Below are 72,089 nucleotides of genomic sequence, written 5' to 3'. Positions count from 1 at the left end.
GCAGGAAATTGAATTCATGGTAACTGGTAGACAGGAGACATAGGACATCCGGACCCCAAGTGCACACACTTTAATGGATCCCAGTACACAGGTGGAAAATGGACAGCCCAGAAACACACACAACTTAGGTGGAAGGAAGGAAGATGACAGTAGTGGAATGGCACAGATGGACAGAGTACACACATCTTGATACACATTGAATATATTTGCAGAATAAAGGAAAATGGCATAAAAAGAAATAAATAATATGAAGAATATGGAATGGAACTAAAGCAGGAAAGCATGAATGATGTATGACGAAGGACAGGAAGGAAATGCATAAATGGAACACAATGGAAAAGAATATAGTAGGATAGCAGATGGCCAAGGAAATGGATGGAAGAAATAGTGGATGGACATATATACATAATAGAGCCACACAGCCACATAATAGGTGGTTGAAGTGGGATACATAAAAATATAATAGAAAGCCTTACTTACATAAAGAAACATGGATGGTACAATGAATAACGGTGGAGAAATTAGAAAGGAAGATGGAGTAAATTGGAGAGCATTTAATGGACCAAGAGTACTTTAATAGCAGTGATGGTTCTAGACTATGGACACTTCGCGCCATTCTATGATATGGTGGAGGGAAGAAGGAAGGAATCATTTGTAAATATAAAATAATATAATATATGAAATAGCCGCCATTGAACTGGTCAAGGAATGCATACTTAACCGCCGCCCACCGCGGCACAGCAATGCCCTGTAAATTCATGATCTGATGGAATTTGTACATTATTGATCATAGCTGTCAACCACTTGTTTACTCATCTGCTGGTGTAATTCATGGTCATTTTGCAATACCTGACATGGTGGTTAATCTATTAATTTGTACTCACTTGGTTCATTCAGGCTCACATAATGGAACTCAGAGATATGTCCCAGGAATAGTTTCTTGGCTTTATCTTGTCTGTTCACTGCCTTGGATTGTGACCAAAGGTAAAGCCTGATGTTGTTGTGGATTACCTCTAATGTCAGCTTGGAGTGGGAACTCTGCAGCACCTAGTGGGAGAACTAGGGGTGATCACCCCAGGTGCCAGGGGCCTCCATGGTTGAAAGGTAATCTTCCCATGACTGCTGTGGGTGCAGCACAAACTGATACAGTGGTGTTCCATCGATCTGCATGTACAAAAATGTATCATTAATTATTATTTAAAAAGACTCACAAGTTGGTTTAATACTATAGTGTGATTGGGCAGCATAGTGTTTAAAGCATTCATATCTACAAGCCTCAAATCTAGATTCTGTTATTATCATTGGTAAATGGGTGAAGCCCATGTCTAGTGTCCCCAGGTCATATGTCATGATGTTAAACCAGACTTACTCTCAAGGCAAGATAACATGTCATACAAAACCACTGTGTATATAATTAAGTAATAGTCTTATTTGTTTTCTACAAAACAAGTTTCAATGCTGGCTTACTATATTTGGGTGTGTCCTCAGATGCTCAACAATGTTGTCCCTAACCTCCAGAGCATTCATTTCCCAAGTTAAGCACATGATAAATCTGGTCACTCAGGGACAGAAACATGCAGTTTCCTCCACCTGAGTTGTGTTTCACTACACGGCCCCTTTCCCTTGCCAAGTCTTCTAATTTCTGGAGAAGATGGTCATAAGATAGTGCTGTTGGGGTCGCCATTTGTTTTGTAGTGCTCTCGACATCAATGTAGATATCTGAAAATATATGTCAAATTTCAGAACTGGTAATTAGACAGAAGCACATGGGCAAACAAACATTCTTCAGATTTTCTTTTTCTTTTCTTGCTTGCAACTTATAGTGGTAAATGTTGGATTTGTTTCCTTTACCTGCTGCTTCAGACACGATCAAATAAGTTCCTTAAATTTGTAACTCACACATATGTATTTATGTAAGTGATAACATACATGTGGAAACTCAAACAAGGATTGTAGTACCTGCATGCTTCCAATTAACATAACAGATTATCCTATATAGTCCAAAAGCATATTTGGTCAGCATGACTGGAGCATCTATGTACATATTAAAGTAAACAAAACGTTTGTGAAATGCTGAAATGTTAGCAAAATTAATCTCTTTGAGCATTAAGGTTATTTTAAAGTGAGCAACCTATTGTATTTATGTGCTAACTACTTAATAACATAATGTTTTGTGAAAGTTTAAAGCGTATGGTGATAATGTGATACTCAGCAGTCTTTGAACATATGACCCTAACAGACTGCACCTGCATGTCTACTTTGCCTCTCTCTTTCTCCTTCCTTTGCCTTGTTAATGCTGTAATCTGGCAAACAGATCGCCATGAAACTTTTTTCCAATCCGCACCTTGTATTTGTGGAGCTTGTTGTTCACTTGCAAAATCTCACCCTCAACAGCTTTGAGAGGTGATCTTCTGCCCACCCCTGTTACTCCTTTGTCCTTGCCTAGATGATCTTAACAAGGACAATCTCCCCACTTCATACTGAGAAGGGGGATTGGTCTTCAAATGTTTATCCACCATTTTCGATGAAGATTTGTCTGATTTTATCAGGACTTCTCTCCTGATATCTTGCAGTTCTTTTTTCAATCTGTTTAGGGTCCCTTCACTAACCTAATAAAATAATAAAATTATAAGACCATACATGCATCCATACCATACCATACCAGATAACATATACCATATCATACCATATCATATGCCAAACCATACCATACCATCTACCATACTCATATCACACATGTCATACCTTACCATACCATTTGTAATACCATATATCATAGAATATTGTACCATACCATATCAGATGCCATAGCATACCATGCCATTCCATATACCATACCATATGCCATACCATATACCATATCATATGCCATAACCATATCATATCATATGCCGTACCATAACACTCCATATGCAATGTCATGCCCTGCCATACCATACCATATACCATACCATGTACCATATATCATATACCATATATCATATACCATACCATACACCATGTCATAAACCATACCATTATGCCATACCATATAGTATACCATACCATATAGTATACCATATACCATACCATATACAATACCATATACCATACCATATAGTATAGTATACCATATAGTGAGTGAGTGAGTGAGTGAGTTTAGTTTTACGCCGCACTCAGCAATATTCCAGCTATATGGCGGCGGTCTGTAAATAGTCTAGTGTGGGACTAGACAATCCAGTGATCAACAGCATGAGCATCGATCTCATGCTAATTGGGAACCGGGATGGTATGTGTCAACCAAGTCAGCGAAGCCTGACCAACTCATCCCGTATACCATATAGTATACCATATGATATGTCATACCATAACATAACATACCATATATTATACCACACCATATCATACGCCATGCATTATATCATATGTCCTGCCATACCATACCAAATGCCATACCTTATCATACCATACCATATGCTATACCATATCATATGCCATACCATATCATATGCCATATCATATCATACCATACCTCCTACAATGCCCTACTATACCATACCATAGCATACCATATACCATATCATAGCATATGCCATACTATATATCATATGTCATGCCATACCATATGCCATAGCCTATCATATATGCCATACCATACCATACAAAATGCAATGCCCTAGCATACCATACCATATGCCATGCACCATACCATATGCTATACCATATCATATGCCATACCATATCATATGCCATACCATACCATATGCCATACCATACCATATGTAATGCCATACCATACCATATGTAATGCCATACCATATCATATCATACCATGCCATATCATATGCCATGCACCATACCATATCATATGCCATACCATATCATATGCCATACCATACCATATGTAATGCCATACCATACCATACCAAATGCCATACCTTATCATACCATGCCATATCATATGCCATACTATACCATATGCAATGCAATACCATACCATATGCTATACCATATCATATGCCATACCATATCATATGCCATATCATATCATATGTCATACCATACCATACCTCCTACAATGCCCTACTATACCATACCATAGCATACCATATACCATATCATATCATATGCCATACCATATCATATGCCATATCATATCATATGTCATACCATACCATACCTCCTACAATGCCCTACTATACCATACCATAGCATACCATATACCATATCATAGCATATGCCATACCATATCATATGTCATGCCATACCATATGCCATAGCCTATCATATGCCATACCATACCATACAAAATGCAATGCCCTAGCATACCATACCATATGCCATGCACCATACCATATGCCATACCATATCATATGCCATACCATATCATATGCCATACCATATCATATGCCATACCATACCATATGTAATGCCATACCATACCATATGTAATGCCATACCATATCATATCATACCATGCCATATCATATGCCATGCACCATACCATATCATATGCCATACCATATCATATGCCATACCATACCATATGTAATGCCATACCATACCATACCAAATGCCATACCTTATCATACCATGCCATATCATATGCCATACTATACCATATGCAATGCAATACCATACCATATGCTATATTTTTCCTATATTATATGCCATACCATATCATATGCCATATCATATCATATGTCATACCATACCATACCTCCTACAATGCCCTACTATACCATACCATAGCATACCATATACCATATCATAGCATATGCCATACCATATCATATGTCATGCCATATCATATGCCATAGCCTATCATATGCCATACCATACCATACAAAATGCAATGCCTAGCATACCATACCATATGCCATGCACCATACCATATCATATGCCATACCATACCATATCATATGCCATACCATACCATATGTAAAGCCATACCATACCACATGTAATGCCATACCATATCATAGCATAGCATATCGTACCATACCATATCATATACCATACCATATCATATACCATACCATATGCAATACAATTCCAGTCACCTGGGAATGTTCTTCAACAGTTTCATGTTCTGCATTGTCTTCACATGTGTATCCATCCATACTTTTCCCTCCTGCTTTCAACAGCCTGGTGATATGGTGTGGATGGAATCCAAACATGACTCTGTAAGGACTGCAACCTACAATATATAATGCACAGTATCCCAGAAAACACTTAGAACAAACCACAGACAAAAACAGCTTGTATCAGCATGGACTTGTTACAAAATGTTACAGGTAGACCAGTAGTGGGACTGTGCAATGCAACAGTCATCAGGACTTATTTTCAGAGTATTTTGTGGGATGAGATAATGCCATGATCAGAGCCATTTTCTTCTTCTAAATATCTTACCAATTGCTGAGTTGACCGATTCATTGTGAATGCGGCAATAGTCAGGAAGACTGTCTACCCAGGAGATATCATCCAGGTGCTGAAGGTCATACCAAGAAACAGTCCTTCCACACTCTATGTGAACGCTTCATCCTGAAATTATGAAAATTACGCTTATGTTTGAAAATATCCTCTTCATTAAAGGCTTCCTTTAATATGCTAGCAGTGAAAATATTGTGTCAAATGCAAATACCTATTTTGACTTTTGTCATATGTTCCCATGTTGTAACAGGTGAGACTTGCCTTCACAAGTGTTTTGAAGGGTGCCACTGCTCACCTTTTTCACTCCTGGTATCATCACTATTTGATGATGATTCATGAACACATACAATCACATGCTGATGATATAGTAGGAAGCATACATTCGACTCATCATACATCCGATTTCTTATTGATGTGGAAAGGTTTTGTTGCTTTTATCTTGGGAAACATATGCAGGGGTGGTGAGGTAGCTTTTGACAGTTTTCTTATGAATATCAAAGGGGTTTAGTTCCATTATTTGTTTTCATCTGTATTTAGAGATATATCACGACTGTCCTCCGTGGGCAATCATTTTTTTATCCATTACACACACCCCACCCACCCCAGCCATAAGTTATGAACGGTCCCTTACTACAAATATAAGGACCTACATGCAACATGCAGCTTGGCTGGAAACAGGCTCTACCTGTTATTATTGAAGACAATTTCTTACCTTTCCTTGAGACTGTGGGAGGTAGGCTTGAGAATGGATGAGCCTGACTCCAAGTTTTCACAGAGTGAATTCATCATGCCCTTAAACTCGCCACCCTGATCTGTTTGGATAATTTTGGGAGCACCCCATTGCTGATCTAAGTACATCTGCACTAAACTTTTAACAACACTCTGTGATGTTTTGTCACATAGTGGCCTAAGCCATAAAACCTAGAAAAACGTCCAGTATAGACAACACAAAGCGATAGGTGATCCCATCTTTGGTTTCTAATGTGCTGCTGAAATCTACTAAGTCAATTTGGTGTCTTTCAAAAGGTACACATGCTCTCACAGGTTTTAAGGGTGCCTTATTTTGAAGGTTGGATGCAACTTTGTCAAACTGCTGCTGCTCTGGACGTAACGTTCTATTTGGGGCCTGCTTATTCCATGGAAATGCTGAGATATTGTGGAATATAGACGTCGTAGTTCTCACTTCCCCTTTGTCATTTGACAAAAGGCTTCTACAATATTCTCTATTTCATCAGTTTTGGGGACAATTTTACCCAGTGAAAGGATTCTCTTTCTTTTCACCAGAAACTGGGTTGTGAATATCTTTGAGACAAAGTTTATATTTGCTAATTTTCTTATATGCTAATTTTGAATTAAAGATCTCTTTCACTGGAACATTGATGCTTGCAGAAAGTATGGCTTCCACTGAATTGTAGAGCTCTGGTGACAAGCATGGTGGAGGCATTGTGTCCTGAAGGAAGGAAAAGAATATTTAACTATTGTTATATTTGGGATTACACTTCCTTTGTAAAAGAATATTGATCTTGTGACATATTTTTCAATTAACTGTATCAGATATGTTATTGATCATACTTTTTTTATGATAGAGCTCAATAAATTTTAAACATTCAGTATTTATTGTTAAGTTGATTATAATTATACTCTTAGTAAACATAATTTATTCATCTAGATGTGCAGCTTTTTTATAACATTTGTGAAAAGTTACTGCCTGAGAAAGGTAAAATACTGATATGAGCAAATGCTATAGAAAATATATAATATATTATCCCATCGATGACATTATGTACTTGGAGGTTTGGTACAGAGTAAGAATACATGAATTGCATCTCTTTCTCCACTTTCTGATGTCTTATTAGTATTTATTAGTATTTTCCTGGTATTTAGTAGTGATATGTACTGTAATTTTATGTCAAACATAATTCCTAGCACTTACCTTACCAGTCAAGGGGAAAGCAATGAACAGATTTTAATAGAACTACCCACTGATACAATACAGATAATACAAGTCTAGTCAATGTTAACTTATTAATCTTGACATGTTATGAAATAAGTAATAGTTGCAAAGTTGATTTTAAACTTTCTTCTGAGTTATACAGAATTTTGTATATGCCTTCAATAAATTGACCTAATACAAAAAGGATATTTATGAAATAATGGTATTATAATTTCCCTTTAGACTTGAATTTGAATACATGTAATGACATTTCAGTCATTTGGTTGTTATTGTTTATATCCTTGATGTACCTGTAAATCCATATTTCTATGTATCTTTAATATGTTAAACATTTCTCTTCAGTGAAAATCAAGACTCAATCTGTTAATATTATATATTCATTCTGCCATATCAATGGCTAGATTGTAATTTCAGTTGTGTAAGCTATTCTTCATTTTTATATTATCTTCAGCATTTAAAATAACAGTTAAAAATAATATTTCGTAGACATTTGATATCAGCTTTACCATCACATTTTCCCCTTTCTGTGTTGTTGATTTTGTGGTGATGTCACACATTACTTCATGTTTGTTTCTCATTCTACAATTGAATTCCATGTGATATCTGTTTTCCATGTTATTTTCTGTTGATATTTTTAAAGCCTTGATGACATACCTTCACTTTATACTAAGGAAGTTTTCTCTTATACTTTCTGTATTTATTATTTCTAGCTCACCAAATGTTTCCTTTAAATGGCTCAATAAATCATCAAATTTTCACATTATATTTGAAAAAGTCATTTTCCATCTTACTCACATCAGGATCAGTAACATATAATTCCTTGGTCAACTTATATATGTTTTTACTCTACTGTTTTGTTTAAGTTCTCTTTAAATTCTCTTCAAGGTTGGGCTTAGGTTATAAATATCTACTTCATTTCTAGGTTCTGGGATTGTTTATGCAATAATGTAATTGCCTAAATCAGTTATGGGGTCACAAACTAAAGTTCAATCATTATGCTACTATACTGACTCATTCTCAGATTCTTGAAAACAAATAGGGTCACCATTTGTAAGAGTTAATCTAAAAAATACAAAACCTTCCTCATATGTGCTTTTAATTGTGTTCAAAGCAGTTATTCTTGAATGGCCTCATCAAGATAAACACAAGGGTAAATAAACTTCATTGTCATAGTTTCTCTCATATAATTAATTAAGAATGATGACAATAATAATATATAGAATTACAATAATAAGTATACCAATAACATTCCTTCTCAAGAATGTATGACAGTGTAGAACAATCTAACCAAAGCACTAACTGAAAGTTAACTTTGTAAGTTGATATTACAGCACAGTGCAGTCAGTGGCAGATTAACTTACCTGTTTGTGTGGAGCATTCAGGTGATGTTGACCATTCTTCTTTCTTCTCTCTTTGAAGTTTTTTCAGAGACTTGTTTCTGTATCAGTGCCTGTACTATAACAACTGTTCTTGAAAGAAAACTTTGTACTGTCTGATAAAGGTATTGAATAGTCTTTGGTTTTATACCCAGAGGTCAAATTTCTTACACTGTTAATTAATTTCAACAACCTCCAACTAGTTACCAGTTAGACACTGACACTGACACTGGGGATGGGTAGAGAAGGGAGGGGTGTCTTGGCATGTGAGGGAGGAAGGGTGCAAGCAGTTCACAGCATAACTTGGTGGCATTTTAGGCAGCTGTGATTCAGTGATTGAGAAGGCACATTCATTTGTGACATGACAGTATCTGTGCAAGTATTTACAGCAAACACAAGTGTAGTTCCCATAGGTCATCAGTTTGGTTTAGATGTGTCATGTATATGCAGGATTTAACTTTTGCTACTAAAGTTGTTTGCATACATTTAATTTAGTTAACCACAAGTTTAATACTTTGTAAATATATTCTGGACATAGAAAAGTATTTTATGAATAACATCAGGTTTGCTACATTTGAAATGTACACCATAATAGGCTTGAGCTTTGGTGAAGAGCAAGGTGTGAGATGAATATATTACCTATTACCTATTGGTATAACCTTTGCACAGTACATGATGGTGTATAACAAAAGAATCATACCCCACCAAAGAAAATGCTTTCCTTAAACATGAATGCTGTAAGTGACATTTCATTATTATCAACAAGTATCATTACATATCTAGGATGCATTTCACATTTACTGCAAACATCAAGTTGTATATAATATGTATTGGAGAAAGAAAATTCCTCTATTTAATAATCCAATGATTATATGTAACATGAACATTTCACTTTAATTCATACATGTATATAACTCTAACAGTTGATTTTAAGAAAATATCAAGTATGTCAATCTGATGACATTATGCAAAGGATGATTATGACCTATGATCACCGTGATAGACAAATCGCCATTATCTTTGGATGTGAGTGTTTGTCTCTTCTAGACTTGCTTGAGCTAAATTGTTAAAAGTGGAAATTCCTAGTTAAAACAGAAAGGTTCATTGGTCTGTTAATGGCTGAAGCAACTGAATACAGGCTAGCTAGTGCAGCACTGACAGTGCAGACTTCCCATAAACATATCAACTGATACTTCCCTAATTGCTACTGAGTAGCTGTCTGTTCAGATCTGCTGCTGCTCGCTGGATTGTTGATATATGAATTCCAAGGAGAAACTGACTCCCCTGGAAGCTGTGAGAACCTCTGTTAATTTGAGCAAGGTGATTAGCTCATGTAGGAATTTTGTGGGGAGAAATAATAATACTTTGTGAAAAGATTTGTAAATCTGTGAATCAGTTTTGAGTGGAATGTATATGCCTAAGTCATTTCAGAACTTTAGCAGTGAATGTAAATAGATAGTGTGTCTAAGTTTTGACCCTTGTACAACATATATTTTAATGTTAAAGTTGGACCCATTAAAGCATTAGGTGAGAGGTTTAATGAATGTGTCTACTGTTGGACAAGGATCTGCTTGATTGCCATTTTAGAAGTTAATAAGAAAGGTATGATAGTCTATGGATAACAACTTCTTTATTATATCATATTCTTATTTGACAAGTAATTTAGGAATGACTTTTGAGTAAGCTCTTACCTTTTAAAAAGTTTGGGTGATAGACTAGCATGTTCAGCAATCCAGTGATTTTAGTTTGTAAATTTGATAAAAGGAACTGGAATATATGTTAGGTGTGTGTTATTTTATGATTTTGTGTCAAGAACAGATTTTGAGTCATGAATAATATACATGTAGTTACAGGTATGCAGTAGTAACTGAAGATGGGAAAGCTCATTATGATCAGTAATGTTTGCCAGTTCCTAACCTACCATACAAATGAGGATGCCAAAAATCTTAATAGGTTCTAGGAATAGGTTTCAAGTACTTGAGCTCTCTTATTTACCTCCTCAGTCCCAAGTCACATATATGGCATGACTATCATGGCCTTTTTACTTTTCATTGATATTGGTATAGCATACTTATGATGCAGATTCCAAACAAACACCTTTGACTTGTTGCAAGTAGCAGTATTTAACGAATTGTCATAATGAACAACAATGTTATGTGCTGTGTGTTCAATGACAACAATTACGCAAAAATTCTGTTTGTTTTCTGCCTGTGGAAAGAACCTGCATATCATTATATACATGATGTTATATGCATACAGATGCATACCTGTGCTCTTCAAACATCTGTGTTAAGGCAAAATGAAAATAGAACAAGAACAAGATGTTTATTCAGCATCATAGGCCACATGGCAAAGAGTACAAATCATCCTTTGTGCACAAGGGTAGGTGTTATCTTAATGCAATGAAAATATAGAGCATTTAAAATAAGGCATTTTATCATCTTCATTCACATTTTGTTTTACAATTTACCAATGTGCAGGATTTAAATTATGGAAGAAGGATCGGTTTCAGTTAAATTCATATTACTGCTATATAGTCATAATTACTTGCAGACAGTACTATATGACAATGAATAATAAAATATTTACTAATCAGACACAGAAACAATAAATCAACACAGGTTTCCATTCAATAAAGAATGTAGAATGTGTAACTTGTTAGTGGCTCAGCTTTACAATCTCTTGAGAGGTACACATGGCCCTGTCATCCAAGTCATGCAATTAACTCTGCATTGTTATGTGACTGAGGCATTTCAGGCATAAAGAAGAAAAAAAGCAAAACACATGCATGCACGACGCGACGCATGTATGTTACCCGTGAAGGTCCGGGTTAGATTTGGCTTTCAGTAACCCATGCTTGACATAAGAGGCTTACTAACGCCTGGTCAGGCTTGCTGACTTGGTTGACACATGTCATTGGTTCCCAATTACGCAGATTGATGATGCTCATGCTGTTGACCACTGGACTGTCTGATCCAGACATATAGCTTATTGCTGAGTGTGGCGTAAAACTAAACTTACTCACTCACCCCATGTATATCTGGAAATATATAGGATATCAAACTGGGAGCCAGAGCAAATCATCAACCATTGGATTGTTCAATAATAGACTGTAGAATATACCTAAAATTGGTTCATTATTAAACACATTCATAACAATGGATGCAAATGTGGCCCAGCATGTTGTAGACCATTTGCTAGTGTAAAGCTATTTCTGCAGTTGTTTATTGGTGGCATAGAATTAAGAAATCAACAGTACACATTTTAAGAGATTGGGATTTTTTCTTATTGCTCATGTTCAGTCAACAAAAACAAAAATTTGATAACACCCTTAAAATAAGAATTTTGCATGTGATAGTAGATAATATTTCAACTTGTGAGCAGAATCAGAAATCAATGGATCCATAGTGCATGTACTAATTATAAGCCTTTTGACTCTATTATATGGAATCTTAACATATCCATTTCTGGCAGGTGATAGTAAATCACATTTTACACTTCAGGAACAGAATCTGAGCGCACAAGATCAACTGTTGATTATGACAGATCTGTGACTATATTATTACACATATTCCCTCCACTATAGCTAGCCATGGGATAATGCTTTTCAAATCTACAGCCCTCAATCAATAATGCTACATTGGTGTCATTTGCCCAGCATCCACTGGTAACATAACATTGATATTATACTGCCCAGCATCCACTGGTAACATAACATTGATATCATACTGCCCAGCATCCACTGGTAACATAACATTGATATCATACTGCCCAGCATCCACTGGTAACATAACATTGATATCATACTGCCCAGCTTCCAGTGGTAACATAACATTGATATCATTTGCCCGCTATCAGTGGTAACATAACATTGATATCATTTGCCCCGCTTCCAGTGGTAACATGACATTGATATCATTTGCCCCGCTTCCAGTGGTAACATAACATTGATGTCATACTACCCAGCTTCCAGTGGTAACATAACATTGGTGTGATACTGCCCAGCTTCCAGTGGTATCATAACATTGATCTCACACTGCCCAGCTTCCAGCAGTAAATGACATTGATGTCATACTGCACAGCTTCCAGTGGTAACATAACATTGATGTCATACTGCCCAGCTTCCAGTGGTAACATGACATTAATGTCACACTGCCCATCTTCCAATGGTAACATAACATTGATGTCATACTGACCAGCTTCCAGTGGTAACATGACATTAATGTCACACTGCCCAGCTTCCAATGGTAACATAACATTGATGTCATACTGACCAGCTTCCAGTGGTAACATGACATTAATGTCACACTGCCCAGCTTCCAATGGTAACATAACATTGATGTCATACTGCCCAGCTTCCAGTGGTAACATAACATTGATGTCATACTGCCCAGCTTCCAATGGTAACATAACATTGATGTAACACTGCCCAGCTTCCAGTGGTATCATAACATTGATCTCACACTGCCCAGCTTCCAGCAGTAAATGACATTGATGTCATACTGCACAGCTTCCAGTGGTAACATAACATTGATGTCATACTGCCCAGCTTCCAGTGGTAACATGACATTAATGTCACACTGCCCATCTTCCAATGGTAACATAACATTGATGTCATACTGACCAGCTTCCAGTGGTAACATGACATTAATGTCACACTGCCCAGCTTCCAATGGTAACATAACATTGATGTCATACTGACCAGCTTCCAGTGGTAACATGACATTAATGTCACACTGCCCAGCTTCCAATGGTAACATAACATTGATGTCATACTGACCAGCTTCCAGTGGTAACATGACATTAATGTCACACTGCCCAGCTTCCAATGGTAACATAACATTGATGTCATACTGCACAGCTTCCAGTGGTAACATAACATTGATGTCATACTGCCCAGCTTCCAATGGTAACATGACATTAATGTCACACTGCCCAGCTTCCAATGGTAACATAACATTGATGTCATACTGACCAGCTTCCAGTGGTAACATAACATTGATGTCATACTGCACAGCTTCCAGTGGTAAATAACATTGATGTCATACTGCCGAGCTTCCAGTGGTAAATAACATTGATGTCATACTGCACAGCTTCCAGTGGTATCATAACATTGATGTCATACTGCCCAGCTTCCAGTGGTAACATAACATTGATGTCATACTGCCCAGCTTCCAATGGTAACATGACATTAATGTCACACTGCCCAGCTTCCAGTGGTAACATAACATTGATGTCATACTGACCAGCTTCCAGTGGTAACATAACATTGATGTCATACTGACCAGCTTCCAGTGGTAACATAACATTGATGTCACACTGCCCAGCTTCCAGTGGTAACATAACATTGATGTCATACTGCCCAGCTTCCAGTGGTAACATAACATTGATGTCATACTGCACAGCTTCCAGTGGTAACATAACATTGATGTCACACTGCCCAGCTTCCAGTGGTAACATAACATTGATGTCATACTGCACAGCTTCCAGTGGTAATAGACCCGTGAAGATCCGGGCTAGAATTTATCTTCAGCAACCCATGCTTGTCGTAAGGGGCAACTAACGGGATCGGGTGGTGAAGCTGCTGAAGTGTTGACACATGTCATCCTATCAAAAGTGCGTAGATCGATGCTCATGCTGTTAAGCACTGGATTGTCTGGTCCAGACTCGATTATTAGACCGACGCCGTGTAGCTGAAATATTGCTGAGCGCTGGCCTAAAAATGAACTCCCCATTGGTAATATTACATTTATTAATTTTATGTCATACTGTTCAGCGGTATTCCCATACATAGGGGGTGAAGTGAAATAGAATGTAAGTTTGCGTGAAGATTAATGCACTTGTAGCGAGGTGTGTGTGCATGCGTGAGTTGGTTGTCTCAAACAATAAGAAACAACACAAACATGTAAATCAGTGCAGCCCGCTTAGATTTATATTAGTTAAACTACGAGGCTGACTCTGTACCCATGTAAACCAACAGTCACTGAAAGTACCATCCAACAATAAAGATGTGATATAGGTGATATTGTCATTATCTCGTTATTTCGTAAGAGGTAACTGAAAAACATCTGGTGGTAAACATTTGGTTTGTTGGTTGATTGCGACTCATCGTCTCTGTGAAATGTCCGAGACGATATTCAACTACTCCATGGCCAGGCTTTGATAACTTGGTAACATTGATGCAGCATTCCAATGTCACCAAGTATGGCCATGTCTAGTCGCCCCACACCACTGTGACTACAGTCTCACCTGTGTGCAGCGTTGTTATACACACTGCAGTGTCAATGGATCATAAGAGGTTTAGGCTAAATCTATACATATACTATCAACTGGGTTCCACAATATTAGTTCCTCCAACAGACTTATTGCGGTATCGTTTGGGAACATATATCACACCTATTGTTTCATATCTACATATTTGTAGATATGTTCGGAATAATAGTGCAACTTCCACTCACGGTCTCTGCTTTCTAAACCACTATGATGTAACTACGGATATAAATAAGGTGTCATTTGACGTTTCTTGTACATGAATGTTTGAGCAGTTATATAACAGTCTTCCTGCTCTGATAGTTTAGTTCACGTTTGTACAGGAAACTCCAAATCTTGCATTAATTGCATCAATAACATATGATACGGCTTTTAAGCTGCTATGGGGATACATGTGTCTTAAATCTGTAGCATTCTGAAGAACGTATGATACCCCCTGATACCCCTCCTGTGTATATGGATCTGAGAGCTGTACTGAACACTTACGGACAAACCCCAACCCCAACCACCACACACACACACACACACACACACACAGAGAGAGAGAGAGAGAGAGAGAGAGAGAGAGAGAGAGAGAGAGAGAGAGAGAGAGAGAGAGAGAGAGAGAGAGAGAGAGAGAGAGAGAGAGAGAGAGAGAGAGAGAGAGAGAGAGAGAGAGAGAGAGAGAGAGAGAGAGAGAGAGAGAGAGAGAGAGAGAGAGAGAGAGAGAGAGAGAGAGAGAGAGAGAGTCTGATTCCAGATACAGACCCTTCCTGCCTTCTTTCTGGGACCCGTGAAGATCCGGGAGAGTCAGGCTCGCTTGACTTGGTTGACACATGTCATAGTATCCCAATTGTGTATATCGATCCTCATGCCATTGACCACTGGATTGTCAGGGTGCAGACTTGATTATTTACAGACCGTCTCTGTGTACCTGGAATATTGCTGAGTGTGGTGTAAACTCACGATTTCTTTCTGTGAGGTGAAAGTGATATATCTGATATACACCCTCTATGCCGCTCTGTGTGGATTATATATATAGGAGAGAGGGGAGAGGTGTATAATGGTTATATATTTTTCCAGTGTGGTTTCCACATTTTGCTAGCCAGTCGGGCTAGCTATGCCTGAAAATGTATAGTCTACAAAATAATTCACTATCCCGAAATTTGAATGTAGAAACTAAGCAAAAGATAGACGGGAATAATATGTTGTCGGCATGACACGGGTTTCACCATTGCTGCTAATATCGTGAACATTTTATTAGCCATAATCTTGCATGATCTAAAAAGTGTATTATAACTTAACAAGTCGGAGAGAGGTATATTTATGACCCTTGAAAATTCACTTTTTTGTAGTGACTGTGAAGATTTACTGGCCCGACTGGATTTTTGGTAGCCACGGGCTAGCGGGCCAGTGGCTATTTAACGGTGTGGTTCTGGGAAGGCTAAAATTTATTTTTCAGATGTCCCGGAAGGCTAAAATGTATATTTCTGGATTTCCCGGAGAGCTAATTTCCACGGTGTAGGGGAGTACCGCCAAAGCTAAAGATACGGTGCCGGGAAGCATAATCCATGTCGGAATAAATAGATTTCTTATCAAAACAATTCGTTAATTACCGTTATCTGTACTCTGTACTGTATAATAATATTTTTATAAATTGTACTTTTCGATGAGTTGCACAGATCACTAAAGATAAACTCAATAGCCTGATCATTTTTTCTTTGTTTTATAACTATTAGATAATCTAGTGGTAATTCCTGCCTTAACCATATTCAGTTAATCCAATGTTCGCCAAAATACCTTTAACCTGATACGCCCATTTTCTTACACCACAGGTCTCCGCCTCCTCATACAAATACTCACAACAACCCTGTAAAATGCTATTTTCAGACACAAGAAGCGTACACCAATATTTAATCATGCTATATTGCCTTTTACATATGAGCGGATAACGACCTAACTCGGCATAAACCATGGAATTACATGCTTACTTCTTAACTCCTGAAAACCTTTTGCAAAAATCCAAATGCAACCTTTCAAAATTTAAGCCTTTATTATATCCCCCATATCTCAGACGCATAAGATAGTATACTACCAACATAACGATCAAAGACAAATAAAATACATTCCAGGTTGAGAGAGAGCGACCTGATATTATTGCAAATTGAAAAGGGGGCCATCCTACCCTGGTCAGACTCAGACAACTGCAGCTGTGCCTTTGAGAATGGGTTATTATAATTAAAACCTATTCCTAAATGTAAAGGTATCGACAACCTCTAGGACACAACCATTATATATAACCAACGTTCTGACTATTTAACTTTACCAACTCTTCCGAAGACCATTATCTTTGTTTTAGCAATATTTACTTCAAGTTCCCACCGTGTGGAATAAGCTGACAACGATTTCCACTGTGTTTGCAACCTTTCAACAGATTCAGAAAAATAACAAGATCTTCAGCATACATAAGCAGAAACATATTTAAAGATTTAAACTCGTGAGGTATACATTTATCTTTTAGGAAAGACTCCTCAAAATGAACTATCTAATGTCGAATTAAAGAAAATGTGTAATGGAGAATAGACGTGAAAATGTGTACATAACTTTATTTATATTTTTATATGTGTTCAAATTAAAGAGCGTCCCCGTTAATCCTATTTTCTCTGTACTTTATCAGAGCCTCCGAGTGAGGCGCGCTGTGTTCATTCAGCCATAACATTGTATTGCAAGTACCGCAAAGGCTACACTCATTGAACCGAAAAGCGTGACGATTTTAGCCTTATATATAACACCTCTCCTGTCTTTCATTCTGTGTGGAGTTCTGTGTGATGTTCATCCATTCTAGTATTTTGTTCTCAAAACTTTATTTCATGTAATTTGTTTGGTCTCAACCCTGAGCCGCATTCAGTTGAACGACGCAAGTCATTTAGAAAATAGACACAGGTATAAGTGCAGCAAATTGGTTGACAAACACCCGAATATGGAAAAAAATATTCATACCTAATTACAATCAAAATTATTTCAGAAACACAAATTAGTGTTTGAAATATTTTAAATAATGTATACGATTCTGTGGTATTATTGTGACCACAAAGTGATGAAGAAACAGAATTCATTTCAGATAATCCTTTTCAAACAGGATGACATTTTGTTTCCATTTTAAAATAACACAATTAATCGTCCCATATATGCAAATGAATAATACGGTTGACAAGTATAAAATAATTAAGAAAACCAAAGATTTTTTTCCAAATTATAGTGGAGAAACAATTAGGGTTACATATTCGAAAATGAATCTGGAAATGGTAAATGTTAATTTGTATTTCTTCTAAAAAAACAAGAAGCAAATCATATTCCGCACATCAGTGGCTTTAAGTTTTAGCGTTAGCCGGGAGCAGTACCGCAGCAAATCGGGTTTCACGAAATTGTGGACTGTTTATCCCAGTTCTGGTCGTATCCCAGTTCTGGTCGCTACAGCCCCTTCAGCCTGATGTCATCCAGACGGATTTCGAAATCGCTGCCATCAACGCTGTTGAGACCGTCTTCCCCAACTGCGACGTCCGTGGATGCTATTTCCACTACAGCCAGGCTCTCTGGAGGAAAGTACAGAACCTCGGCTTCAGCGAAGCCTACCAGCAGGATCCTGAGGTCCACAGATGGGTCCGACGAGCAACAGCACTCCCCCTCCTCCCAGTGGCCATGGCACAAAATGCCTGGATAGAGGTCATGGACGACGCCCCTGCCATTGGACAGAAGGATGAGTTCCAGGACTACATCACCAGCACCTGGGTAGACGACCATGCACGGTTCCGAGCCGGACTATGGAATCACCACGACACCAGCGGCCCAAGGACGAACAATCATCTCGAGGGTTGGCATTCGCATCTCAACAAGACCGTCCAGAGAGCCCCCCCGAACATTTTCGCTCTTGAAGGTTCTGCAGAAGCTGGAGAAAGCGGAGAGAAATAAGCTGGTGCAGATGGCTCATGGCGCCCGTCCCCCAACCCGCAAGAGGATGTACACAGAAATTGACCAGAGACTCACTCGTCTGAAGGCCCAGCTGACATCTGGTATCAAGACACCCCTGGAATTCCTGACTGCTGCAGGATATTTGATCAAGCTAGCTTGAAAACCAAATGACTATGTTGATGAATGTGTGAAACTGTGTGTATACATGTAAATTACTTTTGGTTACCACAATGACTTTATTAATGAATGTGGTAGTTGACTGTGTGAAAGATGTATATATGCATATATAATCATAATCAAATTAAGTTTTAATTACATTTTAATCCAAATAAATGATTATGTTTATTTATGTAAATTTATTTATCTCAAAACAAACTACTATGTGAAAGATATGAATAAAGTTTAAGAAAATTAAGAAAAATATGACAACAATGTGAAAGATATGTATATGAATGTACATATGTATATGAATGACCAAATAACATGTCTCTCAACATAGAAAGTTACTGTTTTCTATATACTGTAGGCATTAGTGCACTTTGAAATAGGACCATGCCACTTTATTGAAAGGTTGAAGGCAGGTGCAATCAGCAGCACTGGTGCGTAAAGTTGTTTATTTAACACTGTAGGCATTATTCACTGTAGGCATTAGTAGACTCCACCAGTGTTAGAGTGGGGTATTTCTGAACGCAGTGTTAGTGTGAGGTATTTCTGAAAGTAGTGTTAGTGTGAGGTATTTCTGAATGCAGTGTTAGTGTGAGGTATTTATGAATGCAGTGTTAGTGTGAGGTATTTATGAATGCAGTGTTAGTGTGAGGTATTTCTGAAAGTAGACATGACATCTTTATTCATGAAGAATGTAGGCATCCGGCCCATGTTCATACATACATGTGGTCAGTCAGCATGTAATGTATATGACAATATATATAGAGAGAGAGAAAAAGAGAGAATAATAATTAATGAGCAGGTTATTCTGAAACAGTGTGCATAATAGATATACATGGCCAGCTTTCTAACGACATTAACATCCCTGATACCAAAAGCATGTTTCATTTATCACGCGTAGGGTATGATATAAATTTAGTAGGTATATACCTCTCACGCAGTGTTTTATACCGAACACAAACCATCACAAAATGATACTCATCTTCGATATAGCCTTCATTACATAGAGTGCACACCCTTTTATCTACAGGAATATTAACATATCTGCCTGTTTCTATTTTGAGTCCATGGGAGCTGCAACGAAATTGTGCCATGGCCACGCGGAATTTTGCAATTGTTAGTCTTTTGAGATATAACCGCGTTCCAAAGGTACCTTTAAAGAAAGTATAATTTCTAGTTTTAGAACTGCTGAAAAGAGTGGAGTGCCAGTCCTGTTCAAACGAACATTTTATCTTGCCATAACTTCCGCAATAAAGGATTCTTTACTAATTATTGTTTGTGACTCCCATATATAGCCAAATCCAAGTCGAAACAATAAGTACTTCAATTTGGAAACCCAATTATTTTTACCATTATTAGCTGCTTGTAAAAGCATGTTATAACATTTTTTTGAATATCTTACATTAGGCATATATAACAATCTAATCCAAAACTTTATGGAACGTTTAAATGCGAAAATATACAAAGGGTACCTGCCACATTCACCCAGTACTGTGTAAGTTGGTGTCGATGTCTTCACTCCAAGGAAGTGTTTACACGCAAACATATGAATGGTTTCTATACTTGTTACACTATCTAACCCCCACACCTCAGACCCATAGAGTAAAAAAGGCATAATTGTAGTGTCAAAAATCCTGAAAAATAATTCAAACGGAATTGGTTTAAATCTATGTAATGTCCTTAATATGCCTAAAAGAACTTTTCTAGCCTGGGCAGCTGCACTTTTAGTATGTTTATCCCACGACAATGTTTTAGTAAAAGTAATAAACAAATATTTATAGAATGGCACGCACTCCGAGACGTTTTCCTCTATAATACCATCTTTCCCTTCTCGAGAGAATACCCCCATTCTTGAAAACAACGTTAACCACTTTAGTCTTATCCGAATTAACTGTTAACTGGTAATTATTACAATATGATTCTAGAATGTATATTCTTTTCTGGAGACCAAAGATTGTGTCAGATACCAAAATGACATCGTCGGCAAACAATAATATGAACAGTTCAATCATCTCTGGATGAAGCTGGATACCAAGTTTACATGTGGATTCAATTTCCTGTGCTAGTTCATTAATAAAGATAGAAAATAGATATGGACTAAGGACGCAACCCTGTCGCACACCCAAATCACAGTCAAACATATCCGAATACATATTGTTAGACTTAACACATGAACGTACTCTATTGTATATAGCTTGTACACCGTTTAACATTTTTGGAGAAACCCCTAGTGTGAGGTATTTCTGAATGCCGTGTTAGTGTGAGGTATTTCTGAATGCAGTGTTAGTGTGAGGTATTTCTGAACGTAGTGTTAGTGTGAGGTATTTCTGAATGCAGTGTTAGTGTGAGGTATTTCTGAAAGTAGTGTTAGTGTGACTTATTTCTGAATGCAGTGTTAGTGTGACGTATTTCTGAAGGCAGTGTTAGTGTGAGGTATTTCTGAACGCAGTGTTAGTGTGACATATTTCTGAACGCTGTGTTAGTGTGAGGTATTTCTGAATGCAGTGTTAGTGTGAGGTATTTCTGAACGTAGTGTTAGTGTGAGGTATTTCTGAATGCAGTGTTAGTGTGAGGTATTTCTGAAAGTAGTGTTAGTGTGACTTATTTCTGAATGCAGTGTTAGTGTGACGTATTTCTGAATGCAGTGTTAGTGTGAGGTATTTCTGAACGCAGTGTTAGTGTGACGTATTTCTGAACGCTGTGTTAGTGTGAGGTATTTCTGAATGCAGAGTTAGTGTGAGGTATTTCTGAATGCAGTGTTAGTGTGAGGTATTTCTGAATGTAGTGTTAATGTGACGTATTTCTGAACGCAGTGTTAGTGTGACGTATTTCTGAATGTAGACATGACATCTTTATTCATGAAGAATGTCGGCCTCCGGCCCATGTTCATACATACATGTGGTCAGTCAGCATGTAATGTATATGACAATATATATATATATATATAGAGAGAGAGAGAGAGAGAGAGAGAGAGAGAGAGAGAGAGAGAGAGAGAGAGAGAGAGAGAGAGAGAGAGAGAGAGAGAGAGAGAGAGAGAGAGAGAGAGAGAGAGAGAGAGAGAGAGAATAATAATTAATCAGCAGGTTATTCTGAAACAGTTTGCATAATAGATATACATGGCCAGCTTTCTAACGACATTAACATCAGTTGATCCCAAAAGCATGTTAAATTTATTACGCGTAGAGTATGATATAAATGTAGTAGGTATATACCTCTCACGCATTGTTTTATACCTAACAGAAACCATCAAAAAATGATACTCATCTTCGATGTAGCCTTCATTAGACACAGTGCACACCCTTTTATCTACAGGAGTATTAACATATCTGCCTGTTTCTATTTTGAGTCCATGGGAACTGCAACGAAATTGTGCCATGGCCACGCGGAATTTTGCAATTGTGAGTCTTATGAGATATAACTCCGTTCCAAAGGTACCTTTACAGAAAGTATAATTTCTAGTTTTAGAACTGCTGAAAAGAGAGGAGTGCCAGTCCTGTTCAAACGAACATTTTAATCTTGCCATAACTTCAGCAATAAAGGATTCTTTACTAATTATTGTTTGTGATTCCCATATATAGCCAAATCCAAGTCGAAACAATAAGTACTTCAATTTGGAAACCCAATTATTTTTACCATTATTAGCTGCTTGTAAAAGCATGTTATAACACTTTTTGGATATCTTACATTAGGCATATATAACAATCTAATCCAAAATTTTATGGGATGTTTAAATGCAAACATATACAAAGGGTATCTGCCACATTCACCCAGTACTGTGTATGTTGGTGTCGATGTCTTCACTCCAAGGAAGCGTTTACACGCAAACATATGAATGGTTTCTATACTTGTTACACTATCTAACCCCCACACCTCAGACCCATAGAGTAAAATAGGCATAATTGTAGTGTCAAAAATCCTGAAAAATAATTCAAACGGAATTGGTTTAAATCTATGTAATGTCCTTAAGATGCCTAAAAGAACTTTTCTAGCCTGGGCAGCTGCACTTTTAGTATGTTTATCCCACGACAATGTTTTAGTAAAAGTAATAAACAAATATTTATAGAATGGCACGCACTCCGAGACGTTTTCCTCTATAATACCATCTTTCCCTTCTCGAGAGAATACCCCCATTCTTGAAAACAACCACTTTAGTCTTATCCGAATTAACTGTTAACTGGTAATTATTACAATATGATTCTAGAATGTATATTCTTTTCTGGAGACCAAAGATTGTGTCAGATACCAAAATGACATCGTCGGCAAACAATAATATGAACAGTTCAATCATCTCTGGATGAAGCTGGATACCAAGTTTACATGTGGATTCAATTTCCTGTGCTAGTTCATTAATAAAGATGGTACGCACTCCGAGACGTTTTCCTCTATAATACCATCTTTCCCTTCTCGAGAGAATACCCCCATTCTTGAAAACAACCACTTTAGTCTTATCCGAATTAACTGTTAACTGGTAATTATTACAATATGATTCTAGAATGTATATTCTTTTCTGGAGACCAAAGATTGTGTCAGATACCAAAATGACATCGTCGGCAAACAATAATATGAACAGTTCAATCATCTCTGGATGAAGCTGGATACCAAGTTTACATATGGATTCAATTTCCTGTGCTAGTTCATTAATAAAGATAGAAAATAGATATGGACTAAGGACGCAACCCTGTCGCACACCCAAATCACAGTCAAACATATCCGAATACATATTATTAGACTTAACACATGAACGTACTCTATTGTATATAGCTTGTACACCGTTTAACATTTTTGGAGAAACCCCTAGTGTGAGGTATTTCTGAATGCCGTGTTTCTGAGTGTGAGGTGTGAGGTATTTCTGAATGCAGTGTTAGTGTGAGGTATTTCTGAACGCTGTGTTAGTGTGAGATTTTCTGAATGCAGTGTTAGTGTGAGGTAGGTATTTCTGAAAGTAGTGTTAGTGTGACTTATTTCTGAATGCAGTGTTAGTGTGACGTATTTCTGAATGCAGTGTTAGTGTGAGGTATTTCTGAACGCAGTGTTACGAATGCAGTGTTAGTGTGACGTATTTCTGAACGCTGTGTTAGTGTGAGGTATTTCTGAATGCAGAGTTAGTGTGAGGTATTTCTGAATGCAGTGTTAGTGTGAGGTATTTCTGAATGTAGTGTTAATGTGACGTATTTCTGAACGCAGTGTTAGTGTGACGTATTTCTGAATGCAGTGTAAATGTGGCGTATTTCTGAACGCAGTGTTAGTGTGACGTATACCGTATTTCTGAACGCAGTGTTAGTGTGAGGTATTTCTGAACACAGTGTAAGGGTGAGGTATTTCTGAACGCAGTGTTAGTGTGACGTATTTCTTAATGCAGTGTTAGTGTGAGGTATTTCTGAACGCAGTGTTAGTGTGACGTATTTCTGAATGCAGTGTTAGTGTGAGGTATTTCTGAAAACAGTGTTAGTGTGAGGTATTTCTGAATGCAGTGTTAGTGTGAGGTATTTCTGAACGCAGTGTGTTCAACAAACAACAAACATGGAATATAGTACAAATATTTAATAGTTGGTGGAAGTAAATTTGTACACAGAGAAACAAAGAGTTGAGTACAAAAATAGAGGTTTGGCGTATATAATACAACTAAAACGACAACCGAAACGTAAATGGATACTTAACTGAGATCATGGAAGTATACCTGAATTCTTGAGGAAAATCATTATCATCTATAGGCGCTGTTAATCACTACAAAATTAGATAAACGTCTAGCTCTTCCATTGTATAACATAGTTGTAGAGGATCTTTACAATATTCTAAAAACTCTAAAAAAAATTAGTGTTTTTTTCCTTTCACATATTTTTATATGTACATGTCTTTCAACGTCAACAAATACTACTTAAATATTTCCGAAAAATGGGCGCTTCTGAGCAATAGACGATATAAAGTGATCTGTTCTAGTTTTCTCCTTTCTATGCCCCTGATGTTAAACTTACAACTGGCATAACGGGAACAAGTAGGTATGCTGGCTTCACATGGGAAGTAACAAGCGGGTTAGCGATGAAAATATTTGTGAGAAGATTACGTAACTTACGAATGACGTCATACAGGTAAAGTAACGAGACTACGAAACATGTCACCAAGAGCTAAATAACAAGAACAATGTCAACTGACACAATCGTGACAATCACCGTAATAGAAATATAGCGGTTGGAAAATATGGTCAAATGTTCCCAAAATTGAAATTTCTAAACAAATTCACATTCAAAGAATTACTGGAGTTTAAGAAATGGAATAATATTGTTTCATACAAGTAAACTGCAAAAGAGGAATGAAAGCGACAGGTCTTATGCACCCTTCCCCAGAGTCAAATAAAGGGGAGGTAACTCTGTCAAGCATACTTGCTTCAAACACAACCTCATTACTACAGCGTTAAAAACAGACACGATTTTCGCTTATGATAATTGATATAATAAAAAGAATAACCCTATAAATAGAAAAAAATCATGTGTACGTTTTACATGTGACAATATTCATAGACACAGTATTTACAACTATGTGCACTATTCGAGTTAACTTTGTGCAAAGAATTGCCCTCTATATGTACATGAACGATTTATATACACTATGCACAACGGGAAGTGAGGGAAGGACCTGTGCAGAAGAGAAGTATACTATTCACATTTTGCTAAGGATCAAATCATGGATTCAACAGAAAACTATGATGTGGGGTCAAATTTGGTTTAAATATCTACGCTTATTGTAAGCATGGATCCTTGGTTTCAGTTTGTCATTTCGTCTTGTGGATCCCATACCTCCTATTGACAGGTGTTGCGTACTTGTCAATAACTTGTTCCATGATTTGCAAAATGGTTGACTGGTGCCATGAAAACCATTTTATGGTTACTATGTATCAAGTGCATAAGGTTAGATTAAAGTGAGTGCTTGCCCATGGAGAGGCTACCATATTATTATTTATCCAGTTTTAAATGGATACAATTTAAAATTATAAATCTACGTTTAAGTGATCCTTAGCAAAGTGTGAGTAGTATATAAAGGTGTCCGTCTTCGATTTATGCTGATCTTTGGGGACAGCTTCGCACCAAGACAAATTGGCACATCATGGGATGACTAGCATATATACTCTACAGCTGATGCAAAAATACATACAAACTTGAAGCTTCAGCTGAGTGTTAATAACAAAGCTCGATCTGGTGGCCATTACACCTTATTAGAGCCCCGATCGTGTACTATCATTATACTGAATTGTTTACATAAGGTTGTTTGAGCTTTTAAATAGTCCGTCATAACGACTAAAATGACATGCAAAATGGGTATGCCATGATAATATACACTACTCCGCGTTTGACAATGACTTGACAATAATTCAATGAGTGAGTGAGTTTAGTTTTCCGCAGCTTTTAGCAATATTCCAGCAATATCACGGCGGGGGACACCAGGGCTTCACACAAATAATTCAAAGATTCAGTATGACTACAAGTATATTTATACACTATACACAGTTGAGCGGTATATGAGTAAAGGTTCCTAACATAACTGCCCAATGTTCGAGCTATAGAAAAAACACTTTCAAAGTGTAACGTGGCGCCTTTTCTATATCATGCTTTATATACAACATAGCGGATGATGGAAGTTATTACGTTCCCACGGGCTGACGTGATAGATTGATCGAGCGCTTCCAGCGGATCCTGACGTCGCACTGTCCTTTCCACTATTCATAGGCTCCACAGGAAAACATACGTTTCAAAAGAAATGCTTCAAAGACAAGTGATAGATAAATAGTAAATAGAAAATGGAATTTATAACCATGTACAGGAGATCGCTTCAGAACGTTTCCCAGAATACTGTTATTCCATCGCATGATCTCACTCATCAAGCTCCCACAGCTGTTGTTTAGCTTTATTTGTATATATAGTGAGGGAGTTTAGTTTTAAGCCACTTTTAGTAATACTCCAGCAATATCACGACGTTGGAAATTTGCTTCACACATTGTACCCATGTGAGGAATCGAACCCGGGGTTTCGGTGTGACGAGCGGACGCTTTAACCATGAGAGAGGGGACGCTTTGTTGTTGCCAAAAGCAGATGAGGTGGGTTTAACGCTTATTGGATTTCAGTCATATGATGACGTGTGAGTATGGGTTTACGCCGAATTTAGCAATATTCCAGCAATATCACGACATGGGACATCAGAAATGGGCATCACACATTGTACCCATGTGGGGAATCGAACCCGGGGCTTCGACGTGACGAGCTAACACTTTAACCACTAGGCTACCCCACGATGACGTGTGGTATTAATAAACCAGCATAAGAGGTGAATACTAACGTCAGAATGGGTAGAGAAATGCCGCCACGGCGATTGGCTACAAATCCCGAAGCAATCGCATTAATTTCAACTTACCAGTCAGGTCAGGGGGATAACATGAGAAGCGTGTGCCCAGTGGGTGTAGTATCGGGTCTTTAATTTGATTTTACTCAGCGGAAACTGAAATATTCATTTTGTTGCTGATCTTTACAGAAGACAAAGTGTCAGGTACCGCTTGGTCATTCTGTTTGAACTTGATTCCTTGGGAAGTAAAAGCGATGACTTTGTCTCCAGTGGCAGCTATACGTGTACGTCTACGATCACAGAGAAATGACTGCAGCATCCCTAGGAGTACTTGGTGTAATTTTCACAGACAACTGAAACTCGGTCGTTCACTCTAATTGGATTACAGTTTGGATCAGACTAGCGATTCCAAACGAGAGATTCAGAATGCATTTTTTCACATTTGGTCTCGTTTGAACTTAAATTTTAGAATTTTAGCGTATATAATGAGACTGAGCTATAGGAAGTAAGAACACATCCATTGCAATTCAGTTATAATGGTGCAAGGCAGGACGTTATCGGTGATTTGCCAAAGAAACATAGTCTACTGTAGGTCACTAGTCGTAACTACACGAGGAGATACTACAAACATTATGTCAAATAATTGAAAATGCGATCATTATGACATAACCGATGACCTGTTTTCCACTTTGGGTACAATGTTTGACATCAGGAGGACACCCGCCATCGTCAGGTGGGATCTGACCATACTTCTCCAGACACATCACTAATCACATCTGACTGCCTCCTTGTTTAATACACCGTATGACCGTGGTCCTAAAATCCTAGGGATTTGCTTATTCTTTACTGTTGGACTCCGAGCAGTTTCGAGATTCTCACAGACTTGGTGCTTCATGGTATTAAAACGTGTCATGGATTTCATGAAATGAACACATTTATCCGATGAATTCATTAATAGTCCTACCTCCTTGGAATTTTTGACGTCATCGACTGGTCAACACTGAGTTACATCCGGTCCCAAATCAAGCACATCTAACACCTGTTGAAGGTCCCTTGTGGGCGCTTCGAGACACTTACACTTTGGGTTTAGGAGACACCCAACATAAACCCTCCATGGGTTGTACGATGACGTCACAAAAGTACTCATCACTGTCGTCATGTCCGGCTGGGAAATCTGTAGGAAGGGGGGATAATCACGTCTTGTGTATTGACTCTTCGGTACTGGAGGTATTCCCTGCGGATCTGTTTCCGGTATAAGCAGACGACCACAAGCGACGCAATGAGCATGATGAAGAGTACCCCCATAATGAGCACGTACAGTTTTAATATTAACGTGTATGCGAAGCTGTCTGATTTGCGCTCTGAAACAACAAACACACAAAAATCAGAACATGTTAACGATAGTTCACAGATGTTGCAATGACCCCTAACCACAGTAGGTAGCAACAACAGCTTGCTGATTGTATTCCAGTGTAAGTTACTTACAACATGTATTCTACATATTTCTCTCTTTGCATAGTACAGTAATAGTATGGTTTTACGCCGCTTTCAGCAATATTTCAGCATTATCACGGCGGGGGACAGCAGTAAAGGGCTTCAAACATAGTACCGTAAATTATACTTCCTGTCATCCCTTTATAGCATTAAAACATGCATTCATGCTGTCAACACTCCTCCCCCAACAAAACACAAAACAAAATATATAATAACAAAACCAAGAAAACCTAAACAATTGCCGCAAAGAAAACGAGTTAATCCTCAGGAAGAAAACTACTAGGTACTGTCCGTGATCCACCTGTACAGCTATAACCAGATTCGTTTTTTAACATTTTTAACAGATAGCTGTGGATGTATTTTGGGAACCACAAAAGGGTGTTTTCTCCATATATTAACAGCAATTATTTTGTTCAAATAGAGAAGGAATACAGAAATGCGAGTGCAAGTGCTTTTATGCCATTCAGCAATTTTACGCAGTAGCCTGCAAAAGTTTACCCATTGACCCTAGGCTGGGCGTCCCATTGGTAATATCGCAGGTATGTGGGTCATCGCACATTTTAAGCACCATGGCCCTGTTTCCCATCGGGATCGTAGAACTACGAATGTCGTAACAATAGTTTGACACAGGCATTCGACATTCATAGTGCTAAGATCGCTCTGTGAAAAGCGGCCCAGATCAACACTGAACTCTTACGACAAGCATGGGAAAGAGGAAGCCCATCCCATCTTACAAGATACTGTTCATAATTATATGCCATATACACAACTAAACGTTTTCGGAGGACTTCACCTTTCAGGAAATGCTGAGTTGTGCACAACAGCCATAAAGATTAATGTTTCATTGAAATACGAATAAAGCATTACCAATGCAGTTGGGCATTGTCTCTGTGATGTCCCAGTGGCAACCATATTCCTGTCCATCACAATGTCTGAGGATGAGGTTGACCACGTGACTATTCTTGACATCATCATTGAGTAACACATTGGTCCTAGATGTCATCAGATACTTCTTGGTCAGCACATTCTTGAGCTTATACTTCGATGAATAGTTGGCCACCGAGGGCTCGATGGTAAATGTTTGCGTGTTTCTGTCCTGGGGTCTCAGGGCATGGCTACACAACAGCACCTCGTCGTCTTCGGCTCCAGCAGCATTGCGGTCGTCCAGTTCGTCCTGGATATATTTTAGGAAAGACCTATCAAAACCTACGTAACACTCATTCTTCCCGCGGATAAAATATCCAAGTTTTCCAAAGGGAAGTGCTGATTCAAATGTCCATGTGGCAGGGTCATCATCAACGTCCTTCCTTCTGGCACATTTGACTGCGGTGCCCTTCACTTCTGCCGACGCCAGGTCCACTGTCCCTTGTTGGCTGGATAACGTTTGTGACTCAATATTATACAATACTTCATTTGTCAGTGGTTTTGACATGTACAAATCTTTGGCAACCTCATGGAACAAAGCTGTCATCAACATCGGGGTACACATCTTAAGGTGATTGTTCTGAGCGAGAAGATCCCGTTCCATTATGACAATCCTTTGTCTGCAGCGGATGTCTTCTGGCGCGCACGTCATGTCGTACAGAAGGGCTCCTCGGACCTGGAGCTTCATCAGTTGGCTTAAAAACGACATGGAGTCATTCACTGCTATATTCAGACTAATAGGACTTTCTGACGTTGACGTCATGTCGCCTAGTTTCTTTGTTACATACTTTCTCAAGAGACTGTCGTCCTCAGGGTCGTCTGTGCCTCGAATCTGGGAATCGATCAGTACAAACAAGGCTGGTAGGTTCTTGTGAGCACTTTTGAACAGAGATTTCATTTGTCCTGCTGCAGATTTTCTCATTTTCTCAATAGGAAGGGTTCCATTGACGCTAGTGTCATACACCTTCTGAAGTATATACAGGATTGCCTTCCACCTGTCTAAGTATTCATCCATGTCATAAACAGTTTTCAAAACTTTCGAGGCATTGGTGCCCAACTCCTGGAAATGTTGATTAAGACTACTTGAGTCAGCGTTCAGTTTTTCAAACTCCTCCTCAATGTGTCGAAATGAATCTGGATTCCTATTGCCGACAAAGCCATCAACGCTTAGCTTGTTGTTAAGCGAAGGGTACTCTTTGCCATATTTGGACACATATGACTTCGAGTTACCCTCACCCTCCTCAAAGGAATTCCCTCGGCAGTGTCCACACGACAGCAACACACCTGCAAGTAAGCAGAAAACAGCTTTACATATCTAATTTGTCGTATGTCATCTAGGTGTACACAGGTGTTCCGATCAAGAACAGTGATACAAAGGAAGTTGACATGAAGGACAGGGCTTGACATGAAGGACAGGGCTTGAAATGAAGGACGGGGTTGACATGAAGGACGGGGTTGACATGAAGGACAGGGCTTGACATGAAGGACAGGGCTTGACATGAAGGACAGGGCTTGAAATGAAGGACGGGGTTGACATGAAGGACAGGACTTGACATGAAGGACAGGGCTTGACATGAAGGACAGGGCTTGACATGAAGGACAGGGCTTGAGATGAACGACAGTACTTGACCTGAAGGACAGGGCTTGACATGAAGGACAGTGCTTGACATGAAGGACAGGGCTTGACATGAAGGACAGGGCTTGACATGAAGGACAGGACTTGACATGAAGGACAGGACTTGACATGAAGGACAGGGCTTGACATGAAGGACAGTGCTTGACATGAAGGACAGGGCTTGACATGAAGGACAGTACTTGACATGAAGGACAGGGCTTGACATGAAGGACAGTACTTGACATGAAGGACAGTACTTGACATGAAGGACAGTGTTTGACATGAAGGACAGGACTTGACATGAAGGACAGTGCTTGACATGAAGGACAGGGCTTGAGATGAAGGACAGGGGTTTCACATTAACAAATTTCATTAATGACGCTAACCAATTTTTTTCGATGATTGATCGGTTGTAATAAACCAATCATCAATTATGAGATTTTAACCAATTCCCAACACTACCGGGGAGACGTACAAAAGCACCGAGTGCTCATCAAAAGTAGTAATCTATGTCTGTTATTTCATCCATAAGTTATTAATACTGTCCACATGATCACTAATTCATTCCAGGCTCTAAGTAATTAACTGAATATACACTACACCATTTCAATACTTTACAGGACCCTCATATTATCTGCAGGGACACGTAAAATTTACTCATGGGGGTTCACTTTATATAAGTCAAGGTAAAACCCTGTGAAGGATACATCCAAATATACCTCACTCTGTCCCCAGTACACAGTGTGTGTTTTGTAGATGCGTACAGAAATGAGCCAATGTTGAACGTGGTAGTGTTACAAGGCGGAGGCGACAAGGACACAGCTCCCTATACACTTCAACCACAGTAGCCCATCACCTTGGCCACAATCCACACGTCTTGACGAACATCACACTAAACCACATGCCCCCTGTGTTAGGCTGAGCCAAAAACGTGTACCCTATTTTGGTCTTGACCACCCCAGACCACACAGGCCCTATTTACTTTAAGTCTCCTTCCCACCATAAACCAGGGCCAATTGTACCGTAAGCTCCCAAATACATGCCCTAACCTCGTCATCCCGAACTATTGTACTACACAATAGCTAATCACCACGACAGCCCCATATAATGAACAGTTTGGTTAACGAATGCAGATGGTTCAGCAAACGTTTCTAGACACATATAATAAAACCCAAGAGCAAAGCATCACTGTCTGTCTCGGATCTAAGCTCGGAACTTGATTTGCCAGTTAGCAGTATATAATGAATCTGGTCCCTTGATACCAACGTGTGCTCTTTACACTGACCGTAGTTAGTCTGGAGAGTATCCCTATGGGATTCAGAGATAATGCTTTTATATCGCCCGTCCTACTATTATAGTAGTTGAGTCAATTATCTGATTAACTGTTGCAGCATTGATATTGCTAATTTATCTCCATCGTCCACACCAAGCGTCCAGGCAAGAAATGAACATGAAATTGACCAGCAATAATGCTAATGACGGACGGATAATTCAGCTGTAAATCTTGTAATAGACGGCGTGTAGATTGTTATAGATGCTGATAACAGCAGAGTTGAGACCAGCCTTAGAAATATAGTTCTAGAGCGTTCATTTGATCGATATCTGCCAGCTCAGCTTCTTCAACCAGGGCTATGGCTCACGTCTATTGCATCAGTGTTGATGCCCTGAGATTAAGCTATGTTATCATGAGGAGGAGCAGCATGATAGGGGATTTTTACACTGCCCAATATTTCAGATTAATGTCTTTTTAATAATGTGCATGTTCATCATCTATTTGTCTTACTTATTTTTCGTTTTTGTTGGGTTTTTTAAACATTTTCTCACCAGCGCACACCAACAGCACTGAATCAGCAACCAACAGCCCAAACGGTTGGCTGTATTTCTATATAACCGTTTGATCTACTATCAAGAGGAGATTAGCTATCTAGATACTATGTCGACACATCCTTAAATAGTGTCCTTATTCCATAGTCGTGCGAGTGATTCCTGGACAAAGTGGTGGTGGTGTGTGGGCCTGTGCAAGAGCTCAGGTCACAAATCAGTTGAAGTTTCAGCAACGTTGGACGCGGAGAGTCTTTGGATGGGTGGCCTTGTTTGGAAGCTTGACTGATGAGAGTTTATACGACTTCAATCATACCCCCTAACAAAAAAGTCATGTGATCTTACTTTAGGAACGCAACTTTGTTCAAAATAGCCTCTGTTCACCCAGCAGTGAATAGGTAACCGTAGGGATGAGATGTTCACTGGACTCTTAACCTTCTCGCGTCTCACGGGCAGGCTGGATTATAGTGCACACTGATATATTGACCAGGGTAACAATGTTACCACTTTAGCATACACGTGCACATTGTGTATGGAAGTTAACGTAATATAAGTACACACATTAGAATTATTCGAGTAAATCGCTAATATCCCCGTTTGTGAGAGCCTAATATCATGCTTTGAAGGAAAGGCACAGTAAGCCATCAACTGACGGAAATCTATATTTATGTATGTCAGTTGTTAGTCTTCGTCGTTTGACCGCCAACATTTAGTTGGAACATTGGTGAGTGCGGCGTAAAACTAAACTCACTCGCTTACTCTTCGTCGTTTGACCGCCAACATTTAGTTGGAACATTGGTGAGTGCGGCGTAAAACTAAACTCACTCACTTACTCTTCGTCATTTGACCGCCACCATTTAGTTGGAACATTTGTGAGTGCGGCGTAAAACTTAACTCACTCACTTACTCTTCGTCATTTGATTCGTCATGCGCCGTACCACGACAACCCGGATTGCCACCATGCTGTCACAACATAACTGACTATAATTACACACAAAGGCTTGTACAGTTAGCATCTGAATAGTTTCATGACGGACTCATTTTCATTAAAACATTTTGTTTGAAGAGGATATGTTTGACATTTACACATCGTTTACATGCACAGGCAGATTTATTAGAGTAAAGAGAGATCGTGCTTGGTGGTCAGTATTCAAATCAGGAGCGTTACATGTTAGGACATTCTCGCTGGTCTGCAATATCCACTTAAGTGCTCAAAGAGTACTCATTTTCCGTCACTGTCTAGACACTGACGTTAGTTTCAAACGCAGTTTTGAGACAGACTAGATAATTACTGTCCTCGTCAAGAGAATAGACTTACTAGATTATATATTTGTCCTGATGCCAAAGATGACATCAAAGATTACGTATATCGAATCTAACACAGTTCCGTATGAATATTGAACCAATCAGTATACTTCAGTTTAATCGTATGCACACGTATGTATAGCACAGGTAATAGTATATTTTATGGGATACTTGGACGCTATCAATCGATGTCAATCAAGAATATGAGCGCACTAAATCACATTTAAAGCAAAACTTGTCAGAAAGTTTGATGAAATCTCCAGTAAGAAAATGGAGCAAAGTGTTACCAACGTTACCGTTTATTGAACGTAGATACAGAATACAAATGCTCACAGAACAGCTCAAATAGATAAATGGCGTATCTAAACTTCTCTTACGGGCATTTTACATTCCAAGAGTACATAGAGACAGTTAAGGCGCCAAGGACTGCGATGAAATGAATCGTCAAAAGCGTTTGGCTGTGAAAACACCATCGATAGCGAATTTGCACACTCCAATCAATACATCAAGGCAATTTCAAAGGACGGGAGTTATGTAATGTCTAGTCGAAAGACAATTTACAACGCCAGTGCGTATGTTCATGGAAGCACGCTTAAGTCAAATTCTGTGTCAAAGGCATTTGGGCTGAAATGAATACAAATAGAAACTGGAAAGTGACTTAAGCCATGATACAGGTACGTCCCAATGGACATATATCTGCGTACTAGTGACATAGTTTCTGTACGCGTTCCAGGATTTCGTTCCATCACTATGCTATATTTGGTATCGTTTGGTCTGTAATTCAATTGTCGACGACAGTAATGGTCCGTGTTCATGTTGGGCTTACTAAAAGCATTACGCCCAGGCGCTTTTCAACTTCAGTATCCAAAACTGATTCAGCAAATCTGTGGGTTCCATTGATTTACCCACGCTCTCAAATCAGTCCGTTTCATCTAAGCTGGAAGGAGGAAAGTCTTTAAAGCAGCCCAAAGCAAATACCAGATCTATGATTGGTGTTCACCGAATTTGAAGAATTGGGACTAAACTCCTTCATGGACGTTCTCGAGTGTAATACACGGCAACTCATGGTCTCGACATGATACACCATTCTCGCAATCAAGACCGAGAATCACCCAAAAGGGCCTCGGAGTCGATTTGGCATCCCGTGAGTGGAATTAAAGACTAGATGCGTGTTATTTCCTTAGAGGACCTGGAAACCATGCCAGTAGCGATATCGACCTTGACGATCGAATCTTTCGCCTGGTGGTCATCTTGAAGGTCAGTCTGAGTACAGCTTGGCCTATATTGATGCTGCAAGCAAATAAAGCATTCGGGCACCCAGCCAACTTCAGAATGGGATGAACTGCAGCTCAGTCAAGAACCCATTGCCTCTTGGCCAGAGGGGTGCAATACCTCAGCATCATTTCGGTATTCTGGGATCAATGTTTCTCGCACTACGTCAGCAGGGTAATGAGAAATAATTTGTACAGCTCGCGTTATTAACACACTGAGTTGTAAATAACGACTTGGTCTTCGAGGAATCAATAATCACGAATGTATTCTTGGTTTTATAACAAAACGCGTCCCATATGCCTACTCAATTTCACAGTCTGAGAAACCTTAATTCAAAACCATTGGCCACATTGCACAAAGGCCATAACATATTGGATTGGCTGTGATCATACACAGTCGACACTGAATCCATTCCTTCAGGGGTACATAACCTAGAATTAAATGCACAGCAAGCTAAATCTTACATTCCTTGCCTGCACTTGAGATACTAAGAGGACATAGTTACAGGGAAAGAACCTTATCAAGGAGCCTACTTTACGCCAAAGGCTATGTTTGTTGGGATTGGACACACGTGTGAAGCGTATTGATTTGACAAGAACCTGGTCTTAAGTCTGAGCTCCGTACATGAGATCACTAAATAGCCGAGGATAAGACGTAATTAAATCGACGCAACGCACAGCATATGTTGAGAGCTGGTCTATGACGAAACAACCTGCAGTGTTCTCCGTCGGGCAGCGTATTGACACAGGCTCTGTTCGCGAGAGAGTGCCGTTGTCGGATACGTCTAGAACACATGCTGTATAAACATAATACATGTCTAGTGTTTTAGTGTTGGCGGAGCACTGCAAATAGTTCCTGATCACACTGACAACGGCCATTACAGCAGCGCAAACGGTGGGCCCGAGTGGAAATGAGTGTTCAAGACAATGCATGTGTGGTAACCAGCTGAATTTATCTAAACCAAATCGACTAAACTGCTTGGGAATGATTTAATGGATATTTGGCTAACGAACGTTACCTCAGATGTACCTGTGCGTAAACAATGTATGTCAACCAGTACAGATAAAGGACGGGCACCTGCAACAGTATGCTACTGACTCTCTCCATGGATCTCCTGTGTCAGTTCTCTAATTCAGACTTACCAGACTCAATAGTGTAATACCATTTCACAAACAATTCACCAGACAACGAATCAGACTTGGAACACATACTTTAGCTCGTAATGCTGCTTTGAACAGAGTTGCAGTTGTTTCAAGGTGTCAAATTGACAAGATTGCTGAGAAAGCAACTCACGAAAACTTGTATCGTGCTGATATCCAAGCCAGCGATCAGCAAATCCTGTATTGGTCATAATCTGAGATCCAAACCCGCGATCGGGAGATCATGGTTATAACTACATAGTCATCGCTTCGGAATATATTATATATTCTTCAGGCATTTCAATAAATTTATCTCCTTACATAAGTGCATTTTAAACGCTTTTTATGCAACAGCAGCAATACGCGTGCAATGTCATGGCGCCTTGTACATGATCGAATATGGACGAACCAAGCCAGAGTTTACCATTGGTTGCACGATGACACAGACTCAACAAAGTCACCGGCTGTGATCACCCGATCCATTCGTCGCTTCTTGCGACCAGCATTACGATCTGGGGGCCGGTTCCTTCCCAGATCCTAAAGGAAACACTAGTGCAGGTGGGCCATTCATCAGAATTAGCAAGTAGATAACCTTTCAAGTATATACACAAAAATAAGAAACGCAGAATGGGCTAAATGTACAATTGTGTAAAACTTAATTGCTATATGCATTATTCATAATTATTGTGTAGGATTGAACATTACCCATTATTTTAAAAAACCTTCGTCGGTAACTAAAGCTATAGACTGGGTTCTAATTAGCCTTCATTCAATAAAACCCGTTAGAACTTTCTCGTTATTCAATGCAATACGTATAGTTAGTCCGTTGTAGCCGGTCGATGGAAACTGAGTTTATTTGGATCTGTCAGGCGACTGATGTCGCCTTCAGCAGGAGCAACACTGGCGACATTATAGACAATGTCATAAACTCCGTCATCCAAACAGCACGTTACGGGCATGTCAGCAGAAATAACAGACGTTGTGGCAGTTTTCCAGTACATGTAATTAAGTTTCTTCAACGAAAGGCCAGGCATGTGTAGAATGTGTTTTGTTGTCGGCAAGGTGACATTCCCGTTCTGAGGTAGGAGGGCTGGTAGGCCACGGGCGTGGGTGACGGTTTACTTTACATATGACACACATACCGCACATACCCCACCCTACCCTTACGCAATCAACGCGAGACTTACGACAATCTCGTAATGTCACGTGAGAGAAATGCCTACTGTGTTATCAGCCATAATTCATAACAGCGTATGGTCATGTTCCACTGAAACTATAAATAGGCATTTAAAGACTACTTTAGTATTTGAATTATTACTTTACAATAGCACCAACAGGGCTGCAGCAATCTCGAGAACACTGGGGACACTGCGATATCATATTGGCATCTCTCATAAAGATACCCTTTCCCTTCATAGGAAAACCAGTGACTTAAAGAACTACTTTTAGATTGAATGTGCATGCCTCTGTTACGAAGGTTTAAGCAGTGGATTCAAATATTACGGTTAATGTTGACACGATCTTATCTTGACCTATATATACACAAGATAACACAAGAAAATCTAAGTACAAAGTACCGTGATAAGTGTTATGTCAGTTGTTGACATTCTACCTTGTACAAATACGGTCCTACCTACTTATAACGACAAGCTAACGTCACAATTTGTCCCTCCTGTCAACAGCCATAAGCATTACCACACTGAAAGAATAACACGGAATCACACCACGTTTTTGATATTTCACTGTTGGTGTGAACGTGTGAGTTTGGGGCTTGGGTGGGGACCAGATACCATATTATTTTGAGTCACACTTTCTGTACAGTTCATCACCCCATCCCGAGTGAGTGAGTGAGTGAGTAATATCACGGCGGTTGGACACCAGAAATAGTCTTTACACAGTGCGCCCATGTGGGGTATCGAACCTGGGTATTCGATGTGACGAGCCAACGCTTTAACCACTAGTGAGTGAGTGAGTTTAGTTTTACGCCGCACTCAGCAATATTCCAGCTATATGGGGGCGGTCTGTAAATAATCGAGTCTGGACCAGACAATCCAGTGATCAACAGCATGAGCATCGATCTGCGCAATTAGGAACCGATGACATGTGTCAACCAATTCAGCGAGCCTGACCACCCGATCCCGTTAGTCGCCTCTTACGACAAGAATAGTCGCCTTTTACGACAAGCATGGGTTACTGAAGACCAATTCTAACCCGAGACCTTCACGGGTGCTTTAACCACTAGGCCACACCACCGCCCCTGTATGATCCTAAACAACCGAAGATCAAAATATGAAATTCTAACTAGCGGCTCTCTGTGGCTGTGGGGGCTAGCATTTGAAAGCAAATATTTATTAAGAAGAAAATCCTTTCCGATTACAATACTTCAATAAACCATGTGTTCCTGTTTGCAACATGAGTAAACTAGAAAACAGACATTCATTACAAAACAGAGGACGAAATTTGCCGAAAACCCGAGTGTCTAGATCCATAAAATGCCGATCACAATCGGTACCAAAATTAATAATGACTTAACCATGCAAACACTGCACGCACATGATGACATACCAGGCATGTGCCGATTGTAGTTGCTGCTCGCGGGGAAAATACCCTATGCTATGTTTTTCTGAAGCCCCTGCAATAACCCGCGTTTAACAACTATCTGTCGTGGTTCATTACATAACGTGAACATATTGAAGATAATTTCAGGACAATCACCATCACAGAAGTCACCAAACTGATCCGACCCCGCCGTTTATGTTCGGCTTATCGCGTGAGTCTTACGTAATGTGGACGATTTCAATGACATTATGTTCCTTATCTTTGGAGATAAACGTTAGCAGCTGCCGCAGCTATGCACCAAGGAGAGCCATTCTAATTCAACACAAACTCTCGCGAATCAATACTGTCTCGAATATTTGAACATTATGACGCCATGTAAAATGGCTGATCAAATTACGACGGGGTAGCCACTGTCCCGGTATTACAGATTAAGTCACACTGGAGTTATTGGAGAGTAGTGGGATGTTTTATCGCCCCTAACGGTCAAAAGTATCCCTACTAATAGTCAGCTTGTTTGTTGTTTAACACCGCACTCAGCGACATTCCAGCAATATTCCAGCTATATGGCGGTGGTCGGTAAATAATCGAGTCTGGACCAGACAAGCCAGCGATCAACATCATGAGCATCGCTCTACGCAATTGGGATATTGTATGTCCTACATCATAGTAATAAATAGGGTTTTGTTTGTTTGTTTGCTTGTTGTTTAACGCAGCCCTCAGCAATATTCCATCTATATGACCATTTTCGTAATTAATTGAGGCGTAATCAAGAAATCCGATCTCTCGAGTGATCATCATTGATTAATACCTTTGCAGAAATTAACTTTGGTCGGCTTTGGTTCATTAATTCAAACTAGTCCTCTGTGTTGAAAAGCCTGCACGAAAGCTTGAAAGTGTCGAGCTAACTGTAGTTTAGTTCAGCCTGCCTACTTAGTGAACGTTCCCTGGCCTCTCAGTCAGGTATATAATGACCTTAACCTTTTTCCTTTTAAACAAAGCGTTGGCAACACGTATGTCTGCTAAGCAAAGATAACTACACTATACAGTCTAAAGGTAAACGTGGCCCTACTTGTCACGCAGAGGGTTACAGCACAGTACACATACTGCAGCCACACCTTGCGCCTCACAGTGCTGCAATCACACGCAACCAAACCTGCCTTTACCTGTCTAATCCCCACAACGCCTTGCTCCACACACAGTCGGGCCAGTGGGCACATTGTTGCAATAAAAAAACCAGTGCTCCAGGCTGTTGTATTTTACTCAACGCAGCCATGGATATGAAATCAATATAAGAAATATTCAACCTCAAACTATAGAGCACACTTAAGATTTACTTATATATGACGCATCGTGTATTTTTATATTTCAAAGGTTATGGAAATGTGCTGTCATGTAGGTTAAAATGAGAAATGCTGACATTCAAAACTACATGTATTAATAGCAGTTATGCACTGAGTGAATACACTCACAAAACGCACAACAGTTGACTTTGATCATTTATAGGAATGAGTGAGTGAGTTTAGTTACGCCGCACTATTCCAGCTATATGGCGGCGGTCTGTAAATAATCGAGTCTGGACCAGACAATCCAGTGATCAACAGCATGAACATCGATCTGCGCAATTGGTACCGATGACATGTGTCAACCAATTCAGCGAGCCTGACCACCCGATCCCGTTAGTCGCCTCTTACGACAAGCATAGTCGCCTTTTGTGGCAAGCATGGGTTGCTGAAGACCTATTCTACACCGGATCTTCACGGGTCATTTATATGAGTGGATGGCTATAGTTCATGAACTATTTACACATGAATGTAAATATACACGCTTGTGTAAACAAACATACATTCTTATACTGTGTCCACATGCATGAACAGGTGAAGGTTTCGTAGCTTGAGATGCAGATGTACAATGTTCAAGTGAATTCCAGATATCACAAGTCTAATTACAAGTATGTCAGGTTTGGGCCAAATATTATCTACTTTTGTCAGCTATGTAAGCCGGTGCTTTAACGAACCGGCCGAAATAGAACAGGGTAATGCCTGGCGAAATTGAATTTCTTCCTGTCACTGTTCATTTAAATGTGGAATATCAGACACTAGTATTCCATACCACATTTGATACACCCATGATACAGATGACTGCTATCGAATGTTAAAACGTATACATGAATAGAATGATTTTCTATATCACATGTTGATCATTCATGTACAGTTGGGGCGAACGTCGATGTTGTCTCGAAGTAAAACTTTGATCACTGCGTATTCTTTAGTCATATTGCTGTTGTGTCGAACATCGGTTAACTCGAAGTATTTACGTAGGCCCCTCAACTTCGACACAGTGGTGTTTGACTTATATAGGGAATATGATATACGTCTCCAACAGAGAATGCATCTCACATAGTGATCTGACAACGTTGATACTTTGAGTGACACTATGAACGAAAAAACATGAATTTGTCACATGATGCGACAAACAGGGGTGAAATGGTAAATCATTATGACTTAGTTTTCATTTTACTGACATAAACTGTAAACCATACAGAGATGGTCAGGATGTGGCATAAACAGTGAGCCATCAATTTCATATTTTTTATACTTATTGAAGTATTTCAGCAAAATTACAGAACACGATGTAACATGAATAAACCACAATATACAGGTAATTATAATGTGAGTATACTCCATAGCCTGATCTACTTACCAGGGCTCCAGATAATTTTTGAACACCAGGAGTACGTACTCCTTATTTTTTCAATATAGGAGTACTTGAAAACCTTAAGCTTACATTTAGTGTACTGAATGGAAATTAATGGAGTATCAGTAATCTTGTGTTTCGTTTCATATATGCACCACAACATTGCTAGTATTGTGTAAACAGGTCAATATACAATAAAACAAATACTTTTTCAGATAAATACGTCTGTAAATGATTCTAAGATCGTACACCATTACCTTGGTGCGTATCTGCTACGTTTTATAAATTATTTCCTACCGTATCGTTTTTTATCCGTACATACGCCGATACCATACATATAAATAACAGGGCATCATGTATTTTTATTGGTCACGGAACACCGACAATTATTAAAGCTGACCCTTTTGTGAATTTACTGGTTTGTGCTAACACATATTAGAGGACCGTCCTAAGATCTTCACTAATATCATCAATTCATATCGGCCATGGATAAATTCGCAAATACAATAGAGTGGGATAAAAAGACTATGTATTAGGTAGATGTGACCCGCTGTCGTGGTGTAAGAAATCAGCAACTGCTGTGTCACTCATTACCGTAATTGTGAAGCACAGGCAAGATCTAAATGTATACGATCTTCGAGTTAGTAAAGCTTAATTCACAACAACAAAGCCTTGCGAATGGACGATAATATCTCCAGCCAGGATCTCGGGGCTCTTGAGACAGCGTTTCGATGTCCGCTCTAGATTACACGTCTGACAGTCCGTATACATTTACATGTCTGCGTGTGGTATTTTGGCGGGATATACGAGTAGTATACTGTCTGGCTTCCGGGGCAATGAGGTGCGTTAGGCTAACGGACTAATCATGGCCTTGTCGTGTATAGGCAATCGTATTATGGCCGGGTTCAATTTAAGATAAATGCCTCTGACCCAGCGTACAAGGAAACGCAATGATTTATCACCGTGAGTGTTGTACGAGCTCTGTTCCTCCGTATAGTGTATGTTAGACTTACACAGGTCTCTAAGGTAGAATTGATAATAAAACCATACATAACAGACTGGGGTCCTTAGACTGTCCGCTTGTCTAAAATTGCCTCTTTAACGAATATAATGAAATACAACAGTGAGGGAATTCCATAAGCGACAACAGCAATGTTGAAGTACCTAGAGTGAGTGAGTTTAGTTTTACGCCGCACTCAGCAATATTCCAGCTATATGGCGGCGGTCTGTAAATAATCGAGTCTGGACCAGACAATCCAGTGATCAACAGCATGAACATCGATCTGCGCAATTGGGAACCGATGACACGTGTCAACCAATTCAGCGAGCCTGACCACCCGATCCCGTTAGTCGCCTCTTACGACAAGCATAGTCGCCTTTTGTGGCAAGCATGGGTTGCTGAAGACCTATTCTACACCGGATCTTCACGGGTCATTTATATGAGTGGATGGCTATAGTTCATGAACTATTTACACATGAATGTAAATATACACGCTTGTGTAAACAAACATACATTCTTATACTGTGTCCACATGCATGAACAGGTGAAGGTTTCGTAGCTTGAGATGCAGATGTACAATGTTCAAGTGAATTCCAGATATCACAAGTCTAATTACAAGTATGTCAGGTTTGGGCCAAATATTATCTACTTTGTCAGCTATGTAAGCCGGTGCTTTAACGAACCGGCCGAAATAGAACAGGGTAATGCCTGGCGAAATTGAATTTCTTCCTGTCACTGTTCATTTAAATGTGGAATATCAGACACTAGTATTCCATACCACATTTGATACACCCATGATACAGATGACTGCTATCGAATGTTAAAACGTATACATGAATAGAATGACATCAGATTTTCTATATTACATGTTGATCATTCATGTACAGTTGGGGCGAACGTCGATGTTGTCTCGAAGTAAAACTTTGATCACTGCGTATTCTTTAGTCATATTGCTGTTGTGTCGAACATCGGTTAACTCGAAGTATTTACGTAGGCCCCTCAACTTCGACACAGTGGTGTTTGACTTATATAGGGAATATGATATACGTCTCCAACAGAGAATGCATCTCACATAGTGATCTGACAACGTTGATACTTTGAGTGACACTATGAACGAAAAAAACATGAATTTGTCACATGATGCGACAAACAGGGGTGAAATGGTAAATCATTATGACTTAGTTTTCATTTTACTGACATAAACTGTAAACCATACAGAGATGGTCAGGATGTGGCATAAACAGTGAGCCATCAATTTCATATTTTTTATACTTATTGAAGTATTTCAGCAAAATTACAGAACACGATGTAACATGAATAAACCACAATATACAGGTAATTATAATGTGAGTATACTCCATAGCCTGATCTACTTACCAGGGCTCCAGATAATTTTTGAACACCAGGAGTACGTACTCCTTATTTTTTTCAATATAGGAGTACTTGAAAACCTTAAGCTTACATTTAGTGTACTGAATGGAAATTAATGGAGTATCAGTAATCTTGTGTTTCGTTTCATATATGCACCACAACATTGCTAGTATTGTGTAAACAGGTCAATATACAATAAAACAAATACTTTTTCAGATAAATACGTCTGTAAATGATTCTAAGATCGTACACCATTACCTTGGTGCGTATCTGCTACGTTTTATAAATTATTTCCTACCGTATCGTTTTTTATCCGTACATACGCCGATACCATACATATAAATAACAGGGCATCATGTATTTTTATTGGTCACGGAACACCGACAATTATTAAAGCTGACCCTTTTGTGAATTTACTGGTTTGTGCTAACACATATTAGAGGACCGTCCTAAGATCTTCACTAATATCATCAATTCATATCGGCCATGGATAAATTCGCAAATACAATAGAGTGGGATAAAAGACTATGTATTAGGTAGATGTGACCCGCTGTCGTGGTGTAAGAAATCAGCAACTGCTGTGTCACTCATTACCGTAATTGTGAAGCACAGGCAAGATCTAAATGTATACGATCTTCGAGTTAGTAAAGCTTAATTCACAACAACAAAGCCTTGCGAATGGACGATAATATCTCCAGCCAGGATCTCGGGCTCTTGAGACAGCGTTTCGATGTCCGCTCTAGATTACACGTCTGACAGTCCGTATACATTTACATGTCTGCGTGTGGTATTTTGGCGGGATATACGAGTAGTATACTGTCTGGCTTCCGGGGCAATGAGGTGCGTTAGGCTAACGGACTAATCATGGCCTTGTCGTGTATAGGCAATCGTATTATGGCCGGGTTCAATTTAAGATAAATGCCTCTGACCCAGCGTACAAGGAAACGCAATGATTTATCACCGTGAGTGTTGTACGAGCTCTGTTCCTCCGTATAGTGTATGTTAGACTTACACAGGTCTCTAAGGTAGAATTGATAATAAAACCATACATAACAGACTGGCGTCCTTAGACTGTCCGCTTGTCTAAACTTGCCTCTTTAACGAATATAATTAAATACAACAGTGAGGGAATTCCATAAGCGACAACAGCAATGTTGAAGTACCTAGAGTGAGTGAGTTTAGTTTTACGCCGCACTCAGCAATATTTCAGCTATATGGTGGCGGTCTGTAAATAATCGAGTCTGGACCAGACAATCCAGTAATCAACAGCATGAGCATCGATCTGCGCTACTGGGAACCGATGACATGTGTCAACCAAGTCAGCGAGCCTGACCACCCGATCCCGTTAGTCGCCTCTTACGACAAGCATGGGTTACTGAAGGCACATTCTAACCCGGACCTTCACGGGTGTTGAAGTACCTAGAACTACGACGAGCTATAGGGTAGGTAATGACTGGAATATTTTAAAATATAATAACAACAACATATAGTGGTGCAGCGATAGTATGACAGCTACTATATAACTTTTTATTTCGACTATACATGTCGACTATACCTAATGCGTCCAACGGTTTACACATATTTTATTCAGAAAAGAATAGGATTGGCAAACAATCCGAAATGGCTTATATTCATGCCGCTCCATAATACATGTATAGGCGTCCAATATTTACTATGCGCATCAGGTTATTTAGGAATATATCTGAATATATTTCAATATGAATTACATTTATGAACGTTTTCTGAATGCTCGTCCAACTGCATTGAGAGCAAACTGAGTGAGTATTAATTTCAGTGAATGAATGAGTATGGTTTTACGCCGCTTTAAGCAATATTCCAGCAATGTCATTGCGGGGGACACAAGATATGGGCTGCACACATTGTACCCATGTGGGGAACTGAACCCATGTCTGCAGCGTGACGAGCGAACGCTTTAACCACTAGACTACCCCACCGCCTCGTACGTATTTGAAGTATTTAAACTCTAACGGAAGTATCGATATGAACAGTTGAGTTGGATCATCAATTTATTGTAATCGATCAACATACAGTAGCAATGCATCGATGGATCTATAAACTGCCACGCCCCCCGAAGTACAAACATTTGATATTTGTGAGGGGCTTTGAAATAAAATGTTCGACAAAATACAAACAAGTTTCCACTGGTTTTGCAAAGCTATACTTGTCCCTTAGACTGTCAAGCTCTCAGGTAATAGCTCGTTTCGTCTGCCCATAACCGAATTGCATAGTTCGATCAACATCTATACCAACTCCCCACTCGACCATTTACAATTTCTGAGGACATAAACACAAATTTCCGCTGGATGAGTAGACGGGTGTTGGTTTGTAGTTTGCCTAAAATAAGGAAATATAGATTCAGAAACGCTTCGAAATATTTTGGTCACACACATTCGATGTCACAAGTGTTCCCGGGGCCGCCTTGTCTATTTATTCTGATCTCCTAAGAGTCCTATATAACAGTGAAGAAGCTTATTTGATGGACAGTGTAGCCTGGAGCGCTGATCTCCAACGTTGACTGCGAGGACCAGAGGTACTATTTAACAAAATAATTACAGGATACTGCTGGATCGTATAAAGACTTGGCAGGACAAAGTTGGAGAACACAATAAACGGTCTGACCGAAGTAATCACAATAATAAATCACAAATAGGTCATTTTCCTTTTCTCGAGATCAGTGGGCCGTGGTCGTGCATTAGTGGCCAAAACGTCCATGAAAGAACCAGTTCGTATGTTGAAAATACCACTTGTGCATGAGTGAACGCAGTCTTGTACGGGTGACCGACCTTTAGATCTGATAGTGAATACAGGGTACAGCTTATTTCAGCTGATGTTTTGTCCAGATAGGGCCACAGTAAGTCTTATTATGTCTTCATAAAGCTTCAAGATTGAAAAGATGAGCAATCTCACATAACGGAACAAACACACGTAAAGTTCCACTACCCAGCGTATGGTGAAATCTGGACACATATAACCCTTTGTGATTTCCTGTGTAGAATATCAACCAGCGTAACAAATGAGTTCATAGAACTGTCAGACAAGTGTGAAATTAACAGTATAGTTCAAAGGCCTTTGTTTGTACAGAACAAACAGAGGTGAAACAAAACAGGTTGTTTTTGTTATCTGGTAACAATCAAACGTTATTTAGACAACCCGCTTTTGTGTTATTGAAAAATGCTCTATTTCATATCCCATGCCGTAAGGGGAGGGATAAACTATAAAGCAGTATACAAAGTTATAAAGGAGCGAGTGAGTTTAGTTTTACGCCGCTTTTAGCAATATTCTAGCAATATCACGGTGGGGGACACCAGAAATGGGCTTCACACATTGTACCCATGTGGGGAATCGAACCCGGGTCTTCGGCGTGACGAACGAACCTTTTAACCACTAGGCTACCCCACCGCCCAAAGAATTAGAGGAATATGTATTTGTATTCAAATTCCGGTATGGGTATGCTCAGATTACGCGTAACGTGGATATGTCTTTTTTCACTCAATACATATTTAATATAACATACAGTATAAAATATCATTAAAAATAGTGCTTTCTCGACAATCACTGCGGTATCACAGAACACACGCATTGCAATAAACAACTCTCGCTTATCTGTCTAAATCGACAGTTTTCTGAGTTCGTTCCAGTTAGAGTTTTAATTTCCTGGGAACATAAAAGGCTTCTATCTTTTGGGTGGGCCTACCACACATGCAGCTCAACTCAGAACCGTTTTCCTTTCACTGGCGATGTGTCGGATTCATCAGATAATGGTTATGTTCCAGTTAACATTGGGTCATACAGACATTGTATTTATGACCTATGTTAAGGTTAACCTGAAGTATCCATATCACTGAACATAATGAACAACATGCTATTTCGCAATCTTAACGCTTTACATGTAGTGAATCGTAACCAAAAGACCAAGAAGAAAGGCAATAAAATGACATTTTATCTGAATAGTACGACATGGCTGCGGAAAGGGCACGCACCGTGACTGAAGGTTGGTTATTGATTACATCTAGAGACATGAAGACTTCAAGCATGTGTCAAGGTTCAATACCTTGTGTAACCCGTGTTCTGCTCAATCACATCTGTGTCCAAGTACACGTGCAAACTTTGACATGTGAATAGAACCAAGACTTAAGACAACCTGAGCACATAAACGACTATTTGAGATGTCAATACAACGAGGAAAATCTAAGCTGGTTGCCAGACGTGCTTAGCTTTCAAAGTATTGCAGGAATCAATGGGTGCAAAATAATTCATCATACGTATGAATACACAATGTCATTTTTATCATACGTAAATACTAGGATCCACAATGTTTTTCTATCAGTCCTCCCGACCCCCACCTTACAATTGTTATCCCCACTGAAACCGTCAGTGTGCGTAATTTACGCTGGTCCTGGGGTCCCTTACAAGTAAAAATTCATCAGGACCAGTACATGATAAGTTTGCAGTGAGCCTGGTGGCCAGTAAATTTTTTCCCCATCTAAATAATTAAAATTGTCTGTTTAACTTAAAAGTGAGATCGTAGATTTTAGCGAGGATTCAAATAAAGTAATTAATACTCTCAAGTCGAAGCGCGTAGGAAACAGGAACCAGTTTACATTCGCAATCACTCCAGTGGAGTCGGAGTAGACCAGTGAAGTACAGACACTGATTGTTGTCCGCTCACTGGTCCTGTGGTCTAGTGGGAAATGTTGAAAGGTTTCTGACACTGGAAACCCCGTTCGAATCTCCACTTGCAAGTGTTGTTACGGTGGACAATGTATTTATTCGATTTTCACAAGGTAGAGACGGTAACCATCGCCTTTATCGTACTATAATTACTGCTGCAGGTAGGTCAATGTATTGCCGTCAAATACGCCCGTGTATCTTGTTCTCTTACCACACCTGGACAATATAATCAATTAAAACGACGCGGACCTCACAAAAGAATTAGAAGGCTACCTTGATTCATTGCGAGAAATGACAGCTCTTGACCCCGCAGTGCTTACTGATCAAGTGTCCTGTGAAACAATAACCTTCTACGGTCAATACAGGTCCATTGTCCATTCCCAACTGACCTGTCAATAACGTCTTATTAATCAGTGATAAGTACCAGGTGCGTCGAATACATGTGCCTTGTGGAATATAATCCCCCAGGCAAAATACCCCAGAGGCAATTGTCTCACCCCGATACTATCGGTGTTCTTATCACAATGTTACGATTGTGGATTACGGTGATCTGGGATTAGAGTCAATGAAGGGCTATCTTACCAACTTATAGAATTCATTTGTTGGGGACGTTTTGTTTAGAATCACAGAGCGAATCTAACAGCGAAATTGACACGAATTCATTGATGAAATCTGGAGAGATTAGTTTCATAGACGTCGTTATTACTGACATGTATCACATTTGCCAATAAAAGAACTAACGGTGATTAATTAGGTGTTTATGACAGTTTACTGCCCAAACAGGAACAAACCCAGACAACATGCCACCATACATGTGTTCATTGCTGACTCGAAGTATTGCAAGTACACGTGGCAGCTATTGCAATATATGATATACCTACCATCACATATGCTATGAAATATTTCGCATCAAGAAGCTTGACCACAAGAATGAGTGAGTATGGCTTTACGCCGTTTTTAGCAACAATGCAGCAATATCACGGTGGGGCCACGGGAAATGGGTTTCCCACATTGAACCCAAATGGGGAATCGAACCCAGATCTTCGGCGTGACGAGCGAACTCTTGAACCACTAGGCTAACCCACCGCCTCTTAACCACAAAACCATGTTAAAGAAAGTTATAAAAATATTATGGGATGTAGATAGTACGATAATGCTCTGGAAAGGGCACGCCACAAGACCGAAGGCCAGCTGTGAATGACATCTTGTGACATAAAAGCTTGAAGCATGTGGCGAGGATCAATATATCGTGCAACCTGCGCGTGGATTAATCACAGCTGTGCTCCCCGTACGTGTGCAATCTGTTTAAAATAGTTCGACAGCTCAGACAAATGAATAGAACCAAGACATAAGACAACCAGAACATACAAACGACTTTTTGAGAAAAAATCGAAGATGATTACTAGACTTGCTGAAATTGTGTGCATGAACCAACAGTTACACAGATTTTATCATATAGATATTGGAATTGAATACCTCACAAATAAGCCATAAACTGATTCATCATCTGTCAGTGCCCCAGCCATAGAAAAAACCCTAAAGAGTTATGCGAACGGTCAACAATGACATAGACTGGTGTTATTGACAAGGTGAGTGACAGCCCCGCAGCAAACTGCCCTGACCTGTCAAGCTGACATAAAGCACGAACAGTCTGGCCAGGTACTAATGAAATTGATTCATCAATGCGTGTGTCATGATGAACCAACAGCTGTCGAGTGATGTACATTTCACGAACCAATTCCTGCTGGACCAGCCGGCATTGTTTCCAGCATAAAATATTCTATGACCGTGACGAGTCGACACGCTCTGCTGCACTGTGCATATGGGGACGTTTAATAAAGAATCTGAATATTGCGAATATAGTCAATGATTATGGGAATAACGTATATACACAATCTAGAGCGACAGCTGTGACATAGGTATGTCCAAGGTGTATGTCCGTGTGTTGTGTGTGTGTGTGAGAGAGAGAGAGGAAGAGACTGAGGAAAAGAGAGAATGAGGGAGACTGACTGAGTTTGGTTTTACGCCGCTTTTAGCAATATTCCAGCAACATCACGGAGGGGGATACCAGAAATGGGCTTCACACATTGTACCCATGTGGGGATTCGAACCCGGGTCTTCGGCGTGACGAGCCAGCGCTTTAACCATTAGGCTACCCCACCGCCCCCGAATGAGGGAGAGAAACAGAGAAGGTCAGAAAGTAAGAGGGAGATTTATAGGCAATTTGGGAGAGAGTAGTGTTTTATGATGCGCCTCCCTATATTCCAACGACATCACCGCCCCATTCTTGACCGTGATTTTGTTTGTTTGGTGTTTAACGCCGCACTCGGCAATATTCAAGAAGTCTGTAAATATTCGAGTCTGGACCAGACAATCCAGTGATCAACAGCATGAGCATCGATCTACGCAATGTGGGATATGATGACATGGTCAACCAAGTCAGCGAGCCTGACCACCCGATCCCGTTAGTCGCCTCCCACGACAAGCATCAGTTGCTGAAGACCAATTCTTTCCCGGATCTTCACGGGTTTCTGGAGCTTGAGACAAATATGAATGTACAATAGGTCTACCTAAGTTTCCTAATCTTGCACGATTGTTTCCAATTTGTGAACATGGTGGTAACGGTATATTGAGCAACATAAAGGCACGACATACACAGGGGGAGTGGTCGCATCAAATATATAGTGCTAAAGCCTGGATTCGAACCAGAGACGAGTCTCTGCAGTAACCACTCAGTCTGGTTTTATCAACATTACTGGAAGCCGACGAGCTTGGTCTGGGTTATGCCGAGAGAAGGTTGAGCCAACACCTAACCCGCTGTGCTAAAGGTTCATTGTTGCAGGGTGTTACGATACGTGGGGTGTACGTGTCGAATCCGTTGGTTTCAACAAAAAGGTCATTTAGTTCGAACTGCTGACACGCCTCTATCACCCATTAAGACTGTCACTATGAATGTTACATTCATATTCAAACATATATCAAAACACAAAATCGAAATAAAACCAGCTCTACTGTTCACTTGCTGCTGGGAAACAGATCCCAACACCCACACACAAAGGGAAAATATATATCCCTCATAAATAACATAAGTCGCCTTTCTCACGCAAACCCAATGGAAATACTATACACCAGCGTACTATATCAACATATATGTATTATTCACGTGCTAGCTCGCGCGACCCACTCAGACCACACGTGATTGGAAATCGTCATGCATTTACGTCCAATCTCCACGCACACTCTTTGTCTGGCATCAAAGGTCCGCAATGTAAGTGTCCATAGTATATACGTGTACGCTTCAGGGAATAAGATGGTCATTCTGTTCTGCTGTATATACACTGGGAAACTCAGTACTAACCAGTCAGGTCGTAAGCTCAATATGGTTAGAAATATTCATAGACTGCGAGGGATACGTGTAATCCAGTCACACACATGATAGGAGTCACACAAAAGCCCAAGATGAAATTTGAGCAAAATGGCATTCAGCATGCAAAGTGTTATTGAATCTGACTCTAGCGGAAACAGCCTCAGTCCCCAAGAACTTCAGCCATTTTGAGGCACGTTATTTAGCACATGTGATTTGATCGAATCATAACTTCAATGACTCTTTTTCGAATGTTTTCCTTTTTTCGTTAAAGAGTTGTCCCTTTAGTCAAGCACAGCCGGTAGATTGAAGGATCTGTATGACTTGACTTAAAAGTGCGAAATGTACTGAAAATAGCCCTGAACGAACGAACGCTGGCGGGTTATGCAGTCCTCGGTCTTCTTGTAGTGTTTTAGACTGAGAATAAAGGGAACGGTGAATAAAAAGGTCCCCGTGGAGTGCAGCTGATGATTGCTAATCACCACCACTTTTCACATAGCGCAGTAACTTCCCAACACAGGATGCAGGTGTGAGATGTCACTTCCGTTTCCGGAATTTCATCAACTCCGAAGGGGAAGAATGACAAAAAACTATTGATGTCATGATTTCGATTAATCATGTAGATGCATAAGCGAAACAAATATGAACGCCAGAAATACACACGCCAATGGATAAAACAATCACAAAGAAGGTGCACGTCATAAGAAAGGGTCTAATTAACAGTCCTCCTCGTATCTTGAGAATGTGGGTGACAGTTGTGTAAGGCACGTCATGAGCAGCGCTGTAACGGCGGGGACGGTCTGCAAATGCGTCATCTAACTAGAGCAGAAACTCAAGCATATACCATACTTGCGTACTACCTGCTCATCCCGCAAACCTCTGATGTAAGCTAAGTATTGTTTAGATTGTTGCCACTGCACTCAGCAATATGACTGACTGAGTTTGGTTTTACGCCGCTTTTAGCAATATTCCAGCAATATCACGGCGGGGGACACCAGAAATGGGCTTCACACATTGTACCCATGTGGGGATTCGAACCCGGGTCTTCGGCGTGAAGAGCCAACGCTTTAACCACTAGGCTACCCCACCGCCCCTCCAGCAATATGACGGCGGTCTGTAAATAATCTTGTATGAGAGACTACCGTCAGTCAGTGCACTGGGGCACCACACGTATACACTGGAAGCTTCCTTCCCCGTGTAGCTAGACTCGAACACTGCACGGCGTTACCTGCAATATATGCTGCCTGACAAAATGAGTCAGTGAGTTTAGGTTTATGCCGTTTTTAGCATTATTCCATAAATTTCACGGCGGGGGACACCAGAAATGGGCTTCACACATTGTACCCATGTGCGGAATCGAACGCTTCAACCACTAGGCCAACCCACTGCCCCTAATCGAGCATTCCCCAGACAATCCAGTGAGAGATATAAAGAGCAACGCCGTCGGTTTGCAACGCCACGTCAAGTCACCAAGCCTGGCCATCAATTTGGAAACCACTTAGGACCAGAAAAAGTACACTGGAACCCAGTTTTACCCGGATTCTAAACCCAGTCTATTTCGTGCAATTGCACAGTTACCGGCTGAAAAGATTCTTAAACGCAGGTGCAGCAAGCACTAATATTCAAGGACATACTATATATAAGCTGTACTCTTCGTCAGTAAAGAGGAAAAGTGGGTGTCTGTGAGATTGTTGTCAAACTGGTTTACCGTAAGAAGTCCATTACAAAATCTGATCGTGTTTATTTAAGCGTTGTATTAAAGTCACAAATACAAGATATCAGAACAATTGACACAGAAACATATGTTTGCGTCACTTCCGGTGCATCAGATAATCCTTGACCAGTGGGTTCCAAGTAATGACTTTCAGTGTGTATAAGAGGCGACAGGAAAATCAGACTGTCCGTCAATCATAACACTGTACAGACGTAGAGTGAGTGAGTTTAGTTTTACGCCGCACTCAGCAATATTCCAGCTATATGGCTGTAAATAACCGTGTCTGTACCAGACAATCCAGTGATCAACAGCATGAGCATCGACCTACGCAATTAGGATACGATGACATGTGTCAACCGAGTCAGCGCGTCTGACCACCCGATCCCGTTAGTCGCCTCTTACAAGCATGTGTTAATGAAGATCAATTCTAACCCAGATCTTCACGGCTACATGTACAGACGTAGAAGCAAGGCGGAAGAGCCAGCGACATTCACTTTATGTTTATTATTAAAAAGGGTTCCCATGACATATATTAAAAAAAAAAAGTTTTCATATCTATTTTTATTATTGAGATGTGCAACCCTGGGTGACAGTCGCAAGGATTGCTGATTATCTATCACATTCATGGGTCTTTATGATAGTACGCTTGAAAGGAAACAAGAAGCTTGTAACTAACCATCACACATAATAGGCTCATATCCTAGTCAACATAGATATAAATAAATCATTCTTTTCCTAATAACGCGAGCCGATGAATGACATTGACTTACGTAGAGTCATCACAATGACATGCCTGGGGACACACTACCGACTGTGAATGCCAGATACAAATGTACTGCCCACTAATAAAACACGTCTCATGGCTTCTTAGAAACCATATGACAATGGCTCATATTGAAATAACTAGAACATCTGAGTGTATCAAGCCTAGAGGCACACCGACCGTACACACAGACACAGAGACACAGAGACAGACGCATCATTTCCCCGGGTATTATATTGCCTTATGACAAATACCGACATACATATTTTCATCGCCAGAATATAGAATTTACCGTTAGGATTCGATAGCCAATGGCGACATACTATTAATAGTCGCTGGTTGATACGAGTAATTGGCACTTAAAGAGCCCGTGTTTACACTGTGAGCCGTGCGTGGACACAGGGGGTGTCAGCTTACCAAGATGTTGGATATACAATAGGTAACATCGGCCTGTATTACACATATATATGGCAGACAATTGAAATAATGCGCTGTTGTTAAAAAAATGATAAGCAGTTTACCCATATCACATAACGGACAATACGTTGTCTGTCCCTTCCATACTCAGATACCCATCGCTCCAACGCAAAACAGATGATTATCTCATCACAGTTCGCCATTGCAACTCACGCATGTTAAATACAATGTTCAACCAGGAAAGGTATATAATGTTTCCCTCGACAGTATGTAAAATGTGCAGACAGCTGCACAACGAGTGTATAGTATGTGTCTGGCTTACATATGGAGTTTAACCCCGTTTGTCTGGAAACCCCTCCTCCGGGCGACGTTGCGGTAGGCTTGTATATGGTGAACCAAAGATGTTTGAGGTTATAAGATATATCATGCTCAGTCTTCACAACAAAAATTGCTAAGGAAATTCATCATTATATTTTTGTCGTTAAGTGTATAAAAAAAGGGACATTACTCTCAACACATGCCTCGTGAATCTAGAAAACGGATAATTCTGGCCTTTACAATAGGAATAGAGTCGTCCGGAGTAATGTTGTTTTTCTGTTTAAACATACACGTCCCTTGACAGAAATGACGCTGTTGCATAAGTAACGATTACGCAACCGTCTTCAGGTCATGTCAATTGGCTGCATTTGGAGTGTTATCATGACAATGATCGACTTGCCGTCCTGTAACACGCACAGACATTAAATGTTTCTTTGTGTGAAATTGTCGATGGAACGACGCCTTTGAATTGTGACGTCACACTCCACGAAGGATGGTAAGAGTAAACATTGCAGGCGACATTTTCAGATAATTATCGTAATGTTGATAAAAATCGCAACTGTGGAATACTAAATGTGTTATTGTATTCCTAAAGGACATAAGCCGATGTTAGATAACCATTTTATCAAAAACAGGCTATTCATATTATTCGTGATGGTTTGTCCTCGGAGAGATAGACTAACACATATTTTTTTATCATTATTAAAACCATTTCGCCAATTCATTCGAAATGGATATATAATTCCATTCAATGAATTATCTTAAATGTGTCAAAACCGAATATAGACTTTATCCGATATAGTTTAGTGTTTCAGCCATGTTCACATTTGTATCTAAATAGTTTTTGTAAATGAATATATGTAGTTTCTAGCACTCATTCGTGAATGGGCTGGAATTTCTTATACGAAGAGCCGTGTCAGAGTGCTGATTCATTATCATGAATGCTATAAAAAGTAGGATAGTATCACATTAAGTCATCGTATTAGTCGGGGACTGCCGACACGTACAGCTTCATCCTATCGACGAAGTACATCGTGGGCTGTAAACCTATTTAACAGCCATCCCGAATGCCTACGTTTTGTTTAAGAGACTGACTTCCCATCAACATTTCTCTGTCAACATTGATATTGAAAATATGGGAATAAATTGTTCTTAACACAGAAACATGGAGGCATAATTATTAGTCATAGGGAAATGACATCCTCTAACATCGAATTGTTTTGGCCTGCGTGGGTTTTATAGGAGAGGTCTGTCGAAAGTGAAAGCGTTATAGCGAGGTTAGGGACCACGGATTACCTTCCCTGAATTTACGAGCATAAAATCAATAAATGAGGATCGCCTGGGAGAAGTGTAGGGTCAATGACAAGTATTTCTCCTAAATGGGAATAGACATCAGAAAACAGACACTCACTCGCTTTCACAATCAGGTTTTAAACCCCTTGACGTCACAGATGTTCAGCTGCAATTGCGTGTAATTAAATCAATGTCCATTGACCCACTCATGTATTTGCCAGACATCAAAGATCCAACTTGTCTTTGGGACCACGTAAACCGATTCTGATGCCAAATGTTCACATATTTCTTATGAAAATGGATTTTTATTATACAGTTTATCGCACAAAAACATTTTAAGGTCTCAGGCTAGAAAACATGCTGCGTGGACATATTATTGAGTACTAGTATTTGGCAAATCAATTAACCTCTCATTTTCAATGCAATACCACTTACTGGTGGTCCTGAAATGTATTAACATGCCCTACACTGTGCAAAAGCCGACTTGGGTATACCGGAAAGTATTCAACGAGGCACAGTTGCCCGAACGAGGAATACTCCCCGTTATAACGCGACAGCTCCACTACAACGTAACTTACTTGTGATATATATGAAAATCCAGAATAACTGGCGGTAAAATGGGTCCTTAAGGTCCATCATGGCGTCTTTCTCCCTCTGTATCCCTGATCCCTGTTGTGGACAAACATACGGCCTGACACTGGCTTTAGAAGATGTCTCCCATTACAGCCGAACAGGTGTGCTGTACCGGGGCTTTGTCAACACGTCTTGCACGTTTACTGAGCTGGCTCTCCCAGCAAAAAGCAAACTCCGTTTACTGCAGGGTACTGTAATCATACCCTAAACAAGGACATCGTTTTCGTGTGTCCATCGAACAAGACAGATCCCTTCAAACACACATGTGGTGCTCCCGCCGCGCTCTCGCCTCTTCCAATTGTTTACTAGGGGGCTGTGCACTGTCGTCTGTCTTCTGTCGCGTGGATAGGTTCATCGCTATTTTTAGCACACCGACATCGGCAAAATGGGATTAGCCCAAACTCGTAATGTCAACGATTGTTTGGTCTTTGAAACCAATCCGTAAATATTTATGAGCGTTCGGGCTAAATGTGCATAATGTAATATCATGGGTTACTTTGTCGAGCAGTTCTCTAACTATCATAAATTATTCGAAACAGAAAGAGCTGGAGAAGTAACCGGGTCGAGCCTGTGACATTTCCTTGTTCAGCCGGGGGCTATCATTGCTGATACACTGCACTCATTGGCGTAAAACATATTGGCTTATCATCCTAAGTTTTTGCTCATTATCACGCTCAGAGGACTCGTACCTTCAAGGGCAAATCTAGGAACATTTTTATCGATGGCTTTTTATTCGTGAAGAAAAGTCGCGCGTGAAAGCGCAGCCATAACCTAATTCTTAGTGTAGTTCCCGATAGGACAATTAGGTCATATCGTGCACTTAATTCACGTGCGTAAATGAAGACCGGCTCGGTGTCCCAGTCATCTCATGCGCTGCAATCCGCTTTGCAGAGCTGCATCCTTCAGACGTGCCAGGTCATTCACAGGGCCGAGGGGTCGAATCCAAGATTTACCCTGATCGCGATCCTTCGTCTGTCAGCTCTACTCACATTGCGTGACTGTTTTATCGAAGCGGTTTTAAAAAGGACTATATTAAGCCATTCGGAGCTTTAAATTCCCCACCACGATTTGATATGTCTGGAGGGGTGGGTAGTGGGGGTGGGTGGATGTGGTGGTCAGGGTACTGAACCACCAACTCAGCATATACTGTATCGACTTCACCATGCAGGTAGCCCTTTCCTTATGTGTGTGTATCAGGAAACTAATTAAATATAGAATCCAATGGTATATTTATGTTTTTTTATTTATTTTATTTCTAAGTTAAAATGTCAGTGTACAGAGAAGCCAGTACTGTCATCATTTTCAGGATGGTGATGGCGGTGAGGTAGCCTAGTGGTTAAAGCGTTCGCTCGTCGTAGTCGAGACCCGGGTTCGATTCCCCACATGGATATGAAGCTCATTTCTGGTATCAGCCGCCGTGATGTTGCTGGAATATTGCTAAAAGCGGTGTAAAACTATACTCACTCACTCGTTATTTCATTAGTCAATTTTTACCGGTATATGGAGAGATTCGCATTCTTACTGCATGGATGCTATGCAATTCTTGGAAAAAGAATGACTCTACTAGGGAGACCCCCAAATATCCCGATTGTAACCGAGATCGAATTCAACAGTAAGTCTTTGATAGTATTGACAGTCGCCCCCAAACATCAAATGAACGGACGAAAATTATGATCTGATAAAACTTAAATGATTTCCGTTAAAACTAGATGGATGGACGTTTCTGGGGTATAAAATAATCCAAAGTATCGATAAAACACGACAGAGGAATGGATAAAATGCAGAGCAGTATAACTTAGCAGCCTTCAAGTTTGTGAGGCAGCCTTTAAGATTTTTTTCAAAATCATTCCAAAAAGTCCTCCTCGAGAAGCCCCCGGCCAAAGTAAATAGCTGATTGATGTTCTGATAAAAGGGTTAGTGGCGCGTTAGCGTTCGTTTCTGTAGCGTCGATAGTATTTTCCGATACTTTATTGATCTGACGGTGATATTCAGGTTTGCACTTAGGTTAATTTAATTTTGGTTTACGGACATCAGTATGTCAGTGTTATACCGAATATCGTATATCGCGTGGTATATTCAGTTATTTACCTCACGTGCCACATCAATCTGGATGCCAGGAGATTGGTCTCGCAACGCTTTGATGTTTAAGACGGTCTTCGAATTTGTCTGAATCTATCATAGTCGACATTACGCAGCCAATTTGTTTTAATTCAATTTCATCTGAAATAAAGACCGATTAAACTGTGTTTTAAATGATGTGGATATCCACGTCTAAGAATAGACTGGGATTGGAGACACCATTCCAGTGTGCGATAACCCCTGTTGGCTTTAGCGTATTACCAACACAGAATGTTGTAATTTAGGGAAATTGTTTTCCAGGCTCAAAATAGTCTGCCTCGCAGACCCTGGAGAGTAAATTAAAAAGGAGTCTAACTCAAGTCTAGAATGATTGGGCAAGTCCAGATTGCCACTGCTCCTGACATTAAGCACTGTTCTGGTATTTTATTATATTTTGATGTATCCTTTTAAATAAAACAACTAAATTTCTTGTCTAAATGCCACCCAACACCCAACATATACAATTTGTTGAAAGCTGTGAAAATCATTATGAAAACACCGATTTGTGCAAGCGAAGACGTGTTTCACACCCACATAAATCATATGCAGGTGACGCAGAAGCTTAAAATCAATAGGCGTGAATACCAGCAATTGTCGTTGATTGTACCGATCTGCATATTGATGTCGTCGTAGTATTGTCGGTACCGCCGGTATAGGTGTTCCCGAATCAACGTCTATTGAAATAGGTATATATCATATATGAGTTGGTGTGATGGATACAATGCCTATTAATGATATTGGTTTCTGTGAGCTTCGTCATAAGAAGAAAGGCAGTGTAGATGGAAGCCGAGGAGAGATAAGTTGTATACAAAGATCTCAGAGATATAGAAGATCAATCAATGGTGGACAGAGGTGTGAGTGAGTTTAGTTTTACGCCGCTTTTAGCAATATTCCAGTAGGGGGCAGCAGAAACGGGTTTCACAGATTGTACTCATGTGGGGATTCAAACCCGGGTCTTCGGCGTTACGAGCGAACGCTTTAACCACTAGGCTACCCCACCGCCACGGTGGATAGAGGGATTGGGTGAATAAGGCTTCGTTTATTGTGAACTTAAATTCCTCATGTTTATGTTTTTCAGAGCTCGTCTTATGTCAGGCGGGTCGGTGGGGTAGCCTAGTGGTTAAAGCATCCGCTCGTCACGCCGAAGGCCCGGGGTAGGTTCCCCACGTGGGTACAGTGTGTGAAGCCAATTTCTGGCATCCTCCGCCGTGATATTGCTGGAATATTGCTAAAAGCGGCGTAAAACTAAACTCGCTCACTCAATTTTGTTAGGCAGCATATATTGCAGATAACGCTATACAATGCTCGAGTCTAGCTACACAGGGAAGGAATATCACGGCGGGGGACACCAGAAATGGATCACAGGGAAGGAAGCTTCCAGTGTAAGGTGAGGTGAGGTGAGGTGAGGTGAAATTGGGTTTAACGTCGCGCTGGAGAATATTTCGCTCATATGACGACGTGCATGCGTGTGTATGTGTATGTGCGGCTGCTTGTACTAGCCCAGACTTAAGCTGGTTTTATAGTGCTAGCCCACTGAGATACCATGCCGCAGTGAAGCATGAATACCCCACTCAGACACATTATACTGACTCCGAGCCGACCAGTCCTTGTTGTACCCATTAATGGTGAGCGCCAGGCAGGGACCAACAAGTACCATATTTTAACGGCTTTTGGTATGACGCGATCGGGGATCGAACCCGCGACCTTCCGCTCTCTGGGCGGACGCTCTAACCACTACACCACGGAGGCTGTAGCTTCCAGTGTAAACGCGTGATGCCCAAGTGCACTAACTGATGGTAGCTGAACCCCGTGACTGCATCTGTCAACAACTGACATCATGGTGCTACATGTCACAATGCAGCTGTCCACTGTCCAATCATCACACGAATCACGAAGAAAGTGGCATTGGCCTATATTGGCCTGGGCAAATAGAGTGTTATAGTCGTGATTTGGTAGCAATGAGTCAGTGGTTTGGGCCGCTTTTAGCAATATTACAGCAATATCACGGCAGGGGACACCAGAAATGGGCTTCACACATTGTACCCATGTGGGGAATCGAACCCGGGTCTTCGGTGTGACGAGCGGATGCTTTCACCACTAGGCCACCCCACCGCCCCGATTTTGTATCAATGCGTGGATGCTACGTACAGTGCAGTTATCTATGTATTATTTTACCTTTGAAAAGCACGATGTCCTAAAGGGTGTACAACTTTGATCTGTATTTTCAAGAAACTGAATCATGGACTGCTATATTAGTAGACAAATATTCCATGATAATTCCCACCTACACACATGTATATTGTTGATTTGTGTGACTGGCGGCCTATGTTGACCGTCTTCATCGTCTTGGAGTGAGTGAGTATGGTTTTATGGTCTTACATGGGCTTCACACATTGAACCCATGTGGGGAATCGAACCCGGGTCTTCGGCATGATGAGGGAACGCTTTATCCACTAGGTTACCCCACTGCCCTCGCCATCCTGAAAATGATGACAGTACTGACCCATGTAGACTGAAAGTTTAACCTACATATAAAGTTATCTAATTTAAAAATATTCTGAGGGAAACAAATAAGGAAAAAACACTTCCTGGTAGTGTTCCTTTTGTATTCTCAGATTTCCTTCCGCAGCGCAATTCAAAGCTATTGCTGAAAACTGGAAAATATTGTAGGAACACTTGCATTTTACTGTGTTCCTGTATTTGTTTCTCCAAATATATATTTTAATATGTCTACAAAAAATATCAAAATGGAGCCAAAACAACTCTTAATTTCACGATTAGAACTGGCGCAATCTAGACTAGCCAAATCATTCTAGACTTGAGTTGGGCTCCCTTTTGAATTATACGCTAGGGAGTGAGAGACAGACTATTATATCTGCAAACATGTTAGTTATGTTGATCTAGTTGTTACGTGTGTGTTGTCCCAGGTCAGGTCTGGGGTCGTGGGCTGGCAATGCGTGCTGTCTGTATTCCTGTTGTGCACAGTTAATAACACACCGGACATGCACCGAACTATACAGTGCTATTGTTCCACGGTGTGCTGGTATTTCCGTGCTATACTCAGCCGTCACGAGGAAGTTGGGGACCAGCTATTGCCATTACCCATGCAATAGATTATATGCATTACGCATTATTACAGCTCCGAGGTTTATGTACACCTCCCCTACCCCCAAATCCCCTCACCTTGATGTCCCCATACATCCGAAACATGATGGTTTTGAGACACGCCCCGTCAAACGCCGATGATCATTCAAAATTGATTAAAACATCAAGTGTTCGTCTTGATGCAGTCTGGGGTATTGATTTCTGTGCACGTTTCGAGTTTCTTGTTTTCAAACGTGAAAAATACACAAAAAACGAACTGAGGTTGGTCCAGTGGAGCATAGCAAATATGGTTGTTGTACTGTAGAGGCTGCATCTCTTGTGGTGGAAACGTCTTGTGTGCCAAATGCGATGCATGTATATGTCTCGCCTCTGTATACAGCTGTTGTATACACATCGTGTATACAGGGGTTATATGTCTGGTGTACTATAGACAGTGTTACTTAAATGCCATTATGATGAATACAGCACTTGCATGCGTATTGTACGCTGAATACAGTTTTTGCATATGCCTTTATACTAAATAAGCTCTTATATGAGCCTTGTTTACTAAATACAGCTATTGTATGTGCATTGTATACTAAATACAGCACTTGTATGTGAATTGTATACTAAATACAGCTCTTGCATGTGCATTGTATACTAAATACAGCACTTGTATGTGCATTGTATACTAAATACAGCTCTTGTATGTGCATTGCATACTAAATACAGCTCTTGTATGTGCATTGTATACTAAATAAAGTTCTTGTATGGGCCTTGTTTACTAAATACAGCACTTGTATGTGCATTGTATACTAAATACAGCACTGGTATGTGCATTGTATACTAAATACAGCACTTGTATGTGCATTGTATACTAAATACAGCTCTTGTATGTGAATTGTATACTAAATACAGCTCTTGTATGTGCATTGTATACTAAATACAGTTATTGTATGTGCATTGTATACAAAATACAGCTCTTGTATGTGTATTGTATACTAAATACAGCACTTGTCTGTGCATTGTATACAAAAGTACATCTTTTGTATGTGCATTGTATACTAAATACAGTTTTTGTATGTGCATTGTATACTAAATACAGCTCTTGTGTATGCGTTGTATACTAAATACAGTTCTTGTATGTGAATTGTATACTAAATACAGCTCTTGTCTGTGCATTGTATACAAAAAGTACATTTTGTATGTGCATTGTATACTAAATACAGTTTTTGTATGTGCATTGTATACTAAATACAGCTCTTGTGTGTGCGTTGTATACTAAATACAGTTCTTGTATGTGCATTGTATACTAAATACATCTTGTTGTAAATACAGCTGTGCATTGTATACTAAATACATCTTTTGTATGTGCATTGTATACTAAATACAGCTTTTGTATGTGCATTGTATACTAAATACATCTTTTGTATGTGCATTGTATACTAAATACAGCTATTGTACGTGCATTGTATACTAAATACATCTTTTGTATGTGCATTGTATACTAAATACAGCTATTGTATATGCATTGTATACTAAATACATCTTTTGTATGTGCATTGTATACTAAAATACAGCTAGTATTTGCATTGTATACTGCATTGTATATTGTATACTAAATGCATCTTTTGTATGTGCATTGTATACTAAATACAGCTTTTGTATGTGCATTGTATACTAAATACATCTTTGTATGTGCATTGCATACTTTGTATGTGCATTGTATACTAAATACATCTTTTGTATGTGCATTGTATACTAAATACAGCTTTGTATACGTGCATTGTATACTAAATACATCTTTTGTATGTGCATTGTATACTAAATACAGCTATTGTACGTGCATTGTATACTAAATACATCTTTTGTATGTGCATTGTATACTAAATACAGCTATTGTACGTGCATTGTATACTAAATACATCTTTGTATGTGCATTGTATACTAAATACAGCTATTGTGCATTGTATACTAAATACATCTTTTGTATGTGCATTGTATACTAAATACAGCTATTGTACGTGCATTGTATACTAAATACAGCTATTGTATGTGCATTGTATACTAAATGCAGCACTTGTATGTGCATTGCATACTAAATGCAGCTCTTGTCTGTGCATTGCATACTAAATGCAGCACTTCTCTGTTGTGCATTGTATACTGCAGCTCTTGTATGTGCATTGTATACTAAATACAGCACTTGTATGTGCATTGTATACTAAATACAGCTTTGTATGTGCATTGTATACTAAATACAGCTCTTGTATGTGCATTGTATACTAAATACAGCTCTTGTATGTGCATTGTATACTAAATACAGCTCTTGTATGTGCATTGTATACTAAATGCAGCTCTTGTATGTGCATTGTATACTAAATACAGCACTTGTATGTGCATTGCATACTAAATACAGTTCTTGTATGTGCATTGTATACTAAATACAGCTCTTGTATGTGCATTGTATACTAAATACAGCTCTTGTATGTGCATTGTATACTAAATGCACAACTTGTATGTGCATTGTATACTAAATGCAGCTCTTGTATGTGCATTGTATACTAAATACAGCACTTGTATGTGCATTGTATACTAAATACAGCTCTTGTATGTGCATTGTATACTAAATGCAGCACTTGTATGTGCATTGTATACTAAATACAGCACTTGTATGTGCATTGTATACTAAATACAGCATTGTATACAAATACAAAATACATCTTTGTATACTAAATACATCTATGTGCATTGTATACTAAATACAGCTCTTGTATATGCATTGTATACTAAATACAGCACTTGTATGTGCATTGTATACAAAATACAGCTATTGTATTTGCATTGTATACTAAATACATCTTTTGTATGTGCATTGTATACTAAATACAGCTCTTGCATGTGCACTGTATACTAAATAAAGCACTTGCATGTGCATTGTATACCAAAATACAACTTTTGTATGTGCATTGTATACTAAATACATCTTTTGTATGTGCATTGTATACTAAATACATCTTTTGTATGTGCATTGTATACTAAATACAGCTCTTGTATGTGCATTGTATACAAAAATACATCTTTTGTATTTGCATTGTATACTAAATACATCTTTTGTATGTGCATTGTATACTAAATACAGCTCTTGCATGTGCACTGTATACTAAATGCAGCACTTGTCTGTTTATTGTATACTTAATACAGCACTTGTATGTTTATTGTCTACTTAATACAGCACTTGTATGTGCATTGTATACTAAATACAGCACTTGTATGTGCATTGTATACAAAAATACATCTTTTGTATTTGCATTGTATACTGAATACATCTTTTGTATGTGCATTGTATACTAAATACAGCACTTGCATGTGCATTGTATACCAAAATACAACTTTTGTATTTGCATTGTATACTAAATACATCTTTTGTATGTGCATTGTATACTAAATACAGCTCTTGTATATGCACTGTATACTAAATACAGCACTTACATGTGCATTGTATACCAAAATACAGCTTTTGTATGTGCATTGTATACTAAATACAGTTCTTGTATGTGCATTGTATACTAAATACAGTTCTTGTATGTGCATTGTATACTAAATACAGTTATTGTATGTGCATTGTATACTAAATACAGCTCTTGTATGTGCATTGTATACTAAATACAGTTATTGTATGTGCATTGTATACTAAATACAGCTCTTGTATGTGCATTGTATACTAAATACAGCTCTTGTATGTGCATTGTATACTAAATACAGCACTTGTATGTGCATTGTACACTGAGTAATGGTTCTTTTAATTTATGCGGTAGACAGATTTTCGATAAATGCCTTGTACCTTATATATACATGTATTCTGTATGTTGCATTGCATGTTTTGCACATTCTTTATATGTTCTAGTAGGTCACACAAGCTCTAGTATATGTGTTGTGTGAAACATAGATACACATAGCTGTTTATAGCTTTATATGTCTTGTATGGTATATTCAGCTCAGCCATATGCCAGGTGTGCTCTATAACAGCTCTTGCATATGAAATGTTTGATATTAAAAGAATACAGTCGTGCTGTATATCAAACATACCGTTTTCTGCTCAGATTGGCAAAACCAGGACAAGTGAATTTTGCCGAGAACCTCAAAGAGATCAGCGAATTAACCTCATCTGGTTGGTATTTGATCTATGCATAGAGATTAAGAGCGACAAGGTACTCCACGGGAGACAAGGAGGATGACGTCAACTTGTCGTGTTCCAGCAGCTCCAACCATAGGTTTCTACATCTCGACATGTTTCGAGCAAGCTCTTTCTTCGAAGGTTTCAAAGATTGTCATACGACTCTTAATCCAAAGATATCTGGTGAGGATTGAAACATTCAAGGCTTAGGTAAACCTTTGAAAACGATTCACGTTGAATAGATTGAGGACATTTCAATTGAGGTTGTGAAACCCTCAGTAAACTACAGTTTCTAATACATTTGTTTGGTTGATTCTAGTCCACCATTCGAACCCACGCTCTCAGAGTCAGCCACCTAATCGCCAGCCCATAAAGTCAGTCATCTTACCCACTCAGATACCGCGGCTTCCACGCGAGATAACCGCAGTAAAGGTACAGCTTTAGGTTGATCGTGTACCGCAGAAACGTACTCGCTACAGCCATCAGGAAACCTATTGATGCATCGATGTTCGTTTCGTAGTGGCTAGAATTTAAACAAGTGGGTGAGTGAGTTTAGTTTTACGCCGCACTCTGTAATATATTACAGCTATGTGGTGGCGATCTGTAAAGAACGAGTCTGGACCAGACAATCCAGTGATCAACATCATTTACGCAAATCGGAACCGATGACATGTGTCAACCAGGTCAGCGAGCCTGACCACCCGATCCCGTTAGTCGCCTCTTACTGTTAAACAAAAATGGTTATTCCATGGTGACGTTGTCGATACGGGTTTAACAGGCGAGTTACATGCATCATGTCAATTAACATCATAACAGGCGGCTCTGTTCAGCCTGCCCACGTTTGTAATGTTTTTGTGAAATACAAATTTCAATTGTCTTTTCCCCCATCAGTTCATGATTCAGAATTAGTACAAACCATCAAGCAAAGGAAACATACACCCAGTTTTGAAATTGGCTGAATATGAAACAAACAAAACTGCTTATTCATTGTATCTGATAAGATGACTGCAGGCGATACTTGTCCTGAGTTTTGCAGTGTCCCGGGCTACTGTTTGAATCTGGTAACGTCTGACAACGTTTGCACTTTTCGGGTCAAATTCAATTTTCAAGATTACTTGTTTCTTTTCCCCAGCACTTTATGATTGATAATCAATATATATTTTACAACGGTTGTTTATGTGCTTGCTCATTTCAGCGTGGCTCCTCGCATTCAGAGTGGCATAACAGCAACTGTATGTTAATATATCGTGTAGAGGTCAGAATAATGTTTGAAAGAAGCCATTTTGTTTGCGACCGTAAATCACATTTGTGTCTTTCTGAATTCATACACGATTGTAAGGTTGCTATTGAGGCAACAACTGGCGTCTTTGATCAGTCAACCTCGGTCCTTCAGTGATAAATCTCACGGTATCACTTGATCCAAATAAATGTTCTTTTTAATGAATAGGAGCTTTGCAGGCAAACAAGTTAAATATTATTGCTGCGAAATGCCACATTTCTCTTTAAAAATCAAGTTCATATATCTGTGTTATATTCGGAAGAAGGGCATTACAAATCATGAAATATCACGACAGACAACAGTATTGAAGTAATCGATATCCTGTGATAACGGTGAAATGAAAACAAGCGAGGTGGACTCAGACAAACCAGTGTTTGATATCATGAGCAACTAGTCCCGCGTTAGGTGCGGTTAGATGCGATTGCATATCTATTTACGCCCTCAGTAGCAGTGGTCTAACTAGTATACGATGGGACTGTAACGCAAAACAAATATGTAGCATCTAGGTTAGACTAACGCTTAGTCTCCGAATATATATAATTCTGATAGTAACATTTAAATTAAAATTGAGCCCCAGTGAAATGGGAAATTCAGAACCTGAGGAGATCTAAACTAGCTTCATTTAGGACTTTAGTATTGCAGGGCGGGCTATGGAGAGTGGACGATAATGTGGTTCAGGGACTGTGAGACAGACTACATTGCAGGGAGGGCTATGGAGAGTGGAGGATAATGTGGTTCAGGGACTGTGAGACAGACTACATCCAGGTATATTCACCCTATGTACTTTGGTGTATATTTTTGGCATTACAGTGAGTGAGTGAGTTAATTGGTTTTGCGCCACATTTAGCAATATTCCAGCTATATGGTGGCGGTCTGTAAATAATCGAGTCTGGACCAGACAATCCAGTTATCAACAGCATGAGCATCGATCTGTCCAATTGGGATACGATGACATGTGTCAACCAAATCAGCGAGTTTGACCACCCGATCCCGTTAGGCGCCCCTCACGACAAGCATGGGTTGCTGAAGATCACTTCTAACCCGGATCTTCACGAAAACCCTGTGACTTGCTACACCTAGATCATTCATTGAACGAGTGGAGATCTAGACTGTACCTATCCCCGACTATGGGTATATAATGCAGGACCGGTTGATCTGCATCGCCGACACATCACCCACACGTTACGCCTCACAGGTCACGGGGACCTTCTGTGACGTGGGTCAGGTTGGTCCTATCTCGACATCAGCCACTGGACCGTGTCACGTGGCACCTTTTATCATACACCCATCCCTTTCAGATCACGTGACAGCGTATGCCTCGCATCCGCCCGCCTGAATGAAGATGTTCCCCGTGTTGTGGAGCAATTACCCATCACAATCCACTCTTTATATGTGACAGGTGAAGTCTTTGCGTTACATTATATCCGCCCCGACAGGTTTAGGAAGAAACGCGCAATCAGCAGTATTTATCTAGCGTAACTTTGCGAGAGCTGATACATTTTAAAAAAGATATGGGTTGGGCGTTATATGATCACAACACACAACAGAGCGGACAAGTAGAACGGTCTTACAAGGGTTCGTTGATAAGTTCTAAGCCTAAGTGTGTTTTGAAGAGATTCTTAAGGGTCATTAACTAACCAGGACGAGTTTATATCAGATATACATACGCCTTAAGAAAACAGACCGCAGGTATGGAAAAGTGCCCATATAGGAACATACCAGCTGTGTTTTAATTCAGAACTTTATATTATGTTTTTCCGTTTTAAAAGTTCTATTTAGTTTTGTTATGGCTCCTTAAAATAAAATTTTAACGGATGAAATCCCCTTCTTCCACCAAATCAAATGGGATGTCAGTTTTGCATTTATTGTATCTAAGGTGATAAGCCTTTTTTTATGCAATGTCCATTTTATTATGGCATCCGTTTAGCCGAATAATATATAGAGAATACTAAACGATGTCCCGTGTAATACCATATTTATGAAACAAATTATGGTTTGGTATCTAACGAGCGAAAGCGAGTTAGATACCAATACTATTCACGAGTTTCATAATATGGTATTACACAGGACATTGTTTAGTATTTTATTTATTACTCACCCAACATTAGCAAAATAATATCGAGCAAAGTACCTTATTCCTAAGAATTCAACGAGTGTGATGACTCTCAGCTGTCCGCGAGTCAAGCAAGGTCTAATACTATTGTGACAGAGGTCTTAGCATTGTGACGTCATAACTGTAAACCACTTTGGCGTCATACGTAAAAATTATTAAACAGTGATATTTTCAACGGGTGAGTAATAAAATACATTTTAAAAATCCTGCAACGATGTGACATGAAATGTTTCCTTGTGAAATATTTTATCAGGACTATTGGTGAAATTAGCTTTAAAATGTTCTTTCGTGGTAATTGTCTGAAAGTTTGATGTTTTGTATCTCACACGTAATATTTCAAAATTTGACTCTTTAAATTGTTTTACCCATGTATGACTTATTTGTGTGTACATATTTGTTAATGTTCCATCGACATAATAACAGTTATATCACGGTGTTTTACTATGAATCTGAACATGTAATTGTATACGTGACAGTACAATAAACAAAACTACCATTCATTGCTTGTATTCATTTACCACGGTGCTTGGATACAACCGATTGCCGGCTGGGATTTGGGTGGATGCATGTTTCAACAAAGATGATATATCTTGTGCACTTTTATCATGCGTCTGCGCGGAGGATCTGTATGCAAATTATATGTTAATATTTTCTTAAACTCAGTGAACAGACATCAAAAGAAGGACTTGAATTGAGAATTAGGTTACGCCAATCGCCGTGTTGTTGGATCTCCTACTTCCGGAGCTCTATTTGCCCTCGCATTAATCTTTTCATCTTTATATCGGATATGATATTGACACAACGTTATCGCGTTCAGCACAGGGCATGACAATGAAATTTTAAGAAAATTATTAAACTGCATTTTCAAAATTTGATAAAACCTTTTCTCAACTGGATTTCCAAACATGAATATACGCCAAAGGCGGATCTAGAGGGGGGTTGTTTTTTTTACAGAGGTGCGCAACCCCCCTTTTGTGCTGAAAGTTTGTTAAATGACCATTGAAACTCGGGTGAAAATGAAGTGTCCATCCCTCCTTTTGTCCATAGTGTGCACCCCCGCTTTCTCAAAAAGCTGTATCTGCCCCTGTACGCGGTTCATGATTCATATTAAAATCAGAAACCTCGTCAGCATAATTCAGTTCCATTCTTTATAGCATGAAAGGCCATAGGCCCATATACAAAGGAGTTACATCTTGCCATTAACATACATCATCTAGTTTAGGGTATCAAGTCATTTCCTAACACAAGTACATGATGAATAGTTTGAGCTACTCGGTATTGTTTTGAAGCTTAGGTTTCTTGCAGGAGAGTAGCTATAGGGAACAGAGTATATTAACATTCTGACATGAGATAAGGGATTCATGGTAAATAATTGTTTCTTAGGTTGTCAGAAATAGGGCACATAAAAATAAAATGATATTCACCTTTGATTATGTTGCAGAATAGACAGAATGTTTGGCGATTTTTTGGTTTTACTTTC

General features: G+C 39.6%; 1 protein-coding gene across 1 annotated transcript; it reads right to left on the bottom strand.

Moving 5' to 3' along the window:
• Positions 1-24,651: 24,651 nt before the first annotated feature.
• LOC124270021 lies at positions 24,652-58,372 on the bottom strand. Its single transcript, XM_046705044.1, has 3 exons — positions 57,787-58,372; positions 29,815-31,155; positions 24,652-28,814 (listed from the first exon to the last, which is right to left on the bottom strand). The coding sequence occupies exons 1-3, from the start codon at positions 57,845-57,847 to the stop codon at positions 28,609-28,611; spliced, it is 1,608 nt and encodes a 535-aa protein (XP_046561000.1). The 5' UTR covers positions 57,848-58,372; the 3' UTR covers positions 24,652-28,608.
• Between the last annotated feature and the right edge of the window lie 13,717 nt (positions 58,373-72,089).

This window comes from Haliotis rubra, unplaced genomic scaffold, assembly GCF_003918875.1.
Source record: "Haliotis rubra isolate DU_JTF1 unplaced genomic scaffold, ASM391887v1 Scf149, whole genome shotgun sequence".
NCBI lineage: Eukaryota > Metazoa > Mollusca > Gastropoda > Lepetellida > Haliotidae > Haliotis > Haliotis rubra.
The sequence above is the reverse complement of the archived record's forward strand: the minus strand, read 5'-3'. Positions and strand labels throughout refer to the sequence as shown.

Excerpts from the sequence above, each read along its gene's own strand:
- LOC124270021 (XM_046705044.1), bottom strand. The coding sequence starts at position 57,847 with ATGATGGACCTTAAGGACCCATTTTACCGCCAGTTATTCTGGATTTTC. Across the intron at positions 31,156-57,786 it reads GATTTTCATATATATCACAA|GTGTGTTGCTGTCGTGTGGA; the intron begins GTAAGTTACGTT and ends GCTTACTTGCAG. Across the intron at positions 28,815-29,814 it reads GACAATGCCCAACTGCATTG|AGCGCAAATCAGACAGCTTC; the intron begins GTAATGCTTTAT and ends TTGTTGTTTCAG.